General features: G+C 39.9%; 1 protein-coding gene across 1 annotated transcript; it reads left to right on the top strand.

Moving 5' to 3' along the window:
• Positions 1–5,632: 5,632 nt before the first annotated feature.
• ADAMTS8 (ADAM metallopeptidase with thrombospondin type 1 motif 8) lies at positions 5,633–37,885 on the top strand. Its single transcript, XM_044666161.1, has 9 exons — positions 5,633–6,403; positions 18,156–18,395; positions 23,954–24,086; positions 26,609–26,776; positions 28,057–28,358; positions 30,266–30,449; positions 34,345–34,517; positions 34,652–34,827; positions 36,721–37,885. The coding sequence occupies exons 1-9, from the start codon at positions 5,633–5,635 to the stop codon at positions 37,286–37,288; spliced, it is 2,715 nt and encodes a 904-aa protein (XP_044522096.1). The 3' UTR covers positions 37,289–37,885.
• Positions 37,886–64,462: the final 26,577 nt, after the last annotated feature.

Here is a 64,462-nt window from a genome sequence, read left to right on the forward strand (position 1 = left end):
CACACACACGCACACACCCCAGAACTATCCTATTTAGAAATCTTTACAATTAAATGGCATCAGTTTTAAATGAATGGTGCTATGTTTACACAATACGTGGACCATTTCCCCCAAAATTGTTGCCCAGCCCTTCTTCTAACCTCTGTAAATCACTAGTGTCACCAACACACTGCAACTGATGATAATAAGGTTTAAGAATCTGACAAAATGCAATAATTTACAGTTTGCCACTATGGCCAGAGAGAGATAGAAAAGAGGGCTTCTAAGTACCACAAGAGTATCAATACTACATATTTAAATACTACCTATTATATTTAACATAGTATGTATGGGCAGCTAGGTGGTTCAATGGATAGAATGCCAGACTTGGAGTCAGGAACACTCATCTTCCCAAGTTCAAATCTGACCTCAGACACCAGCTATATGATTCTGGCCAAGTCGCTTAACCTTGTTTGCCTCAGTTTCCTCATCTTTAAAATGAACTGGAGAGGGAAATGGCAAGCCACTCTAATCTCTCTGCCAAGAAAACTTTCAAAAGAGTCAGTCACAATTGAAATGACAGAACAACCATTTTATCATGAGACAATAGAGTATGATGAGGGGGAAAAAATCTAAGAGTCATAAAACCTGGGATCTAGTCTTTGTTCAATTAACCTGTTTCAGCTTCAGTTTTTCTTTAAATCAACTTAACGATCATCAACAAATGTTACAATATACCACAAATACTACAATATGTGAAGAACAAAAAAATCAGAGTACATACAAAACCCTGAACTATTATTTAATATATAGTTTATACATAAAACATTACATAATGGTGCTGTGGAGCACTTAGAGCTTGGTCAAACATCAAAGATACCAAGGTCATCCATTGTATCCCAGCCATCACCAGCATCCTGACTTTCGTCTTGCCACTGTACTTGAATGACTCTGGAAGAGAGAATGAGGCTGATGACTTTATGCAACTCTGCCTCACTTAAATCCAATCCATGGACAAGTCAAGACATCACGCCATCATGTCATTGGTCCTCTTTGAGAATGAAGGATGAACAACAATAACAATAAAGTTAACAAGGTAGTAACAAAATTACCCTGTTTGCATGTCCTTTCTTCCTTTCTGAACTTTGATTTGGGTTTTTTTGGTATATTTTAAAATATTTTACTGATTTTTTATTTCTATCACATCCCATTAAATCATCCCCCTTACCCAACCCCAATAGAAACCTTTCATTGAAGCAAGTAAGTTATTATTACAAGGTAGTACAATAGTATTTTTCTGACCTGCAGCTGAAACTTCTTGCATGCATCTGTTTCCCCAAATTAGAATTCAAGCTCCTAGAAAACATAGACTGTCTTGTTTTTCTATTTATATTCTCAATATTTTGCTCAGAACTTTGCACATAGTAAGTGCTCAAAAATGTCCATTCATTCATTTGTATTATGGAGTTCTGGAATTGGACTAGATCAGCGGTTCTCAAACTTTGGTCTGGGAATACTTTGAGGTTCCTAAGACCCATTCAAGAAGTCTATTAGGCAAAAATTTTTGACATTTTAATATCTAATATGGTATTGACAGATGGAAACTACATAAATGAAAGGTCTTTAGGAGGTCCTCAATAATTTCAAGACTATAAAGGTATTTTGAGTCTAACAGTCTAGGAACCACTGGACTAGGTATTCACCAGCGTCTCTTTCATCAACAACAATCTGTGGGCCTATAGTACATAGAACATAAATTAAACCAAGAGATTAATTGAAACTATTCAGTAGAATTAGAGATGTTAATGGAAAACTTACATTCTTATTAATAAGCCTGCACGATATTATAATCATCATGAACATGAAAGTCTTTTATGGGAGCTACTGGACAAAGATTTTATTTGTTACTTATTTAGATAGAACTATTACTCATTAGATAGAACTTTGCTCTTGAACCAGATGCTAAAAATTCACTGAAAAGGAAATTATTTAAGTTTTTTTTTAATAATACTCAACTATAATGTTGTGATAACAGATTTCAAGTTTATTAACCTCAGTTTCACAAGACTTTATCATAATATATGATTCTACACATATTAATGGTGAAGATAGAAATTATGACTATGACAAGAATAAGGATATAATATATGTGATATATATAATATATATAATATAATTGGTAGCAAACCTACCAGAATATTTCTAGGTACTTTAATTTGTTTTCTCATTTCTACATAGTTTTATCCCTCTAAGAATATAAGCTTCCTTAGGACAGGGACACATGTGGGCTTTTTTCATCTAACAATGAATTGCCTGTAGAAGTCAAGTCAACAAGTGCCTACTATGTGCCAAACACTGTGTTCATCAGTGGGGGATACATAGAAAGGCAAAAGACAGCCCATGGTCTCAAGGAGCTCGTTGCCTAAGAAAATGTTTAAACATTTATTCAATTGAATTGTACTGGTTCTATCTTTCATGAGGAAGACTTGGGTACGTGCCCAGAGGTGCCTGAAACTATTAACTGAGGCAAGTCTGACATCTTGTGGTTGATTCAGAAGTAGCAACTGCCACTAAGCATTTTTGTTTTCTTTTCCTTTCTTCCCCCAGGGACGAGTTTGCTGAATCTCAAGGATGGAGCAGTATTGACAGCATAATGAAGATGTTAACTCACCAAAGCATGGACTCAGCCAGCAATATTATCTTATTTTGTTTTTAAAGGAGGAAAGAAGACAAATCTAAGATTTCCAAATATCTAGCATCTCAAAGAAAATACAAAAAGACTTTCCATTAAAAAAAGAAGGGAAAGTAAATAGTTTCTTCCCTCAAAAGAGCTGAAGGCTCCATGAAGATTTGAAACTTTCATTGTTTTGTTTATAAGTCATCAGTAAAGGCCTCCTCTTGTCTTGCTGCCTACTACTTTTTAAAAAGTGGAGACTGAGGGAAATAGGATGTGGGGATAGGGGTTGGGACGAGTAATAGATTCTGCTACTCTAGTCCCTCTAAAGCCCTAGGAAATTTAATAGCAATTTCCAAGGACAAGGAGAACCTAGAGAGGGAAGCTATAAAGTCCAGTGGCTTTTTAAATGCAAGAATTTTACTCTTAAAGACAAGGAGTCTGGGAAATGCTGAATGAGGGGCTTTAAGGAGCAAAGGTTGATGTCAGAAACTTAGTAACTACCCAGAGCAAAGAATGATTACTCATTGTCCTTTTTCCCAGGTCAGCTTGTCCCCAGACCATTTAAACTGCTTGTGTGGAAATGAGGTATCTTGTTCATTTTGTTCCTCACAAATGATGGAGTTCTCAGGCTGGAAGGGAATTAGAGGAGCCACTTCCATCCATCTCATTGCCTCCCAGAAAATTTCCTCTAAAGCATCCTAGACAAGCACAAGTTTTTTCTATCCAGAAAAATGTCAAGAAGACCCCCCTGGGTCAACTCCATAATGCTCTGAGTTGGAAAGTTCTTCCATCTGTCTAACTTGGAACCCGCATGGAGAAAAGACCCGAAAGACTTAGAACACTAGTCTTGCTCTTATTACTTCCTTACTAATTTTGACCAAGGCAAATCATTTGTCCAGTCCCAGTTTTCTCACCTGTCAAATAAATGAGTTAGGCTACTAGACTTCTAAAGTCACTTGTGGGTCTAACAGCTGGTTTGTTAAAGGAAGTAAGCCATAGAAGTGGATGATTGCTGTACAATTTCCCTTGAATCTCAAGGAAAGGTCTGACCCTAGAAAGAGGTGCTTACTTTAAAATTTCCCCCCTAAAACCCAAGGGAGGATCTGACCCTGGATTCAGCTGCTGCAAATGTGTTTTTGTTGTTGTTGTGATAGTCTCCTCTTTGAATTTAACTAGCCCTGAGAGCTTCATATGAGCTACAAACAATCCTGGCTACTGCATGGAATCAACTGCTAATGAGAAGCAGAAATGACCTCAAGCTTCAGCTTTCCCTGGGCTTTCAGGGGGAAGGGGGAGGGGACGCAGAAAGTGAAGGGGGCTTCTAATTTCTCCAGTTTTCCTAAGTATTGGCCCCTAATGGATCCTAACCATCTAGGAACTGGAAAAAGGGAAGAGAAGGGAGCCCCTAACCAAAATGAGCATCTTCAAAATCTATTCTGTGGATCCCTTGAGGAAGAGAGGGCTGAATCAAAGGACTTTATTCAACTGCTGTACCCAAGCCTTACTCCTTTCACCTAATCAGGTTTGGTGTCAAGGAGTGGCTGAAGTTGAGAAGACCCTCCCACCTTTATAATTAGGGTGTAGGAAACACCATAGGGACAAAAAAAAGAGGGAGGAAAGGGGGCCAAGAGGTGTGGGTAGGTCGGAGAATCCAACTTTCAAAAAAGCAGGTCAGGCAATTTACACCATGCCAGACTTGAAGGAAGAGTTTTCAGGGCTTCCAGCCAGTGCTGCTCCTGAAGAGCACCTTCCTTTCCAAAGAAGAAGTCCAAAAACTACTGGCTGATTTTTTTCTTAATTATCTTCTGGGGTGGTCCCACTTTGCTCCCATCTTTCCTCCCTCCACAGGGAAGGAAGCATTTGCCCGGTGGAAATGTGGCCCTCTGCCTGTTTCTCCACCCAGGTTGCAATGTCCATTGTGATTAGTGAAACTGGCTGGGGAGGGATTTTCCAGGATCTTTGATTTGGGATGAGAATAAGGTTGTTATCATGTTGAGCTGACTGTGTAGATCCCTTCTCTGCCTCCTACTTTGGGTTTGACAATTGAAATCCTGGAATCCCCCTTCCCTGGGCCCCAGGAATAAAAGCTGGAGGCATCTCTGTGGCGACACCCCAGACCGTGCTGGGATCTGGGTAATGTTGCTCTGGCCAGAGAAGGGGACTTACCTGAGCTGCTGTCCTCAAGGAGGGAGGGGCAGGGGTGTCTATAAACACAATCCCTTGAATGCCAGCCCAGCATTGTAAGGGTTAATACGGGAAAGCGGAAAAGGGGGAAAGGAAAAAAAAAGTTGGAGTTGACACTTAAAGGGGGGTGGGGGCGGGAGGGCGGGGAGGCGGGTCTCGCTAACTCCTGATTGGCTTTAAATTTCGTCCAAAACTTTTTTTTTTCCCCTCTCCCTCTTTTCAGCTTCTCTCTAGGATCCCAGGGGAGGGGAAACTGGAATAGTGAGAGATCAAAAATAAACCTCTTATGTCAAAGCCGGGAAGGAAGTATAAATACGGAGGGCTCGGCAGCCCACTCGGGTGCTTCCCAGGGTAGAGGGAGGCGGAGGCTCAACAGGCAAGGCAGAGTCCGGGGGAAGGGGCGGAGGACGGATCCCACGCCTGGGCCACAGAGGCAGCTGCTCCCGCTCAGCCGGCTCCCCAGCTCGCTGCTGCTCCGGGAGGCAGGATCTCCGCAAAGAGGGAAACGGGCTGAGCCACAGAGCCGCCAGAGGAAGCCCGGAGCTCAGGGTCTTTCTCCCTCCCTTTGCCCTTCGGCTTGGCCTCTTGCATTGTTCTCAGAGTCCCAGCCCTGGGCTGCCTGCCTCCCTTCTCTGTCCCCTCGCTGCCCCTTCGACTGATTTCACCGAGTTGATTGGGGTTCTTCTGAGGTGACAGACCTTTCAGGTCCGTCCTATAGCGGTGCCCAGCACCTGCCCCACTGCCCTGGCCGGGCTTCTCTCTTCCTGTGCCAGTCGCACCCCGAAGTTACCCATGCCCTCACCCTTCCCCGCCCTGCCCCGGGGCCCTGCCGCCTCCCCCTGGCCGTGGTCACCGCTGCTGCCGCCGCCGCCGCTGCTGCTGCTGCTGCCGCTGCTGTTCTCGAGCTCCCTGGCCCTGCCCAGTCCGGGGGAGGAGGCCCATGAGCTGGTGGTGCCCACGAGGTTGCTGGGCAGTGAGGGAGAGATTGCTCTCCACCTGTTTGCCTTCGGGAAGGCTTTCCTCCTGCGCCTGGCTCCAGACGCCAGCTTCCTGGCCCCCAAGTTCAAGATCGAGCACCTGGGCGGGGCGGGGGGGCTGGCCCGAGGCGAGGAGGGGCTGCGGAGCTGCTTTTACTCGGGCACAGTCAATGGGCATCCCGATTCGTTGGTGGCCGTCAGCCTGTGCGGAGGGCTGAGTGGCTCCTTCCTGCTGGACGGCGAAGAGTTCACCGTGCAGCCCACGGGCCCTGCGGGAGCCGGAGACCCCCTGACCCAGCCACACAGATTGCTGCGCGGGGGGCAGGAGGAGCGTGCTAGTCTCCAGGGGTTGAGCTCCCCAGAAGGAACCCCTCTACCGCTGGGGCGCGAGCGAGAGACGCAGGAGGGAGACCCCCAAGAGGAAGAGGAGGAGGAGGAAGAGGAAGAAGCAGAAGGAGCCAGCGAGTCCCCGCCGCCCCTGGGGGCCACCAGCAGGACCAAGCGCTTTGTGTCCGAGGCGCGATACGTGGAGACGCTGCTGGTGGCTGACGCCTCGATGGCCCGCTTCTATGGATCGGATTTGAAGGTAAGGAGCGCACTCCTGGTACTTAACCAAAGGCTCCTAACTCCTTCCCTTACTACGTAAGCCTGCATCCCCACACAAACTTCAGCTCCTTCCCCTCTTCCCTGAGGAAGAACTTTCTACTTGACTCTCACTGCCCTTTTATTTTTAACCGTATATACACTTTTCGCCTTTATTTATTCCATCTCTCCTTTACGCAGGCAAATGTTAACCCTTTCTGTCTTCACTCTCCCACATTGGACCATATCTTACCCCTCATTAATTTCATCACCAGTTTCACTTATAAAGTTCCTGGAAACACCTTTTTTTTCTTCTTTTGGTCCTCATACCACTCATTCTGAAATCCTGGAAGCACCTGCAAAGTTGTTGTTTGGGTGAATTGCCTCCTGGGCTCCTCTCAATGTCTCCTCCTTATGCAGGTTGACCTAGAGTATCTTGTGAGGGCATCCCTTCTTCCTCAATCCTTTGAGAAGGACTAAAGGGAATAAAGAGAGGAAGGAAGAAACAGCTATAGTTTCTCAACCTAAGGCTAGAACTCTGATTGTATTAAGGAAAGGGGACATTTGAGGAGAAGAGTAGTAACCCAAATTCTCTATCTGCTCAGCTGAATCTGATGGGGGAAGGGGGTGTCATAGAACATATTTACCAACCTGGATCATAGCCCCAGCAAAACTGGGTTGTGCCCACAACCAACATGAGATGGGAGGAGAATGGGACTTCTGCCTGAGGATTGTGTGCCTGGCAGGGTGGGAAACTCTACTCTGGAAACTAGAGCTTTAGTGGAAAAGGGAGGGAAGAAGAAAGTTGAGTGTTAACCCTTTGGAAGGGGATATGTATCTGTCTGTGTGCATATGCATATAGTATAAGCTTTCTAAAACCTTGTAGTTTGTGGGTTGTTGCTGATCTCAGATCACATACATAGTCATGTTCAAGTGGGGAGCAGGAAGTAACCCAAGATGTAAGTAAATTGTACCCAAACCACTTGTAGTCAGAGTGGATAACACAGGATGTATCTGTTTTTCCCTCAGACTTACCACCTTCCCAAGGTATGTAGGACCCAAGTTGGTAGAGAGGGTGCCAGAGACAGGAGATAGCTATCCTCTCCCTGCTCCCAGAGAAAAATAGAACCAGGCCTGTGCCAGGAAGGGAGAAACTGATCTGCCTTCTGGATCTAAGTCTCTTGGAGCACTGAGCCAGAGAAATCAATTCCAAAGGAAGGGCATCTATGGGCTGCCAATCAATCCAGAATCACAGTGACCTCATTCGGTGCCCTTCAGAGTAGGCAAGAAGCTAAGAGGCCTAGGGTACCAATGACAGCCTAAGGGAAAGCAGCTAGGGGAAAGGAAATAAGCTTACCTTCCACTTCCTCACCCACCTTCCCATTCCCTCTTGTCACTAAGAAATTCATTCAAGCCTGATTGTCATATGGAGTATTAGGGGGATAAGAGTTCTATCTGATACTTCTGATTACTACAAAAACCCTAGCTAAGCCTCAGCCACTTAAATCTGCTCTCTCCCTTGCTACTGATTTCTTCTACAGCACAGGTAGGCAGCTTTACCTCACCCAGGCAGTCTATCCACATGGGTTGGGTTTGGGTCTATGTTACTTACATTTTCCACACTGGTCATGGAATCAGAGGCAGGTGCCGGCTTGTTCAGTCAACCTACCTCCTTCCTCTAATTCCCACAGAAAGAAGGCTCCAGAGAGTAGATACCAGAAATACGCTTAAGGGAACTGCTGCTTTCCCTCCCTCTTTTCAGGTACTTCTGTCCTGGGAGCCCTTACCTGTAAAGAAAAGAGAATAGGTTCACTCTGAACACATTTTTCCCCACCCACCCCCAAGGCCAGCTTCTGGCTTATATAGCAAAATAGTAATAATAAAGAGAAGAGGAGAGGGGAAAGAAGCCCTTTGAAAAATGAGAAGAAAACAGGAAAAGCAGATCTAATCTAGGGGTCTTTATAGCCAAATTGAAGCTTCAAGGTCTTATTTTTAACAAATACCTGTCAGCACTGGGCATTATAGCTGACCAGAAACAGATAGCTTCAGTTTCTAGTCCACAAGTTCCAAATGCTTTCAAGAAAGTAAATTAAAATGAGTTTTTTAGCCCTTGTGTTTCCTAGATTGAAGAAAATTCAATTGGCAACAAAATGGATAGAAAGTTTGGGTGAAAAAGAGATGAAGCTTAGCTCCTTTCCCGTGGCCTTTTCTCACTAGGCTAGCATTAATGCCCTTGGAGCCCTTATCTTCAAGCCCATTACAGAAAGTCAAAGGAAGGCTAAAGTGTCTGATGTGCTCACTGTCTCACTGACAATGCCTGCCAATAGGATTTCAGCTCTTTGTGAGCATGGCCTAAGTGACCTAACCCATTAGGTTCTCATTCAACACTTCGGTATATACACATTTTCTCTATCTCTATCTCTCTCTGTCCTCCACATTATACACAGGCCCTTCTGGACACACTGGCCTAGGCACACACACCCAGTGGTACAGGGAAACTTATGAGAAAAAGCATTAATGTCACCTGAGGAAGCATATCTCCTCTCTTTGGATCAGTCTAACCATTTCTGGGGCTGTGTCTGAAGTTAATCCTAAAAGGAGAGAAACTTTTCAACTCCACTAGTCCCTCTTGTCTCCACCTTGATCTCATTATATCAAGGAGTATCTCCTCCTCTTCTGTCACCACTTTGGTGAATCTGGGGGCAGGAGAAGGAGACCAAGGACTGAGGCACAGCTGTTCCCATGGCCGCCTACTGGCCTCTCTGTCTGATGTCCTCCCTGGCTGTGGAGATCCTACAGAACCAAGCTGATGTTGTGCAGAACACAACAGACTTGAATATGTGGTGCTCAGTGCCTTTTCCCTACTTTCCACCCCTCCCAAGCCCCTCCCAGAAGAATAAATGAAAACTTAGCTAGGATCGCAGGACAAAGAAGAGAAAAGATTAATAGAACCCCATGTGGCTTTGGTCACAGGGTCATTCCCATGGCCAGAACATCCCCTTTGCATACAGGCACTTTTAAAAATATAACATACCTCTTCAAGCAGTTTCCCAGAGACTTCTTCCATTAATGATAAGTTGAATGGTAGAGCATGAAAAACACAGAATTACAAGCTGAGCGACCTGAGTTCTAGCCCTAATTTTCTGCCATTTATCCTAATTTCTCATTTTACTTCTGAGAGCAATCCTGTCTTTGGAAGCCCAGTTCCTGTCCTAAGAGAAGTGAGCATCTGGATATATGAAAAGGAAGGGCTGCAGGTTACATTAGCCCTCTACTTGCAAATAATGTCTGAATACGGTGTCTTCTCTTATGGGAATGGACAATTACGCCTAACATGCCACAAAGTCCATGTCCAGGCTTTTATCCTCATGGGAAGCTCCTGTAAACCACTGCTTTGCTCCTCAACCCTCTTCTGAAAAAGTTACCCCTCAAGGATGAGAGAGGGAGGAATTAAACTTGCCCAGAACAGGTCTCTCTGTCAGGCGCCTATGAAGTTTTCCAGAACTCATGCAATTGAGTTCACTTAATCCTTTGACAAAAGGGGCCCCCTGCCTCCCACCTTCTTATCTGATTTCAGAGTTAAGGGGCTCTAACAAAGGGTCTTTCTGAAAGGGAGGGGACCACCTTGGAAGATTCAATTAACTCTGGCTATATCCGGCTCCTGCTAATTGTGATCCCAGATGAAACTGGAGCAAGAAAGAACTGGGTGGCAGATCGATTGGTGCCCCCCTTCCCAAGTCTTTCAGCATGGGAACCCTTAGGTGAGACTCCAGCTTGTCATTGTATCTTCAATAATCCTGATCTTCTGAATTCTCTTCTGTCCTTTTGAAGAGCCCTCAGGCATAGAGTTGGAGTTGGAAAACCTCTCCAAAGCAGAGGGAGCTAATCTCTTGATGTCTAACCACCACCAGATTGTTTCTAGGGGCAGGCCACTGATGTTTCCCTTCCCCATCCTGCTTATCCTCCAGGAAAGAAGTGCCAACCAGCTACCAGATAAAACCTGAAACAAATGCTTCCAATTCTCTGATGACAATCTAAGTCAACCTGGGAGAAAGTAGGGTATCCTTTAAAACAGGAGTTCTTAATCTGGGATCCATGAACTTTTTTTTAATGTTTTGATAACTGTATTTCCATATAATTGGTTCCTTTTGTAACTCTACATATTTTATCTTATATATCATTCTGAGAAGGGGTTCATAGATTTCAACAGATTGCCAGAGGGCCATGTAACAAACAAAAAGTTAAGATCCCCTGCTTTAAGTTGTAAATGACATTCTGCCTACTACTCTTTTCTACACCCTGTCCTAAGCTGTCAGATACAGTTGCTCAAATCAGCACAGTCAAAAGTCAAGGGATGGGGGCAGCTGGGTAGCTCAGTGGATTGAGAGCCAGGCCTAGAGATGGGAGGTCCTAGGTTCAAATCTGGCCTCAGACACTTCCCAGCTGTGTGACCCTGGGCAAGTCACTTGACCTTCATTGCCTACCCTTACCACTCTTCTGCCTTGGAGTCAATACACAGTATTGTAAGGTAAGGGTTTAAAAAAAAAAAAGTCAAGGGAACTTTCCCAGGGAAAGTATCTTAATTAATTACCCAGTGTTTAGCTCTTTTCTCCTCCAACTGCTTACCCCAAACATGCCTACCATCTCTTTCTTAATTAGGATAATGACATATTTCCATAGCACTTTAGAATTCACTAGGATCCTTCCTTAGAATAAGCCTCTGAGGTAGACAATACAAATACTATACCTATTTTACAGATGAAAAATGAGGCTTCTACAAGTGAAATAGCTTTCCTAATTTCACATAGCTTAAAAGTGAGAATGAAGCAAAAGTTTCTTTTAGTTAAAGAAAACAAATAAATTCCATAGAAAGTGGTCCCAAGTTACAATAGAAAGAATTGTGATCAGATAATAGGGAGAACTTTTGAACAGTAAGAACCAACAACAGGAAGAAGATCAATGATCTCTTCCTCTTGAGATAATTGCCTACAATGGTTTGAAAGCAATCCTGTCTTAAAAGAAAGGATAAGACCACAAAATAACTCACATTTATATAATGCTTTTCCTCAAGGCAGCCTTACATAGTGTTAAGCATTTTTGTCCTCAACTTACAAATAAGAAAACTGAAACTGAGTTTAAATGATTTACTAGCTATCTAGTTCTAGATCTGCATTTTAAACCCAGGCTTCTGGATCCTAAATCCAATATTCTTTCCTCTTCATTGGAGAGCAATCATAATATATTTTAATAATAAGAGGAGACAGATTTTGATTTCTTTTTTTTTGATAGGTTTTGATTTCTGACAGGTGCTGTTGCTTAGGAAAGTTGGCTGCCGCCTGTGGGTACTGAAATAATTCTATTTCAAAGGCACAAACCCATAGATGATTAGCTATTATTTTTTAAACTTTGCCATATCTCAAATGGTTCAGGAAGGAGTTCCAACAGAAAGGAATAAACTTGTGCCATGCTCTGTGCAATAGCTTGTATTTCCCCTAGCACAGATATGTGATATTGAAGGGATATTTAGGGATCATCCTCTGGTGTCCAAGCTGCTTCCAGCCTCAGATACTTACTAGCTGCATGATCCTGGGAAAGTTACTTAATTAATCTCTGCCTCAGTTTCTTCATCTGTGAAATGGGGATAATAACAGTACCTCCTTCAAGGAATTATATGAGATGTGAAATGAGATGGCATATAAAGTTTTTTGCACTATATGAATGCTAGCTATTATTGTTATTAAAATAACCTGCTTTAAGGAGGTAGTCTCCCTTTGTCCTGGCTAAGGATGTCTCAAAGGTCTAAAAACCTTTAAACTCATGAGGAGGGAAGGATAAAACCAGTTCTTTCTATATCTCCTCTTCCTTTAATCACTCTGTTCTTCCTACAGCCCCACTGCTACCTTATTCTTATGAATTATTTCAGGTGCTAGGGGTCCAACTACAGGGATGAATCCAGGACTGAAACCAAAAAAAGTTTCTGTTTTTCAACCCATCTTAGGCCCATGGAATCCAGTTTATCAAGGGATGCTACTCACCATTTGCTTTGGCTGTCACTTGGCTCTGTTAGTAGATTTCCTTTCTGGTGACGAAAGGGATCAAAGGACAGGTTATGTCCAAAGTAGTCCACTGGAGGGGTCAAGGTCATTCCCAAACCCTAGGAACACCAAATGGAGGGGATCCATCTGGATACCAAATCATTCCCTGAAGTGTCTTGAGACTGAAATGTTCTAATTCAGCCCATCATAGGTACCCGTGACACCTGTAAACACTGCCAAGTAGCAGGGTGTCATGGCATTTGGTTTGGCTTTCTTCATGCTTAATATAAGAAAAAAAATTCTAATTAAAGGCATTCCAAAAGTAGGATGGGCTGCCTACCTTGGATACAGTGAAGTTCCTCTCTCACTTACGGTCTTCATGGGATGCAAAGGAATTATTTTTTTTATTCGAAGGCATTTCCCCCCCAATTACATGCAATAACAATTTTAAATATACATTTTCCAAAATTATAAGATTCAAATTGTCTCCTTCCCTCCCTTCCTTCCCACCTCTCAGAGATAGTAAGCCGATTGATCTGGATTATACATGTATTATCATGCAAAGCATACTTCCATATTGGTCATTTTTGTAAGAGACTATTCATAAAAAACCAAAACCACAAAGGGCCTATTTCTCAGGGATGTTAAGAAGGGATTCTTGATCAGATTCTGGTCAAGACTACCGAAGTCCTCTAAATAGCCACTAAAGCCTTCCAACTCTGAGAATCTGTGATCAAGGATGCCACGTAGGTAAGAGGGCCAAGGCACAGAGGCAGCTTCCCAAGAATTGGTCAAGCCATTGGTGTTTTATTCCATCTATCCAAGCTCCTTCCATCTCTTCTTCTTCACCCCCTGGGTGACCTGCTGGGGCCACAACCAGCCCAGGAAGGTAGAATCTTGTCCATTCCTCAGCAGCATGTCCTTATTCCATAAGCAGGATAAGTATAAATAGATACCAGATGGTAGAGCAAGTGACCTTGATCTTTTCCTTGGCCAGTTGCTAAGCCTCCCTTCCTAAGGTAGCTTTCTAAGTCAAGCATGGTCCTAGACCCAAAGAATTAGCCAGAACCTGGATGTTCCCCTGCCTCTAGGTGCCTTCACCACAGCTGCCTAAGCTCCTTCTGTTCTATATTTTCTTAATCCTTCTTCCCAAAGGCCTCTCTCCATGAGGATGGTTTAAATATCCATGCTAAGAAAAGTCAAAGCTAAGAAAGTGGGGCAGCTACGTAGTGAAGTCCATAAAGTAACAGACCTGGAGCCAGGAGGATCTGGATTCAAATTTGACTTTAGGCACTTCCTAGCTGTGTGACCCTGAGCAAGTCACTTAACCCCATTTGCCTAGTCCTTACCTTTCTCTCTTAGAGTTGTTGCTAGGACAGAAAGTAAGGGTTTTTTAAAAAATGCTAAGAAAGAAAGGAGACAACATAACCAAATTTTATGCAATAGAGCCAAAACAGTACTTAGAGGAAAATTTATATCTCTAAACACATAAAAAAAATAGAGAAAGTACAGATCAATAAACTGGGTATGAAACTAAAAAACTAGAAAAAGAACAAATTGAAAATCCCCAATTAAGGGCCAAATTGAAATCCTAAAAATCAAAAGAGAGATTAATAAAATTGAAAGTAAGAAAACTACCAAAACAATAAATAAGACAAGGAGCTGATTTCATTGGGGGAAAAACAATAAAATTGATAAACCATTGGTTAATTTGATTTCTAAAAAAGGAAGAATGAAAGAAGAAAGCTAAAAAAGAACCAGTGACAAGTGACATAGAAGGAAGGTGAATTCAATAAACAGAAATAAGTTTCGGGCTTTGGATTTTAAAAGATAATCTCTAGAAATTGTGAAAAGGTAATAGAGACCTTAAGGTAGCATATTGTTATGAAGCAATATGCTATAGTGGGAAAGTATATTCGACTTGAATCCAGAAGACTTGAGTTCAAATTCCAGCTCTGATGCTAGCTATATGACTGAGCAAACTGAACTTTCTGAGCCACAGTTTTTCTTACATGTAAAACGGGAATGATAAAGCTTATACTGATAGTATATAAAAGATTGGACTTAAGAGTCAGGATGACCTAGGTTCAAATCCTACCACTGAAATATACTGGCTGCCCCAAGACCATTAATTGCAGGACAGTTGTAGAGATGCCCCAGTAGAGGGAGTTTCCTCACCAGTTGCTCCTGTACTGATGAAATCACAGGTCTGGGAGAATTGGGGGGGGAAAAACTCTTTATAATACTTACCTCATAGAGTTGTTGTGATGAAGATACTTTGTAAATTGCTATACAAAATGTGAGTTTTTATTACAGAGTCCAATCTTCCACCTCCAGATAAACTTGAAGTTCTAAGGACTTTATTTGTGTTTGAATATCTTAAGGTTTTTATTGACAGAAAGTTCTTCCCAAAGTCTGGCCCCTTTCCTTCCCGTTGGAACTAAACACCATTCCCTCCTGCCCTCAGAAGTAGCCATCTATATTTTCTTCAATGAAAACTATTGCTTGACTTTCAGTCCTGTGTGTGTTTTTTGTTGGGGGGGGGGGGACTATTATTATGTCCCAAATTTAGCCATTAATACCATATGCTGGACCACTGTGACTAGCACTAAACAATTGGCATCTGCTTTGTAGCAGAATGGATGGAGTGCCCGACTTAGCTCAGGAAAGCCTGATCTAGCCTCAGACACTAACTGTGTTACCCTAGGCAAATCACTTTACCGTGTCTCCCTCAGTTTCCTTATATGTAAAATGAGCTGGAGAATAAAATGGCAAACTGTTCCAGTGTCTTTTCCAGTAAAATACCAAATAAGATCACAAAAAGCTGGACAGGACTGAAAATGACTGAATAGCAAGGACCTCCTTTATCCTTACAACTCCTATGAAAGAAGTCATCATCTCTACTTTACAGATAATAATATTAGCTATTTACATTTACATTATTAGCTATATATATTTACAGATTAATAATATTAGCCAATTTTTTAATTAACTACCTCTAATACAGTGCTAATTGTGCCAGGTACTATGCTAAGCAATTTAAAATTTGATCCTTTCAATGATCCTGGTAGGGAGGGAAGTGATATTTTTATACCCATTTTACAGTTGAGACAAAGAGAGGTTAGGTAACTTGCTCAGGGTCACATAGGGCTAGTAAGTGTCTGTGACCACATTTGAACTCAGGACTTGAGAAAATGAGATCCAGAAAAAAACCTAATCATTTAGGAATAATCAGCTTCAAAAAACTGTATAAAAACCATAGGGAGTTGTTCTTGCTCTGTCAGACCCTCTACTCCCAGTCTCCATAAGGTAAATGGCTCTTTTTATCCCTCTGAATAACCTCTAGAAAGAGGACCTTGTCTGGGAATGAGCCTTTGGTAGCTGCTGCCTTGAACCCTTGCCCTAGAGTTGCATAATAATTGCCTTTTTTCTCATGAATCTGACTCCAAGAGCCAATGCCAAGTTCTAGCTTTGCTGATAAGATGTTTACATCAGCCTAAACATTGCTGGAGTGCTTGACGTGCTAAGTAACCTCCCAACCCCACGTCTGTGGGGCTGTCCAAATACCTGGCTCCGGGCCCAAGAGGTGCACAGACAAATCCCATTCACAAATAATGGGATTCTTCTGGAACTCCCACACATGGCCCGAGCCTGTGGAATGTCCCGTTCCAGATTTTCCTCTGCTGTCCTCAACACACTCCTACCTTCCTTACCACAGAAGAGAAGGCAGACAGGGTTATATGACCCAGAGGATATAGGATGCTGACCAGGCTGGATGATAGAGAGCCAAGGTCCTATCCCCCAGATATCTCTAGACTCTCCCACTCTGTCCCTTCCCTCTCCATATGTCAAATGGTCTAAGAGGGCCAGCTTGAATAAAATGCTGAGAAAGGAAAAGACACGGGGGAATCTGGCCTGTTCTCAAACCCTTGGAATCCAGCATGGAAGCAATTGGCCATGAGAGAATTGGACTGTGGCCAAACTAAGATCTCTGTGCCTTCAGTTTTCCCTGAGAGGAACTGAAAGCAGGTGTGAGTCTGAGCTGCCTGATTCTCATTAGACCCAGTCACTTCTTTTAAGACCTGAGCAGATTCTCAAGCTCATGATACCAGGACACCAGGTAGGCAGTCTCCAATGTCAGCAGCACAAGGTTGCCCCTTCTTTCCTGAAAAGAACAAGTCACTGCATATACCATCTGGCAGTTTTCTTTCTTTCTTTCTTTCTTTTTTTTTTTTTTTTTTTTTTTTGGTGGTGGGGGGAATAGAAGAACCTCAACTTGTCTTGGATACAAGATCAGTTGCTTTTCTAAGAAAAATGCCTGTGCCAGGGAAAGGGGTTAGAAGAGATGATAAGCTTCGCCTCAAAGAAGGAAGCTCTTCTTATAAGGACTGACAGATATAGAGTACTAAATGTAATGTCAGACTTCTTTGATGTGTTGGTTAGTTTTACTAATGTAGCTTTTCTTTTCCTCTTTGTTATAAGGGGTGGCTCTCTGATCAGGGAAGGGTGAAAGGAAGCAAACATTGGTCAAAAAGCAATCAAAATTTATTTTAAAGATAATTAGGCAAGGAGGCACCTATGTGGCATAGTGGATAGAGAGCCCAGCCTAAAGACAGGTGTAAGAAATTAAATTTAGGTTTTATGCTAAATATGAGAATTCTAAAGTAATATTGTAGTCACTGATTTAAAAATATTACAGCTTAAGTCAAAATGACTTTTAGCAGCTTTATTTACCAAGAGGTGGAAAGAGTAAAAGTGGAAAAATGTAGATAAAGAGACAGAAAGTACTGCCTAGCTACAAAATATCCTAAGTTTAAACCTAATGTCTCCAGACTGCAAATACGAACCCAAAATTCTCACCAGAATCCAAAGTCCTAATTAGGAAGCTGAAATCCAAAGAACCAGGTTATGCTAAAGAATCCACTGAGAACCTTCAATACAATAGAGTCTAAGACCACCAAGAATCTCACCAGAACTCACACTGAAGGGAGCAACCCACCAAAGCACCAATGAGCAGGGAGGGTCTCCTCACCAAAGAACTAAGGAAGGAATCACTCCAGTCACCACCACAAGCCAACGCAGTATACAGGGGAAGAGTTTCCTCCTCCAGTGTGGCTCACCAATACAAAAAGCCTGGTCCTAGGTTCAAATCTGGCTTCAAATAATATAGAAATAGGTTTTGATAAATGATACATGTAAAACCCAGTGGAATTGCCCATTGTCTACTGGAAGGGGGAAGGAGGAAAGGAGGAAAAGAACATGAATCAAGTAAGCATGGAAAAACATTCTAAATTAATTAATTAATTGAGTGATTTTTTTTTTAAAGATCTGGCTTCAGACACTTCCTAGTTGTATGACCTTGAGTAAGTCACTTAGCCCAGCCCTTACCAATCTTCTGTCTTAGAATCAATACTATGTAGAAACAATACTATGTAGAAGGTATAGTTTAAAAAATAATAAAATAATTAGTCCTATTAGCTGAGAAGCAGCATGGCCAAGTGGAGAGAACACTGGGCATGGAGTCAGGAAGACCACTAGCTGTGTGACCTTGGACAATTCACATCACCTCTGTCTGCTTTAGTTTTCTCATTATGTCATTGGATTGTTTGCCAATGTAAGGAAGTAATATGGGTAAAACATTCTGTATATTGTATAGTATTCTTGATTTCTAGTCACAGCATTTAACCTTTGTTTTCTCCCGGTGTCCTTTCCTCCTGGCAGAATCACATTCTGACACTGATGTCAGTGGCAGCTCGGATTTACAAGCACCACAGTCTAAAGAACTCTATCAACCTGGTCGTGGTCAAGGTGTTGGTGGTGGAAGATGAGAAGTGGGGGCCAGAAGTGTCAGACAACGGGGGACTCACCCTTCGCAATTTCTGCAATTGGCAACAGCGCTTCAATCCCACCAGCGACCGTCACCCTGACCACTATGATACCGCCATTCTGCTCACCAGACAGGTGTGTGGTCCTGGCTTCTAGAAGCCCTGGGGCTCAAAGGGGAACAGGGAGAAAGCGGATCAAAGGGAGCTCCCATAGGCCTACCCAGTTGAGGGAAAGCTCTCCCTTCTGGTCTAATCCAAAACCAGAAGTCCCATGATTAGGAAGAATTAGGGCAGACTTCTGGGTGTAGGGTATTTGGAAAGAAAAGGAGTCTCAGGAAGGTTCTTATTTGGGGCTTGGTCTTATTTGGGGACTGGCTATCCCCTCAAGTCCTTACTACAAACAATTTCTACCAGAGATGATTGTTAAACATAGAAACAGGTAGGCAAGGGATCTTGTCTATAACCTTATAAAATTAGGAGAAATGCTGGTGTCTAGTGTGGCTTAAATGCATTCCCACCTGAAGGCAAATGAGGTTATTAAAGGACCATCAGAGGTACATTCTAGCCCACAGATACTCTAAATTCAGAGGGGGAAGAAAAAAACATTTCCAACTGGAGAAGAAAAGGAAATAAGTCCAAGAGATAGATCTCAAGCCTGGCACTAAGTTATGATGTAATAGTGACAAGACTTCAGTTATCCAGACACCTGGAACTTCCTGTCTCATTCTTTCTCCATCTCTGTCTTGTTCTCTTTCTCATCCTTTTTTCCTATACTCTGTCTCATTCTCTCACTCTCTGACTCATCTTCCTCACCCTCAAAAAAATAAAAGGCAGAACAGCTAACACTTTCTTGGCTTACTTCAATGATAATTTCATACTTCAAAAGGTAGAAGAACCAAAAAGAACTGCTATTCTGAACCTGATTCATACCAACAAAAAGGACTTGACTGCTGAGGTAGAATTGGGGGAATCTTAAGAGAAATTGACCACTTCTTCTTGGTGGTTGTGGTAGAGCAGAAGAAAATTGGTCATTGCTACTCATGTACTTTATATATGGAAAGAGCAGGTTTCAGAGATTTCAGGGGAAAGGATAGGTAATGTCCAATCATTTAAAAATCTAGAGGAGAATACAGCCCAAGAAAGGGCAAAACAAAGTGACTAATAAGGAACTGATGATCAAGATAAGAAATGAGACAGGAGGAAATCACATATCTTCCCTTGATAAGTTTATGTTGCCAAGACCAGGCAAACTACATCTTTGGTTTCTGAAAGAACTGGCAGCTATAACTATTGGCACTTACTGTAAGACACCTTTGAAAGATTGCGGGAAATGGAATAGATACTGAAGGATTGGAGAAAAGAAAATTTCTTGATTTTTCTTTTTTAAGGAAAAAAAAGGAAGAATAGAGTCTGTAGACTACAGAACAATGACCTTGCCTTCAATTCCTGACAAAACTTTAGAAAGCATTATTAAAAAGATGGTTAGTGAACATCTAGAAAAGGAAATGGTAATCCCCAAAAAACACAATGACTTCATCAAGAACAGGTCATGAAGGTAGCAAAGTAGATAGAGCTCCAAGCCTGGAGTCTGGAGGACCTAGATTCAAATGTGACCTCACATACTTCCTGGCTGTGTGACCGTGGACAAGTTACTTAACTGATTGCCTAGGCCTTGTTGCTCTTTTGCTTTAGAACTGATACTAAGTCAGAAAGTAAGATTTTAAAAAGAAAATAAAAGAACAAGTTATGAAAGATTTACCTTATTTCCTTTTTTTTGACATTTACTAGATTAGTTACTAAATTACTAATGTTGTACCTTTAGGCATCTATATTTGGCCTATACTATTTAATGTATTTGTCAATGACAATCTATATAGATTTCACTCTCCTACTTGGGGCTAAAGATTATACTTGCCTTCTATTTGCCTATTTTTAATATGGAGATGCAACAACAGAGATAACTTTGATCAACAGTCCTCTGATTGTTGATATGAGGTAGGTCATCAAACAGGGAAATGTTTGCCTACCAAAGGTAGACAAGATAATTGATCACTGTCGTGGAGGTTATCTACACAGACTATATCAAAGAGAAATTTCCTGAAGACATTAAAGTTTTCAGATGTTCCTGTTGATGGCTGGCATTGTAGTGCTTCCATCAGATATTAGTATTTTGCTTCCTAAATGAGATCTATAATCATTCCAGAAAGTTCTAACTATCCACAAAGGAAAAAGCAAGTAAATTAAAAATACTTCTTGTTCAAATGTTCTGATGTTTGGCTGGATGGATGATCTTAGAGCTGGTCCACAAGGACATCTACATTGGTCAGAATTAAAAAGGAGGGAGGAAATGAGTTGGATTGCATTGACAACATTCTGTGGTGCCTTTTAACAATGCTAATCTTCTCCCTAAGACAAAGGCTCATCTTTTTACCAACACCAATATTCTTCTGGTAATCTTATAAGATGTTTAATCACAGAATACCATAGTCTTTGAAGAACTAAATTTGTGGGTCACCCAAAAGGCAATAGAGAAGGGTGAATAAATGGGCTTTAGTATATTACTAATGAAAAAGCACAAATCAAAAATTATCATCAAAGAAATCTTCCATAAGAAAAGTAAGACCAGTTATGTATAATGAACAAGGGATAAGTAACAGACAGCCTGTGTGCTTCACTGGTACCTATGTAATGTCAAGAAATCTATAGGAAGGCTTCCTGGGGGCCTGTTTCCTGTAAGTCTGTAGCATATTAGATGATCACACAAAGGAAGACACACAGAAAGACATGGACAAGAGATGCACAGTATGCTTGAGGGAGTGCCCATGGTGATAAGATCAAAAATTAAAGTATTAGACTGGTAGATCAAAATAATGAGAGAAATGAGAGAGAGAGAGAGAGAGAGAGAGAGAAAGAAAGAGAGAGAGAGAGAGGCTCATGTAATATATAAATATATCACTTAGTTATTAACAAAGTATTTAACAAATAATTTTTGTTGTTCTTATAACATTATGGGCTATGACACAGGATCAGAGATGATTTTAGACTAGAAAGAACCTCAAAAGACATCTACTCAAACCCTCTCTATTTTTGCAGATGAGAAAATGAGGCCTAAAGAAGTTAAGTAACTTGCCAAAATTATAAAGATAAGTGGTAGTGTCTGGATTTGATCCCAGGTCTTCTGGCTACTACCCACTAATAATATAGCTGGGCTAATTCTGAATTAACTGAATGCCCATATTCAAAAAGTAGTCATTAGTAGTTTAATATCAACTATGAGATTTTCCAAGTAGAGTGCCTTTAGGCATCTGTATTTGGCCCTATACTATTTAACGTTTTTGTCAATGACAGACTAATATATAGATGGCATTTGTGGGTGAGACAAATTCAGGTTAAAAAAAAAAAAAATCTCAACCAATCTGAACACTGGGTCAACTCTAGGCCAAAATGCAATAGAAATAAATTTAAAATCTTGAGCTGAAAAGTCAACTTCCCAGGTAAAAAGCAGGAATGATGTGACTAGACACCCACTCCTATGAAGAAAACATTTAGGAGTTTCAATGTCTTATTAACTTAATAAAGGCAACTCAAAAAGCTATATCAATCTCAGGCTATAGATAGCAATAATGTCTGGGATAAGTGACGTAATAACTGTTTTCAATTATTTGAAGGGCTTTTATGTGGAATAGTAATTAGATTTATATTCAGCTTGACCCTGTGAGCCTGAACTAAGAACAATGAGTGAAAGACGCAAAGAAGCAGATTTAGACTTAACGTAAAAAAAAAAAAAAAATGTTCTCACACTTAAAGCTGACCAAAAATAGAATGAGATACCATGAGTGGTAGTGGGTTTTCCTTCATTGGATGTAATCAAATAGAAGCTAAATGTCTATTTGTCAGATATATGGGAAAGAACAACTTTGTCCAAGTGTAGATCAGACTAGATGGTTATTGATGTCCTTTCCAATTCAGAGGCACTCTGAAAAAGGAACTGATCTCCATTTTTAGTCATTGCAACTATAGTGATCAAGAAATCCAAGGATTTCACTTTTCAAAATGAATAAAAATGGATATCCACAATCATAGGAGCAGACAGACCTGAATGCAGATTGAAAGATACCATTCTTCACTTTCTTTCCCCCCGTGAATTTTTCTCGACTGTAAGCAATATGTGTCTGGTTTCATGCCATCGTGAACAGGGAAATATATATATTATATGATAATATATGTACGACCTATATATCATATTACCTGTCTTTTTGGTGTTGAGGGAGGTATAATAGGGAGGGAGAAAATATAGATTGGAAAACAATCAGAAAACAAATATTTAAAATTGTATAGACATAATCATGAAAAAATTAGAATTGTAAATTTTTTAAAAGAATTGTGCCAGGCCCCTTAGCTTCTTCAAGAAGGAGTAGAAATCTTTGGATCATCTCTTAATCACCCCAAAATCTATCACCTTCCACATTTTGATGATTGATGAATCCCTAGTGGGAAATATCAGAAATTTGAGCATAATAGGGAAAACACCACAGAGCAGATTCTAATCCCGGCTCTTCCATTAACTGGCAAATTACTTAATCTCTCTGAGTCTTCGTTTCCTCATCTGTAAAAATGAAGGACTTGAATTAAATGACCTGTAAGTTCCCATCTACTGGAAGCCAGCCAACAGCTCTAGGGGGTCTGGGAAGGTGTATGATTTAGGTGAGAAAGAAGAGAGTCAGAGATACAGTGGATTTCCAGAAGCTATTCTGAGAACTTCCTATGAATCTTTATTTTTTATACCTTTCTCTCACAGTCACACAAATGCTGGGAAAATTTACATTTCAAAATCAAAACATAGAAGAACTCAAGGTTATACCAGTTACAAAAGAGTTGGCACACTGAACATATTTCTACATATAGATTATACCTAGTCTAAACAGTCTTCAAAGCTACCAAAACCCTACTTTATCTAAGTTTTATTTTAATAAAAAGAACCTTCAACATATTTCAAAAGCAGATTAAAGTGTGAGAACTCTCAAATTCGGGGGGACAAGTTTAACGTGGGAAAGTAGTGAAGTATGAGAATATTTTGGTTTATTCATACTGTGTCCTTCAAACTCTTAAGACAGAGAGAGAAAGATTAAAGCAGCTTCTGCTATTTTACTGAGGTATGAACTATTAACTCATTAAATGCTGGTTTATTATAGAGTAATTAGGGGATTTCTATAAAGGAATTTTATATCTATACTACATAACTTGAGGCTATCCTAAAAATATAGATTATAATAATTTCAATAATAAAAAGTGTTGATCAGAAGAGAGTCACACAAAGGGGTATGACTGGGTTATCCCTCCATCCTGTGGCCTGATTTTCAGACAACAGGGATCAGTGCAGGGCTCTGCCATCTGCATTGACTGTGATGGAGCCTTGATGAAGACCCTTATTTCTCTGAGGGGCACCCATCTAACTCTAAATCTCAGATTCTATCATAAGATGAAAGTAGGTAGAAAAGTTAGGAATAATAGGCTACTGATATTCTTCAACTTCTATTCTATGAGCATGGTTTTGAAAATACAAGTTGTTCTATCAATCAATGGGCAAGTCTACTCTAGATTAATTGAGCCCTAAAGGAGGACAGTGAAAGGAACTAAAAGGCAAAAAGCTTCTGGTTGACCCTCTGTGAGACCGTCTTCCTTCCCTCCAAACAGGACTTCTGTGGCCAACAAAGCTGTGACACCCTAGGTGTGGCAGACATCGGAACTATCTGTGACCCTGACAAGAGCTGTTCTGTGATTGAGGATGAGGGGCTCCAGGCTGCCTATACTCTAGCTCATGAATTAGGTGAGTTTTTCTTGTCCAAAAGTGAAGACTACACCAATAGAAACTTCCTGGTCCATATCTTCTCTCCTAGGTTCTGAGGAAATCACAGACAATCTGATCAGCCACAACTAGATTATCATCATCAGGGAATTCAGGATACATATTTGCATGTGGTTCTCTGGTGGGCATTTTTTAAATCAAGGAGATGTGCTTAAGGAGCACAAATCACTTAAAGGCCTCAGTCTAAGACAAAGGTTCTTAAACTTTTTTTAATGTCATGGATCTCTCTGGTAGTTTGGCAAAGTTTTATGAACCCCTTTTGGTTTCCTTCTGGACAATTAAGAATATTCTTACATGTATAAAATAAGATGTATAGGATCACAAAGAAAACCAAAGGGTATGTAAGTGGAGCAGTAGCTAGAGTTCCAGGACCAAACAAGTCAGGAAGACTCATCTTCCTGAGTTCAAATCTGGCCTCAGACACTACTTATGAGACCCTGGGCAAGTCACTTAACCCTGTTTGCTTCAGTTTTGTCATCTATAAAATAAACTGAAGAAGGAAATAGCAAACCACTCTAGTTTCTTTGCCAAGAAAACCCCAAATGGATTCACAAAGAGTTGGGCATGACTGGAAAATGACTAAACAAACAACACAAAGGAAACCAACTATATTTAAACATTTTTATCAAAATATATATTTATATTTTATACTTACTCCAGGTTAAGTCTAAGACCAAAACACTAATATGAAAAAACATAAATACATATACATATGTCTTGAAAGGCAGTACGTTCTACTAGAAAGAATCAGTAGAAAGGCCAAGACCTAGGTTTGAATCCCAGCTCCATGATTAACCAGTTGTGTGATCTTTAGCACATTATTCACCTCTAAGCTTCAGTTTTCTCATCTGTAAAAGGAAGAAGTTAACTTGATATTTTTTTACTTTTTTCTTTTCTTTCCCCCTTTTTTTTTTGAGACTGGACTTTAATCGCCACTCAGAAACCCAGTTCCATTGCTCATTGGCCTAAAGCTTTGATTTATTCTGTTTCTGACCTAGCCCAGTTTGCCTTTTCCTAGGAAGCCTAATGGTTTTCCACTCCCAGAGGCTCACCAAATTTGTGTCAGACTTAATGCAGAGACCCAATTACATGGCAACTCAGAATTCTGGAGCTCAAACAATCCCAGTAGCAAGAATTATAGATGTGTGCCATCACATCTAACACCTGGATAAATTCTTTAAAAAAAAACCTTTACTTAATGTAAAAAATAAAATGGATATAAAAGGATATTAATTAAAAATATTATGGTTTTAAAGGATTTATTGGTATCCATTAGAAAAATAAAGCCACGTGCCTGTTAAGAGTCAGTTTGAAAGTCATGCCCTGTTGCCTCCTCCTCCCATCCTGGCTCCTGCTCCCAAGGCAGAAAAGACGAAGGACCAACCCAGGCACTCACTATTTATCCTTCTGTTTATGTTATTACATAACTGTCTTACATCACCACATAAGAAAGGAAGCCAGTTGGATCATGGGAAATGTAGTTTGAAAGAGCCCTAAATGTCCACAGGAAGTTTAGATCATCCCTGATCTAACTCAAAATTAGATCAAGGACCCCCAAATTTCCAATATCACACTTCACCTTAGAATCAATTCTGTGTATTCGTTCCAAAACCGAAGAGTGGTAAGGACTAGGCAATGGGGGTGAAGTGACTTGCCCAGGGTCCCACAGCTAGGAAGTGTCTGTGGCCAGATCCAAAACTTCCCATCTCTCAATCCACTGAGCCACCCACATGTCCCCTGGATAATTTCTAAGGTCTCTTCTAGCTCTAATTAAAACAAAAAAAAACAACTATCCCCTGAAAACTATATATTCATAACAATTCTATTGCTCTAAGGACATAAATAAAAAGCAAAAAAAGTAAGTAGTATCTCAGGATCTGCTATCAACCTGGCTAGGAAAAAACATTCTAGGATGATGGTGTTACCAGAAAATAGCATAAGAGACAGGAAAAGAAAGGGATGAACTTATTCATGAGACAGGGATAACAAGTCAGTTAATTAGTCAAGAGGCACTTATTAGACACCTACTACATTCAAGGCAGCATGCTAAGTGCTGGGGATACAAAGAATGACATAAAAACAGCCCTGGCTCTCAAGGAGATCACTGTCTAATGTAGTAAGAACACTAGTTGGAAAACTGATGAACAAGCTTTCCAGTAAGCTCAGCTCCTTTGACGGCTTTGCACAGAGTTGATGAAGTGGAGGACCTAAGGTCAGATGTGTAGATCTGGGACAGAAGAGGGATGGAAGTTGGGAAACTAGCATGTTAATAATCAAATGTGTCAGGGCAGCTAAGTGGCTCAGTGGATAGAGAGCCAAGCCTGGAAACGGGAGGTCCTGGGACCAGCTGTGTGATCACGGGAAAGTCGCTTATCCTCCATTGCTTAGCCCTTTACCATTCTTCTTCCTTGGAACCAATATTTAGTATTGCTTCAAAGAGAGAAAGTATGGATTTTAAAAATAATATGTTTTTCCTTCCCTAGGACATGTCCTTAGTATGCCTCATGATGACTCCAAAACCTGTGAGCGACTGTTTGGGCCCATGGGCAAGCACCACATGATGGCTCCTCTCTTTGTCCACCTGAACAAGACACTACCCTGGTCTCCTTGCAGTGCCAAATATATCACAGAGTTCCTGGATGGGGGACATGGTAAGCCTCACTTGGACTTCCTCTCTTTTCTTCTGAGCTAGCAACACTTAGAATCCATCCTGTAAAGGGAAGCCTTCTACTTGACTTTTTCCTGGAGTCACAAAATCATATAATTTTGAATTTTGAGGGGATCTGAATCAAATTGTGCTTCCCTCCCACCCTCCACAGAGCTATTACTAGCCTGCTGTCTAGTTAGCCTTCTCTCCTAGCATTTCAAACTCCATCACTAATGAAGATATAGGTGAAATTAGTCCAGAAAAACTCGCTGGAGGAGGTAATTATTTAACAGAGTTTGAAGGATGGGAGGAAAGATGACCAGGTGAAAGAGTAATCCAAGTTGGGGTAATAGCCCATGTCTTGAATGAAGCCATGGGAATATGAAATAGGGAAAGTCATGGAGATAGGGAGAAGGTTTTTGTGAGTGAGTAAAGAATTCAAACAGGTAAAAAGAAATGAGGACATAATTAACCTTAGATTCTCTACCCTAATAGAGGAGAACAATGACACTGATTTCCTAATTATCCAAATGTCATATTTCTTTGACTTTGAGATGTCTGACTTAATTTTTCCTGGCAGATTATATTTGTTATTTTTTACTAAGATTAATATTCTTCCACTCAAGTCCTACTCCAATCCTAATTTATGGCAAGGTGATTACAAATTCTCCAAGAAAGTGAGACCAAGTTCCCCATCCAGTGGAGGATAAGTTCTAGAAAGAGTCTTCCAAGCTGAGAGGGTCAAATGACTATCATATGAGCACCAAGCCAACTTCAAAGAAGTTGAAGGTTGGCTCAGATCACCAAAAGGCTAGCCATCATCACATGAGGGGTTTGAGGATCTGTTGGATTCGGTTTGGTTTTGGAGTCCCTCAAGGACACAATTTGCTAAATAAGGCATAAGAGGTTTTGAGATTGGCATCTTTGGAGAAAACCTTGGGTCCCTTTAAGTTTAAAGAATATTAAATGTATTTAATATTACCTTTTATTACCTAGGTGTACAATGGTTGGGAAGGGATAAGGAATAATGAGGAGGCAGGAACATGACTGAGAATTGTCTGTAAGTAGAAGAAAGTCAACTCAAAATATGACTTTACTGCTGATCCAAAGAAGTAGACGATATGCATGCAGATGATCAAAAATTGGTATTAATTCAATTGTACAGGATAAGAAAGAACAGGTTGTTGGTAATAAAGAGTCCAGGAAGCCCACAGTTAGGAATTTGGATTTAACATAGAAGTGATAGGGAATTATTGAAGGCTCGTTCCTTTCTCTTCCAATCAGGTCACTGCCTACTAGATGCCCCGACTTCTGAAATCCCTCTACCCTCCGACCTCCCAGGTCGTGAGTCCCTCTATGAGCTAGACCGGCAATGCCAGCAGATCTTTGGACCAGGGTTCCGCCACTGCCCCAACACCTCTGTCCAGGATATCTGTGCCCAACTCTGGTGTCGCACAGATGCTGCTGAACCCCTCTGCCACACCAAAAATGGTAGTCTGCCCTGGGCTGATGGAACACCCTGTAGAGATGGCCACCTCTGTTGGGATGGTAACTGTCTACCTGAAGAAGAAGTAACGAGACCTAAGGTGAGTAATGAGGCTGCATAAGATCACGTTAGTAAAAGAAGGTGGGCGTACAGATGTTTCCAGGGAATCATAACCCACATACTTAAAGCATTTTAGGATTTACAGAGTTTGAGATAGGTAGTATGAGTAGTCTTAGCTCCATTTTTCAGATGAGAAAAACCAAGGCTCAGAGAATAAAGTCTGATAATAATAGCTAAACTTTATAATGCACTTTAAGATTTGCAAAGCACTTTGCACATTAGCTCATTTGAGTTTCACAACCCTGGAAGGTAGGCACTATTATGATCCTTGCCTGTACAGATGAAGAAACAGAAGCTAAGTGATTTGTTCAATCACACAGCTATTTTCTGATTTTACCTTTTAGTCTTCCTGAATCCAAGTCCTGAGTTCTGTTCACCTAGTGGCCTCTACAGAAAATCTAGAGACTCACTCAAACTTACAAAGTTAGTAAGTAAAAGAGGCAGGACTTGAATCCATCTTGAACCTCTGAGACCAACTCTCTTTCCATATAGCATATTTTTTCCATTATCCTACAGCATCTGATTGCTCATATACAATATTAAGATAATCACAAAGACATAATCCCTATCTGCTAAGCACTTATGATGTAAGACAGTAATCCTGCAGTTAGAACAGAAGTGTCAAACCTACACATAAATGGATGTTATCTGCATCAAGGAAGTTTCCTAACTGCAGTAGAAGGAAAGAGAATAGGATCATGTAAGGAAGAAAAAAAGGCTTTCTAGACATTCTATGATGGCTTAGAGAAGGTAGGCCTCCAGAACTACCTAAACTTGAAAGATACATTTTCCTGAGGAGTAATGAGTCTTTTAAATTTCTTTATTCCTTTCAAGGTTTCTTCTACCTTAGGATAGTGAGGTTTATTACATTTGGAAGGCAGCTGTGGCATATGAAAAAAAGAAAAAATAAAACAAAAACATTAGAGTCGAACCCTGGAGACTTGACTTTGAAGCCCTCATATGATAAGTTCCTAGGTATGTGATCTTGGGCAAGCCAGTAGATTTCTAGATCCTCATCTGAAAAACAGGGATGATAATGCCTCTAGAACATATTTTACAAAGTTGTTGTAAGGATTCAGTTTTCAGAATTATTCAGAAATAATACAGGGTAGTCCAAAGGTCTAATAGCTTCAGACTACAATAAGACTTTTGGGCCAACCTCTTTATTAAAGTCTGTAAAACTCAAAGAACTATACAAATGTCTGCTGTGCTTACTAAATTTCTTCCCAAGACCTTTTTGGAGTTTACGGAATTGGTTCCTTTCATCATTCAACACCCAGTAAGGTTTACATCTTAGCTCTAGACACTGATCTAAAAGGAATAGCATAGGAAAACCCAGAAGGATGAAGCTTCACCCACCTAATTTAGTCAAGCTATTTCACATAATTTCCTAATCCTACTTTTTCCTCCCTACTTTGGCTACTTATCTACTTCTTTGCCCCCAACAATCCCATAGACTTATTCTCTTGCGCAATTTTGTGAAGGTTAAATGCTCCATCCTAAAAGAATCCCTGGAAATTTTGATCAGTGACTTGACCTTATGAAGATTCATTTGGCTTTTCACGTTTGAATTCCAGACTACCAGCCTCCAAACAGTTAGAGGTCAGATTGTATTAAGACTAGTTCTTTTAGATGCACACAAGTGTTTAGTCTCAGAAGCCAACAATTCAATTGGAAACATTTGTAAATGCACCATTCCCCCTATTAACAGTTCCCAGAATATCCATCAGAGTGATCCTTCCACTAGGGGAAGCTTAGATGCCAGATTTCCCAGGGAACTAGACTGAGACTCAAGAGACCTCATGCCCATGCTAGGTATGTGACCTAGTGCACAGAATTCAAGTTTCTTGCCTCTGTACTAACTCACTAAGGTATCCTGTGTTGCAGCTTGTGGTGGATGGAGGCTGGGCCCCATGGGGACCATGGGGAGAATGTTCCCGAACATGTGGAGGAGGAGTGCAATTCTCCTACCGAGACTGCAAGGACCCTGTGCCACAGAATGGAGGCCAGTACTGTGTGGGCCAGCGAGCCAAGTATCAGTCATGCCACACTGAGGAATGTCCACCTGATGGTAATTGGCTACTTCCAGGCAATGCTACATTATAGCAGGGGTTGCTGCTGGGGCTACATATTACTAAGAGAGCAATGGGGACAAGTCTCCAGAAATAGGGTTCTGAGCCTGAGATGAAAGGATTCTTTGTCCTGACACCAGTAGATTCAGCAAAACACCAAGTATGGAGACAGGCTGCAGAGAACCTGAGAAATCCAATTTCTCAGAACTGACTTTGCTCTGAAAACATCTAATAAAAGAGTGAGGGGAAGATTGCCTTGGGTATTGAAAAACTGGCCAGACAAGGTCACTCCAAACCCCAGCTGTTCTTGCGGAGAAAGGAGCACTCCAGTGGCTAGGATAGTAGCCCGTCTTGCAGCTGCCAAATTCCCCTCTGTATATTTGGAAGGACTTTCCAAAGAGGAATCAGAGCCAAAGCCTCAATGGCTAACCAGGGTCTAATGTCAGGCCAGGGCAGAGGGAAGCTTTCTGAGTCTGACTCTCACTCACATTCTTGCTGAGAATAGTTGACCATCTTCCTTCCCTTAGGTCCATGGCATGGACCTGATTGCATCTTCCAATGCAGAGGTAATCTACCTCTCCTGAACACATTCCTATTCTTGGTACCCGATGGGAGCGGGGGGGGGGGGGGTACAGAGAATCACAGAAGTATACTTGACTGAAGAAATAGTACTAAAGGACAAGAGCAAGAGAAAGGGAGAGAGAGAAAAAGTCAGCTCTTTTCCCCATAGTCCAATTCACCTCCTTCTTGATTTCCTAGAAATATTGTCAGACATGAAAAGATAGATAGAACTTTATAATTGATTTACCTGAGTACAAAAGGTAAAAAGGGATTGTCTCCCAAAGCAATCCATCATCTGCCTGCTACATTGTTTTGGATTTTTGTGAGAGGGAGGAGGGTTTGTCGGTGACCTTTACTCTTAGAATCTCTGGCCAGTAGCCTGGCATTGTGGAGATTTGTTTGGCCTGATATGTGGAATGTACCTAATCCTATGCAGAAAAAGAGAGAGAGAGAGAGAGAGAGAGAGAGAGAGAGAGAGAGAGAGAGAGAGAGAGAGAGAGAGAGAGAGTAGGGAGTGGGAAGTAGCCTGAGGAGCAGGTCAGATGAATATTTCTGTTGCCATATCAATCAGCAGGTATTGAACATATATTTTGTGCCCAGTACTGTGCTAGGTATTATGGGGGACAGAGAAGAAATGCAAGACATGGACCCTGCCTTTCCCTAGTAGGAGAAATATGATGCAACATACATGACGAAGAGGGAACTGTTTGGTATGGATTCTAAGGGCAGTTGGTATTCAGAAAAAGGAGACCATATTGTGGGCAGGAATAGACAAGGGACTCTTTGTTAAAGGAAGCCATCTTTTCCATGATGCCCCCAATCAATAAAGATCCCTCTCCACCCCAGACCTGACATAGCACTTGTTTTGTGCCCTGCTAAACAATTATCCAATATTACATAGCATGATGTTCCCTCATTCTATGACCAAGGAATTTTTGTTAAAGTCTTTTAATCCCATAATATACTAGACTATGAGTTCATCAGTCAACAAGCATTTACTAGGTGCTAACTCTGAGCTTTACAACCACAAGCACCATGGAATGTTTAATCTTTTTGTCTCTCTCAGCTCCTAACAATGTGTTCTGCACGTTGGACTTGAGATGAGCCTAGGCAAATAGGTACCATTTTGACAGGTAGAGATGTGAGGAAAGACTTTCCAGGCGAGAGAGAATGGAACAGGAATTAACATGGAGGTGGGAATGAGTATGGAATACATTAAAGACATTAGCTTTGTCGAGGAGAAATGGAGTTTCAAGGCTATATCACATACTATTTTTATAAGAAGAATTTTGGAAATGAAGTGGCTGGCAATAGAAAATTGTGGTCTTTATCTACTGGGTAATAACATAATGAAAGCAGTATTTTAGGAAGAATAATCTTATTTATTATTTATTTGTTTTTTTAATAAATTAAATAATTTAATTAAAATTTTAAATTATTATTATTTAGGAAGAATAATCTTAAGGAAGAATATACAAAGTGGGTTGAAGGAAACTAGAGAAAGAAGGGCCAGTTCAGAAATTATTACAATTATTCAGGTATGTGGTGATGAGGACCTGTACTTAGGGTGGTGGCAGTGAAAAAGAGCAAATTCAAGATATGGTGAGAGGGAAGAGGTCCATAATCTGTGATTCTATCTACACTAGAAATTCCTGGTGCTGAAAATTCCTCCATCAAGTCATACATAACTTATAGTTTTAGAGGGTTGCCTGGGGGACTAAGAGCAAATTGCCTACAGTGACATCTGTCCACATATCAGATGCAGAACTTACACTCAATTGTTCCCACTTCAAAAGCTGGTCCTCTATTCATTATGCCATGCTGTTTCTCAACAGATGGAATGAGAAGGATAAATGAGAGGAAAAATTCAAAGATAGCTCAAGCTTTTCAGCTTTGAAAACTGGAAAAATAGTAGTTCCATGAATAGAAATGAGGACTGTGAAGGGGAGCATGTTAGTTTTAAACACATTGAGTTCACAGTCCTATGATCATTGATTTATAGCTGGAAGGAACTTCAGAGACTACCTAATCCAACGCCTTAATTTTATAGTTGAGAAAACTGAGGTCCAAGGACGATAAATGATTTGCTCAAGATTACAAAAAAAAGGGTCCAAGGTAGAGTTTGAACTCAGACCTTTTGTTCACAGTGACATTTCTCTTTCCATTCTACCAATACCATCATCTAATGGAAATATTAAAACTGGAATGTATCTTAGAAGTCATCCAGTACAATGCCCTCATTTAACAAATGACACAAAAGAGTACCAAAGAAGATGTTTATTCAGAAATAGGTAAATGATCTAGATATATTGAATCTAAAGTTCAGTATAGTATAAAAAGAGGTGTCCTATATATAGTTGGAAATATTGGAGTTGCAGAAAAGGCCAGGACAAAAGATATAGTGTGAAGAATTATTGACATAGAGGTGCTAGTTGAAGCCATGAGAACAGATCAAGAAACCAAGAGAGTAACTGTATAGAGAAAAAATAGAGGACAAAAACTAGAGCAATCTTCTGTTCTGAGAGAACCTTCTTGGTTTGTAATATACTCTCAGATTTGGCTTTGCATTCCTTAAGATTATAAAATCATAGATTTAAAGTTAAAATGAACTTAGAATCCAATTAGTTCAATGCTTCCCCCATTTTACATAAGGAGAAACTGAGGTCTAGAAAGGCTGACTTGACTAAGATCACATGGGTCATAATTGAGAGGTGGGACTTGAACTTTGTGTCAACTTATTCATCTGAAAAAAGGAAATAATGAAGATCTTCCCAAAGTCGTTAATAAACAAGGCTGTGTTGAGTACTCTTTCAATTGAGACTGGGGGTGGGGGAGAGGTTTGGGGGGAAGAGGGGAGAAACGGGTCATGGAGCAGGGATTCTCTTCTATTTCATAGAATTGTAGAATTATAAAGATGGAAAAGATTTCAGAGGTCTTCTAGACTGTCCGTTACCCAAAGTATGAATCCCACCAGTAGTATCCAAGTGGCCATTTAGCCTTAAAGTTTTTCATCCTCTCTAAAAGTTTTTAGAATTCCACATCTTCTTCAGCATCCAAACCCAATGAATCCTTTCTTCTCTACTCCTACATTTCTCTTTAAGGAAAGAGTCACATACATGAGCCTAGGCCAGTGTAGTCATAGTGTGTTTGGGCCCAGAAGATTGCCGAGGCTACCTCAAACTGGATCTTCCTCCTCAGGGCTGGACTAGAACCAAGAAAGAACACGGACTTTCCTCTCACTAGGGTCTCCCCCTACTCCACTGGTATTGTTCAAAAAACTATAATCCTATCTGGGTACGGTATGGCATCTCTACTTTCCTCTTGCTTTTTTAGGGAAGAGTTTCAGAGAACAGCAATGTGAGAAGTATAATGCCTACAACTTCACTGACAATAATGGGAATCTCCTTCAGTGGGTCCCCAAGTATGCAGGGGTGTCTCCCCGGGACCGATGCAAACTATTCTGCAGAGCTCGAGGAAGGAGTGAGTTCAAAGTATTCGAAACCAAAGTAAGAATCCTCAGACTCAGAATTCAGAAGGAAAATGAACTTAACCTCCCCACCCTTAACCTGGCTTCCATTGAACTTACAACCAATTCTGCTTTTTTTTTTTTTTTTTTTTTTTTTGCCTCTCCTCACTTCAGGTGATCGATGGAACCCTGTGTGGGCCAGAGACTCTGTCCATCTGTGTCCATGGCCAATGTGTTAAGGCAGGCTGTGATCACGTGGTAGACTCCCCTCGGAAACTAGACAAGTGTGGTGTGTGTGGGGGTAGTGGCTCTTCATGCAGAAAGGTCTCAGGCTCGCTCAACCACTCCAAGTAAGTCTCTCCAACACCCTCATACCTAAGATTGATGGCCAGGTGGGGAAATTTGGTCAAAGGAAGAACTGGAGTCCCTTTGAAAGACATTTCCCTAGAATGACCTAGTTTTTCTTTTTTTTATACTTCTAAGTGGGAGAGAACAACATAACCTGAGCCCCTGGACACTCTACCTAGTGGCCTAGCAATCTGAGGATTTTTCCAAATATTTTTTTTGGAAGAAAGTCCTATCCTCGGCATGGAGAATCCTATTCTTTTTGCTTAAGACCCTTCATTTCATCAGAACTCAAAAGATACTTCCTTTTGGTCCTCTTCTAAGAATTCTAACCACTTTACTCACATATAGTAATACCTCACATTTGTACAATGCTTGATACAATATTTAAGGTTCATTTCTACTGTCTCATTTAACTCTCAAAATAATTCTGTAAGGTAGGTATTATGCCCATTTCTGAGATGAAGGAAATAAAACAAAGAGAAATTAAGTGACTTACCTAACTAAGATCAGCTTGCTAATGACAGAGCCAGGAGTAGAACACAAGTTTCCTGGTAGTTCATGGATCTGTAGTTCCTTCTAGTTTGCATTTGGAGGAGTTAAAAATTATCAGTATGCCAGGTAACTTGATGGAAAGAATGCTGATACTTGATTTTTGAGATGTGTGTCATACCCTTCACATGCCACACTGACTCAAGATCCAGTAAGATAATCAGTTGACTTAGGAAAATTGGTGCTAAATAAGCATTCATTTAGTTGTCCTCAATGAACGAGTCTTTGAGAAGCATTTAAAGATATCCTGCTTAGCAAATTTACACTTGCTCCCACTCCATCCCATCCCATTCTCCCATTTCACTACACTTAGAGAACATAATCTGCCTAAACAAACATGCTCAAGAGTTTCTTCATATTTCTAAGCCCAAAGGGAATTTGAAAGCTGAAGCAAAAGATTTTTTGCTTTCCCTGGCAATGTTTTTAAATCCTGCTGTATGATTTTTTTTGGTCCTTAATCATAGAAACCAAAGGACCAGAGGGGCCTAGATTAAACAACCCATTTCACCAACACTCCAAAACCTCTCTAAGCTAGAAAGACAGAGAATTGAAATAGTTTCTCATCCCTCATCCTCCTTTCTCTCCTTTCCTCAAAGGATGAAAGTAGGAGAAAGGTAACAAAGGTCCCAACTCTAATCCATCCTACCTCAAGTTCTACACCTCCACATTTTTTTCCTACATTTTCTCAGAGGGTTATCATGTCACCCAAGAAATACCTACCTCCTGTCATGCTAGCCAGGCCAGTTCATAAGAAAGTTTTATCTCACTAGTTCCTGTCCTGGAACAATATTAACCAAGTGGACACCATCCAACTCTAGTAGCAGACTGATCCAGAGGTGGAATGAGATTTCCATCTTTGCAGGGTTCTGGAATGGTTCTCTGGAACTGATTTTTCCATGTGGGTTTGAGCTCTATGTGCTGAGGTGGCCAAACAAAGTTTAATACTAGTACACTGAACTGAATTTATTTGAGAGCTCATTTAAACTGAGAGGTGACAGGTTTGGCAACACCAAAATGCTTCTCAAAGCTCTTTGGGCTTCCTCTCCTACTCTCTGGGCTAATGTAGAGATAGACATATCTAAAATTTCAACCCAGTCATTTGGAACATAATTTCCAGATTAAGCAAAAAGCTTTAAAAAGTGAATGGCAAGCATTTCTGTCTGCTGTAGGAGCTGATTTCTTTAGGACTTTCTTAGCCATTTCTAAACTCCTCGCTTTCTTCTCTCATCTCCAACCTTGTATGAGAGAAAATGTTTTCCCAGAAGTCACAAGCATTGTAATTCCCAGGCCATGATCATAGCCTAGGATCTCTAGCTACTACCCTAAGTGTCCTTCTCTCCCTTTAGATATGGCTACAATGACATAGTCACCATTCCAGCGGGGGCCACCAACATTGATGTGAAACAGCGGAGTCATGGGGGAGTTCGGAATGATGGCAACTATTTGGCCTTAAAGACTGCCGATGGGCGGTATCTACTCAATGGAGACCTAGCCATCTCAGCCATGGAACAGGACATCCTCCTAAAGGGAACCATCCTTAAGTACAGCGGCTCTATTGCTACCCTCGAAAGACTCCAGAGCTTCCGACCTCTGCCAGAGCCCTTGACCGTCCAGCTACTAACTGTTTCCAGTGAGGTCTTTCACCCCAAAGTCAAGTACACCTTCTTTATTCCAAAGGATGTACCCTTCAAACCAAAGGGAAAAGAGAAGACAAGCACCAACATTATCCAACCCCTGCTAAATGTGCAGTGGGTCATGGGGGACTGGACTGAATGCTCTAGTACCTGTGGGTCTGGTTGGCAGAGGCGGACAGTGGAGTGCAGGGACCCCTCTGGCCAAGCCTCATCTACCTGCAACAAAGCTCTGAAGCCAGAGGACTCCAAGCCCTGTGGGAATCGACCCTGCCCTCTGTGACCCAGTAGAGGTCTATGGTCCTCATGCTCATGGACATGGTACTGGGGCATGGACAAGGGCAGCCACCTACAATAACAACATTAGTTGGGGCAATGCATCCCAACCAGGCGTCCTATTGTCACAACCCCCTGGGGACTACAAAAATGAAAAATGAGAGGAGGGAAAAGGGACAGATCATAAAGGCTGTTGAATGGACCTTGCTTGTGTTCAAATAGAGGGTATAGGTTTAAAGGCAAAAACGCACTTACTGACCTAAGTATAGACTTGGTGTTGACCTATTTTCAAAGGACTATAGCAGACTAAAAATGTTCAAGGAGGAAGAACAAAGTGCTGTCTGTTTGGTTTCCCCAATAGATAATCTACCTCAAAGGGGAAAAAGAAATAGTGGAAAGGGAAGGGAAAGAAAAGCTCTTTCAGAATAAGGGACATTAAATATATCCTTTGAGCTGTCTTTAAAAAGATGACAATGATATCCTCAGTATTAAAACTCCATTGACTGAAAGACTACAAGTAATAAGGGAAAGTAGGTGGCCAGATGTTCTCAAAGCATCTGTCTGAAGGCAAGAGATCCTTTTCAAGTATTTATGCAAATGTGTGTCGGACTAAAGTGTGATCTTGTACTAATATAATTAGCTTGATCTGGTTCATTATTTCCTTGGAAGGGGTGAGGGAAGCAGAGCTGATGGATGGGGCTGCCTCTCCCCATGGTTTCATTTGAGCATGCACAGAGAGAAGCCAACATCTTTGGACAAATCACCTCCCCTCCATGAGTCTTAGTTTCCTCACTTGTAAAAGAAGGGGGTTGGAAGAGATGCCTTCTAAGAGCCGTTCCAACTCTATTCTTGTCCAGTTGAACTTTCCCAGGTCTCTCAGGACAACTAACCAAAGAAAAGAGCAAAAGGTTTCCTGGTTCAGATGCTGAATCTGACAGTTGAATCTGAGGCACAGTGGCAACAGTTCACCTAAACTGGTTTAGAATGCTTCATATTCAACCTATCAATCACCTATGTGACACTCCAAGGCTAATCATTTTAACTGGTTATGTCCTATCCTACACACACACTCAGCCTCCATCCTTGTATCTCTTTCCCCGCATTTAGCAGCCTCATTTAAGTCTATGGGTTCCTCAGAGTTGGGAGGCTGAAGGGGGAAACAGTCGAATCCAAAAATTGTCTGAAAGGAGAGCTATAGACCTCATATCCGACCCTTCCTTCCCTGCATGTATTTGCACAGAATAGCATTCTCTATCTAGCAGCCTAGGGACCAAGTGAAGGCCAGCCAATGTTCTCAGAGTCATCTATGTCCTCTCTTTTCCTTATTTTGGCTCCAACATGAGCCTCCTGGCTCATTGCCATTCACTCCTAACATAAGGGGCCCTAAATCAATGATTATGAGTGGGTGAGAAGCAACAAAGATAAGCAAAGTTAAGAAATAACATTCAGAAGAGGGGAGAAAACCATAACAGTCTGTTTCCATCCTGCAGCTTCCTTATCTCCTAATCTTTGACTCTCTTTTCCTCCGCCTTCTTTTTCCCAAAGCACAGACAGAGAGTAGACTGACTGCTCATAACTCTGCTTGCTTTCTAGAAAGAACATTCAATCCACTCTGTTCCCCTTTTTTAGGTGTACAGTAGAAAACCAGATTTACATTAACCAACATGTGCAAAACATTGAAAACAAAAATGCCAAAGCTGCTAGATAGATAGATAGATAGATAGATAGATAGATAGATAGATAGATGACAGTGCTACCTGAGTGACAGTAGCAAAAATGCACCTAGATAGATTTTTGGTCATTCACCCAAACTCTCAGATCAATCCCCCTGAACCAGTCATGGTGGGATGTTTTCTTGACTCGTTCACACTGGTCCAGCTGAGGCATCTCTGCTCCCTACATCATTACCAATCACAGATTCTGCCCCTGGAATTCAGCTGGCAGTGGGGCTGATGATGTGCAAAGCAGAATGGAATCCAACTTGGCTTTCCCCTCACTGTGTGGGCTCAGCAGGGCTAACAGGATAAATGCTTATTTGTGTCTGGAAACCCAACAGCTGTGGCTCAGAGGCTCACAAAGAACAGATCTAAAAAGGGAGAACGTTCCATTGTTACCCTGAACTAACCACCACCCGCCCCTTGCAGAGGAGGGGAAGGGATGATGGGTGTGCTCTTCAGCAGGGTACTTTCTATGCACTCACTCTTACTGTGCGGAAATTGCCCATTCTCCAAGTTTAAGTCCAAATGGATGTTGGTATGAGTGTTTCATAACAGGAAATCCTTAGGGGCCTTGTTTGGGAAGCTAGTCATTAGACTAATGCCTTTGAACATCTCAGAGGCATTTAGAATCACAGAATCTCAGAATTCCTCCCAGATGCATGAATGAACCCTCTGCAACATCTCTGACCAGTGGTTTACAGCTTCTGCTTGAATATGTCAAAGAAAACTGCTGGCACAAATGATTCTTTTCTCTTTTCCTTCCTTGTTACAAGGGAGTCTTCTGCCTGAGAGTAATTCCTATCCTTTGCTCCCCTAACTCTGCCTGAAGGCCTCTCTTGGCCTTTAATGGTAGTGTTGTGTTTTGTTTTTAAATTTACAAAGACTTGCAACATTCCTCTTCCCCCACCCACATCAGCTTCCCTTTGGTGAAGGAACAGTTCCCCAGTGGTGATGAGCCATCTCCTTGTTAAATATCCTAATCTCTGCATACACCTGTCAGCCAGTGTCCTTTGTAATTTTTTTTAACCCAGCTGGGTGCCCCCCCTATGAAGCCTATTCCTGAACCCTGTTTTCCAACTATTTAGTCACTTTCCTTGCTCTCCTCTGGGCCTCTCTCCAGTTTTTCCACATTCTCCTAAACAAGCATGACTAATGCCAAGAATAGTGGGAGGATTCCTAGTATTATGTTGGCTCTATTTTTTTAAACATCACAGTTGTGTCCTGACTTATTTTAAGCTTGTGGTCTAAGACAAGGATGGAGAAAGGCTATGTTACTATTAAATTGCTAAAATTTTATTAAACAGTTTGCATACTATTGGGGGTTTAGAGATCCTGGAGCAATAAGGCCCTCACACAGTCTAAAATTTCCAATTGCCAAATTTCTTCTGGTCAGTGTGAATTAGATTTAGGAAACCTCCAGAACACTTGCCCCAGGCACTCAAATCCCCATCATCAGCAATGTGCCAGGATATTTGGACACATATTTCAGAATCCATCAAATCAGAGGTTTTTCTTCCATGGTTTGGGAAGCTAGAGGTTGACCACCTTCTATCTAAGAGTAGAAATTGAGGACTCATTCCCAACAGATATTCAAGGCCAGGAAGCATTCATTCCTCAGCTTTCAATTCCAGAAACCCATTGTCATGATCACATCATTGCCCCCCTGCCTTTAGGACTAAGAGGAACTTTAATTATATTGTAACACCTGGTTCTACACGTATGGACACAGGGAAAGCTATTCCAGGTTTAAGGATCCTTATGGGTGAGCATCTATTCCAAACCATAACTCCTGAGCCTCACCAATATCTTTACTTTTACTAAGATAACCATAGGATTGGGGGTAGCTGGGTAGCTCAGTGGATTGAGAGCCAGGCCTAGAGATGGGAGGTCCTAGGTTCAAATCTGACCTCAGATACTTCCCAGCTGTGTGACACTTAATCCCCACTGCCTAGCACTTACCGCTCTTCTGCCTTGGAACCAATACACAGTATTGATTCCAAAACGGAAGGTAAGGGTTAAAAAAAAAAAAAAGATAACCAGAGGAGATAATTCATGGGAAAAGATATTTAGTCAACTGGCAAAGCAAAATAGGTGACAAAGATTTCTCCATTACTCAGTGAAGGAGACACAAGGAACCAGAGGACACAAATGAAGGGACTCATGTGTGGTTGGAAACAAATATGGCCGGGGAACATGTGTGACTAGGGCAGCTCAGGCTCCCAATGATGGGGGCTAATGTCCTCTGGAAAAGTCACTGTGTTATTCTCTGCTTCCATCTCCTGGTTGTCAGCAGAATTTGGCTTCTTCCCAATAGAGGGAAGAGCCCACTAGCCTTTTATTAACTAATAGCCTCAAGAGCTATATTTAGCTCTTAAAAAAAATAAAAGTTCAAACCCCAGCCAGCTACATCCAGCCTACTAGCTAGACAAGTCCTTGGACATTTTTAAGTCTGTCTTTTGAACTATTCTTTCTCTGGATGGCGCTCAGATTTTCTCTGTTCATGTATTTATTTAAGTTAAGATCTAAAATTCCTTTTAATTCCCATCACCTTCCTCAGTCTCATATTCAGTAAGGATCTGCATGGAGAACACTTCAAGTCAATTTGGCTAAACAAAGCTCTCAAGCCTGAGTTGACCATAGTGGTCCATCCACTTAAAAGCATGCCTGAAGATTTTGAGGAAATATATATATATATATATATATATATATATATATATACATATGCTTAAGCCCAATTTTATTGGGGCAGGAGTTAGGATATTGTTTCTACCACATAAGGAATTCTATCAGCAAAACCGAAAAGGAATTGGAATGCGATTTGTTTCACCCTCAATAATACCCTTGGGTGCCAAGCAAACCAATTCAGAAGCAAGAACAACAAGAATTAGGTAGAACTGGTAAAGTTGGTGACCTTCACCCTATATTCCCCCAACACTGCACTCTCTACAGTATGATGAACTGAAGTCACCTCTGTGATCAAGTGACCAGAAAACAGTTCAAGGCTATTGGGCAAGCTGGAGACATTCAATGGAAATAGCCTGACTGAACAGGTCTTAAATTAGTGGCACTGATTACTCAACCCCTATTCTATTCAACTGAGCAGCGGTGGTTATGATCATCTTGGTGAAAAATGGTCTGCCTCTCTCTTGGTATATCCCATTCTAATCTCAGTCAATGATAGATTCTTCAGTTGCCCATGTGTATCCATCATCTGTTGTTTACAGGTACTGTGATATCATACAAAAGAGAGAAAGAGACCTAATTGTAGTCTCTTCCCTGGAAGAAAATAGTCATGTAGCTTTCACTAGAGAATGGCAAATAGGGAAAGGTCATCCCCTTCAAATAATGAACTCATGGGGCAGCTAAATGTCTCAGTCGATGGAGAGCCAGGTCTGGAGATAGAATGTCCTGGGTTCTAATCTGATCTCAGACATTTCCCAGCTATGTGACCCTGACTGAGCAAATCACTTAATCCCCATTGCCTAGCCTTTACCACTCTTCTACCTTGGAACCAATACTTAGTATCACATCTAAGACAGAAGGTCAGTGTTTAAAAAAATAATAAAAACAATGAACCCATGACTATCATTGAGGGCACAGATGTCTATATCAGAGCTCCCTCACATTTAGAAAATCTATAAAACAGGTAAAAACTAACAGAGGAATAGGGAGGTTAATGTACAAATGCTCAGGTAGTCTATTATGATTTCCAGTTCTTTTCCCTATATGTTTTTGCTACCTAGCCATTTTCCTTTCTTAGCAATGTCCCAGGGAGGAATTACTTTCCTGTGTATCTCTTTGTTTTCTAAGTAAATACTTCTAATTTGATCAGATTTACCAAGGCAACTTTGCCCTTTTCAAATTTCATTGATTACCCCACATTTCACTAGTTCATATCCCTCCATGTGAAGAATATCACTGATAGCATTCCCTTTCTAAATAGGGTGAAGTTGGCCTCCCCTATTATTAAACCTTCCCAGCCCCACAAAATAAACAGCACCAGGGCTCCTAGTGGGTCCTGCTAACCATGTTTCAATTTAGAAGGGGGAAAAGTGAAAAAGAAAAGAGAAACTGTATAAACCAAAGCCAAGCATATGCAATCTGGTACCCATGCAGGAAGGGTGAAGAAAAGTCACAGATCACTGAACTCCCCTCTACTCTAGGCTGTCACTCTTAAAGTCTATTCTCCTTGCAGGCCCTGAGATCACTGAAATGAGGCAGGAAGGTTCTAGCCATCCTTCCAGCACTCCTAGGCTGCCAAGTCTATCCCTGGCAAGTGCACAATTATCCCGGAAACAGAGTGTGCTGGGCTGAGATGGGAGTGGAGAGCACTGCAGTAAAACCTCCTTAGACCTCAAGGGTTCCGCGTTCCAAACATCTCATAAGGCCCTGGAGGATCAGGAAGAGTTTACACTTAGCCAAACACAACTTCCTGCTTCTAAGAAAGGGAAGAAAAAAATAGTTAAAAGGCTTTTTGGACACCAGAGATTTCAAGTTAGAGTAAACACAAATGAATCAGACACATGTGGAATGAATTTCTCCGGAAGTAAGGAAAAGATGCTGTGTGTTCCACATGTAGGACCAGAATGCAGGAAAAGGGGAGCTGAGATGAGGGGATGAGAGAGGAGAGAAAGAATGTGAAGATTTAAATTGGAAATGAGTCAGAGATGATAGATGGTTCAAGAGCTAGTACCATGATCTGAGTGATTTTCAAAATAATGACAACTTGAGCAAGGGGTGATCTACAATGTATTACAACAGGGCAACTAGGTGGCTCAGTGGTTTGAGAGCTGGGTCCAGAGATGGGAGTTCCTGGGTTCAAATCTGGCCTTGGACACTTCCTAGCTGTAAGACACTGGGCAAGTCAATTAATGCCCACTGCCTAGCCTTTACCCCTCTTCTGCTTTGGAACCAATAGACATTATTGATTCTAAGCTGGAAGGTAAGGGTATAAAGAATAAATAAATGAAATGTATTGCAAAAGCCACCACCAGTAATATTGATGGCAAGTAAGTATTCTGACTTCTGAGTTTTGTGTGCATGTATATAGGAGTGGAAGATGGGAGAGGAAAAGAAGGGAACAGATACATCCCCAATGAGACTGAGGGCAGAACATTCTTGGGGGCCAATTCAGCTGTAGCTATATCTAAACTACAGACAAATTCATCTTTCAGTCAAATACGTGGCAAACTCAATAGCAGGGAGACATGAAAAAGGTGCCACTGAAACCTTGGCTTCGGGGGCTGGTATGAAAGAGAAACAGAAACAAGGGAAGATCGGGGGACATCAGGAATAAGTGAGGGGAAAAGAGCTGTCTAGTAGAAGCAGCAATTAAAATATACATATGTATGTGTATATAGCCATTAAAATATATGATAAATAATAATATACATTACTAAGCTAGAATTGAGTCTCTGGCTTTGGCAGCCATTAACCTCACTGTCTATAATATTTCTTTCCACTCTGACAGCCCCCTTTGGGACCTGGCCTTTCCCGGCAGCTGTTGACCTTTCCAGCATGGAATATGCTTGAGGACCCGCTTAACACACTCAGCCTGATCATCCCATCTTTCCATTATGCCTCTAGTGATATTTTTGTAAGTTTGCCTGTGTGGTTGAAGGAGGCTGGGACTAATGTCAAACTCCTACTCCATGGAAAGGGAACTGACCTTTCCACCCTTGGAACATATCTGAGCACACTGAGAAAGGCCACCCTAGATCATCTGGACTCCAGAAAGGTTACTGTATGCTTGGTGACTATATCAGATCTAACAAGAGGCCAGGAGAAAAGAAATAGCATATTAACCAGGGTGGGACCACCCCAGAACCAAAGCCTCTGGGATAATGCCCATTGACTTCCATAAGATGCAAGACTTTTCCAAAGTGAAGACTTTTCCCTGGTAACATACCATGAAAACTCACCAATACCCTGAGTCTCACCCTAAAATCCCTGGAGGAACAGCTCCATTCTACCAATACTACCACCACCAACACAAAAATTTTAGTGAGTTAAGAAAGCTTTATTATCTTCATGCCTGTGTCCACTCCAGTTTCTACATCTGGTGTCTTAAGCCTTGATAAGTCAGTAGGAAAATAGCAAGAGCCACAAGAAGCCTGAAAGTAGGTAACTATGAATGGGAAATATACATCTAGGTAAATTAAGCACCCCTACAAGTGTCTTCCAGATCAGAAGATATGTTTCAAGGTTGTTAGACATCCAGTCTAATTATGCCCCTACGCTATCTTAGTTTACTGTTGGAAATTCCAATTGAATAATATGCTTGGCATTTCTCTTCTCTGTCCTTCTATGGCCCCTGTTAACCTCACTTATTTAGGCTTTGTCTTCCTTTTGATAAATTAAAAGCTTCGATGGTACCTTATTTCAGAAACATTCCATGACCAACCAAGTCTTCAATGTTAGGCTCACGTCTCAAAAGTAAAAGTATAACACCTAAAAGGGGTTTCAGAGGATAAAATGAAAGTGTTCATAATGTCACATAAAACCATAGATTTAGACCTAGAAAGGCCCTTATAGGTCATTAAGTACAACTCCCTTCATGTTACAGATAAGGAAACTGAGGTCCAATGAGTTAAGGAGTCATGCCTAAGTAGCAAACAGAGTCAGGATTCTTTGCCTCCAAACTCAGTGCTCTTTCCACCATATCATACTCCTATTTTGTCTGCACTTGACATACTCCTAAATTTTTGAGGTCTATATATCTCATTCTAGTCCAAGTAGGTCCCACAGCGTGTGATGTTTGTGTATGTGCACAGTCCTTTTTGCTATTTTGTTTTAGTTTTGGTTATTGGGATAAAGGAAAAGGAATAGACCAAAAAAAAAAAAAAGTCAAAATTAGACAAAGTTAGGGAGAATGATAAGCAAAGGTTAGAATTGGAAATACAGGTATCCCTTCCATGTGATATATCACAAGTTGGCATAAGAAAGTAATTGGGAATTTTGGGGTGATTGCAGATGCTGCAGGTGACAAACAAAGGCTAGTAGATGACACCGAAAAAAGTTTAGAAACTCAGAAATGTGTAATATATATAGTATTGTATAATATCAACATATTTTATCTTTTAACATCATAAATATGCATAATTTCTTTTACTGTAAATACCTCATAGAAGAAAAATAAAAAATTCAAATTTCTCTGGTATGAAGAGAGAGCCAGAAAATTTTACGCCACTTTTCCAGATCATGGGGGCACTGCCATGCACATCCCCCCCACAATGTGAAAGGGATACCTCTAGTTGACAGAAAACTGAATATCCAGGAACTTGAGCTTGACTGCTAAGATGGACAAAGAGGTTGTACCAGAGAAACTGGTACAATCAAAATGATAGAAGAATAGCCAAGATGTTGGGGTGGTAGGGATTAGCATGGACACATAGGGAAGAAGATTTGAAAGAAAAAGATTTGGTGACAGAAGATTATAACGGGACAGAGGTGGAAGTGAGATTGTGCCAGGAAGTAGTAGTATGAGTGATAATGTTTAGAGAAGTGAGAGAGCTATGGAGATTCTTTTCCAACATTTTTGGGTGGAGGACTAGTATTTAAATAGATGCTACTGAATAGAAAACCACATGGGACAGAAAAACAAGAGCATTGACTCTATTAGTGGGTGATACGTGAAGATAAGGCCAGAATTAGAGATGTATAGACCTTCCCCACAAAAAATCATTCAGTTCTGTTTAAGGGAACTGCCAGATCTTTCCCCCCTCCTCTTTCCTTCCTCCCTCCTCTTTCCTTCCCACCTCCCACTTGGAGTGATTTGATTTTGTAGGATATTCCAATGCTCTGTTTTGCATTTGGTCTTGTAGAACAGCCACCCCTGGCTTTCCAGTTCCTGCTCAAGAGCTAAAGTGCCAACTGCACAAGGAGAGAACAGGGCCTGGGCAAGATCACAAATGCCAAAGATTTTGCCACCAAGCCTCATCTACTAAGACTGCCAGGAGAATTTTCCAAACGGAATTAATCTGAATATAGCTGATGAAAAACATCTGAACAAAAGAAGCCAGAACAAACAGGAGAGTTGAGTTAGTTTCCCACTGCAATTACCTCAAGTGGGTTTTCCAAAGTTTCTATGATGGTAGCATTTGCCCTTCTAGCCCAGAGAGGGACATTGGTTTCCTAAGAGAAGCCTTTCCTGATTCACTCTGTCTAGCTGAGAAATATGTCTTTACGTCTCGCTAGGGCTTAGAACTATGGAATCTTACAACTGAAAGGGAACTCAGTGGTCATCTAATCCAGGTTCAAAACTGAAAGCATGAATCTCCCTTACGATATCCTTTATAAATCATCATGCAGCCCCCTTACTTGAAGATCTCCATTCAGCAAGAAACTTGCCATCTCCTTGATTGTTTCTGAACAGCTCTAATTAGTAAAAGGGCATCAGGGAGCCCTGAATTCAAATCTGTCCTCACTAGCTGGGTGACCCTGGGCAAATCACTTAACCCTGTTTGCCTCAGTTTCTTCATCTATTAAATAAGGTGGAGAAGGAAATGGCAAACCACTCCGATATCTTTGCCAAGAAACCCCTGAACGGGGGTCATGAAGAGTCAGGCGTGACTGAAAAATAACTGAAGAACAATTATTAGAAAGTTTTTTTCTTTCTTTTATTGAGTTGGAATTTATCTACTTTATAACTTATGCCTATTTGCCCAAGTTCTGCTCTTTGGAGCTAGAAAGAATAAGTCTAATCCTTCCTCTATACAACAGCCACCAACAGGACAAGCAAACTAACAGAGCTAAAACAGCAAGGCACCCTGAGATAGGAGGGTCCAACTACCACTGCTCCCTCAGCCATCATCTCCAGTTGGGCTCCTGGAAGTATAACCTAATACCTTGGGCCCAAAAGCCCCTAGAACAGCAGTGCCCTACATCACCAGTCCTGCTTTCACTCTAGACCTTGCAGCCATAACTGAGAGGGACAGCCGCTGTGAAGATGTGACCTGACAAGAAAGTTCTCACCCCAAAGTCCTTAAGAGATAGACATGGTTTTATACCTGCACTCCAAGAACTGAGGGGCTTCTTCCTCTGACTTGCAGCTGAAATTGCCTATACAATATTGTCTTTCCAAACAAATGTTAACTTCTGAAGAATAAGGACTTTTTAATGGTTTGTATACTTAGCACACTTAGTTCATCTACTAAGTACTTGCTTCATATTTAAGAAGTATTTAATAAATGCTTTTTTTTTCATTTCTTTATTTCTCTCTAATCTAAGCATCCCTAGTTATTTTGGTTCATCTAAATATGAAAGAAGAGGGGAACATAAGCATTTATTAAGCTTCTACCAATCATATGGCAGGCACTAAGCTAAATGATTTTCAATATTATCTTATCTGAACTCTGGGAAGTAGGTGCTTTTATTATCACCATTTGCAGTCTAGGAAACTGAGGCAAACAGAATTTAGTGACTTTCCCAGAGTCAAAAAACTAATTATACTTATTAATAATAGATAGCACTTATATAATACCTAATATGTGCCAAATTCTGTGCTAAGTGCTTTACAAACACCGTTTTACATAATAATATTTTTCCTAATTACACATAGAAGCAATTTATAAATATTATCTTAATCCTTACAAAAACTCTGGGAAGTGCTATTGTCATCATCATTTGCAATTGAGAAAACAGAAGCAAATGACTTGCCCAGGATCACAGAGCTAAGAAATACCTGAGGCTGGATTGGAAATCAGGTCCTCCTGATTCCAGATCTATCTGGAATCTCACTGCCCCTTTTTAGATTTTCTCAGGAAACACTGATGGATACCTTCCCGCTTATCAAAGTCCTTTCTAGAATATTGTGCCTAGAATGGAACAGAGTACTGAAGATGCTGTTGGACCAGGGCAGATCAATTTATCTCTAAGGTCCTTCCAATTCTTCAGATCTATGAGGCTATTAGGATAGTGGGACCTCCCTCATTCCAGGCAATCAGACAGCCAACAAGTCAACAAGCATTTACGATTTCTTACTATGTGCCAGGCACTGGGCACTGAGGATGAAAGAAAGACAAAAAGAATCCCTGCCCACAAGGAACTTACTTTCTGATAGACTCTGGCAGGAGGTTTCTGAGAGGGCAGCCTCAGAGCACAGCTTTGGATATAGTTTCTATATTAGTGCTTGCTGGTCAGTCACTAGAGTAGGTGTTCTAAAACACTAAACTTTGATTTCCTAACCTGTCCAATGATTATATGGATCTGGATTATATGACTGCTAAGATTAAAAAGCCACTGATTTAACCTAAAAAGCAATCGGGTAGATACAGTGGACCTGGAGTTAGGAGAACCTGAGTTCGAACTTATCTCTGACTCTAGCTGTGTGATCTTGCACAAGTCACTTAATTTCTCTGTATCTCAGTTTCCCTATCTGTAAAATGGCATTTATAATAGGACTTTACCTCTCAGGGTTTTCGTGAAGATAAAATAAGATGATAGTTGTAAAGTGCTTTGCCAACTTTAAAAGGCTACATAAGTGTTAGCTATTACTACTTTTATTACCTTTCTACATATTTGATGATTTCCCCTGTGTGTGTTCTGTGGGGTTGAGTAGATTGCATGGGGAATTCCTTCACCGAGCAAAGAGGAAAGAGAAGACCTCTGGCAAACCTTCCAGTTCTAGAATTCTCTTTGGTCAAGGCCTATGTTTTGTTTCTTTCTCATTCTCCATAATGCTTTGCCCAGAATGGGCACAGTCATTGCCGACTGATTAAGAGTCCGGCAGGCCTTGCGCTACCTTGTCCATTCAGTGCGATGGCCCAAGCTGGGTGTACAGCAGCTGCCCCTGCTTCTCCGTTCTTTGGCAAAATCTTAGCTGTGTGTTACACTGCGCATAAACATTATGCTGACCTTGATCTAGGAATTTAAACAGTGTCGCTTAATGTAAACGCTGACAAATACTTTCTTGTTTAAGTCACCAGAGTTCGGGATAGGCTAGGCTTTTCTTCTCTCCAGAAGTACACAGGGACACTCGGGTTTTTCAGAGAATCAGATTTGCATTTCTTCTCTGGAAAGAAGAAACCATCATCAAGACTGCTTGGCTCTGAACACCAGCTCACAAGGTGGAGGGAGCCCTCTGCCGATGACTCGGGTAAAAGTTCACAGCTCCAAGGCAAGGTAAGTTGGAGAAAGATGGCGAAATTCAAGGGTCTTAGACCTAAGGTGGAGCCTTAACTTGGACTGATCTTTCCAGCCTTCAGAGATACCTTATGCTTTCACTAAGTGCTCTTGTTCTAAATGCTCACCAACTTCCGCATCTCTTTATCCACTGGAACGGAAGGGCTATTCAAAAGGTCCTCCCTCCCTCCCCAAAATTGCTGAGGCACCCCCAACAGGTTACACACACCCATCCCTCCCACACAGCCTATAGTTTCCATATCTTAGTCCTCTGGATTTTCTGCCACTGATATATGCACGTATGTGTGCATAAAAATGGATAGATAATATGTATGTAAATATATATGTATCACTTTAGATAGAGATATACGTATATATAGAATCCCAGGGCTGGGAGGAACATTTAAAGATCATCAGGTCCACTTTCTATATGTGTATCCAGATAAAGAACTCCTATGATGCCACAGCTTGAAAAAGGAATTCTTCCTAGCAGCTGGTGCCTTGATGCTGGAGGTTAGCAGCTTAACACCAGGGTGTGGTGCCCAATTTTGAACTCTGAAAATTACTGCTGATAAGGGCAGGATGGCTGCCAAAGCCCGTGGTGTGAATCCCAGGAGAAGCGCTCTCTATTTTAAGCACTCCCTCTGTCCATCGCACTGTCATGTGTATTAGCTCATACTGTGCTCTTCCTCTCTGTTTCCAACCCCTCCCATGTCCCCTTCCCTCCCCTTCTTCCTTCTCTCTCTCTCTTTCTCTGCCTCTATCTCTGCTTCTGCCTCTGTCCCTCTCTCTGCCTCTATCTCTGCTTCTGCCTCTTTCTCTATCTCTCTCTGTCTCTCCCTCTCTTCTCTCTCTCTCTCTCTCTGTCTCTCTCTCTGTCTCTCTCTCTCTCTTTCTCTCTCTCTCTCTCTCTCTTCCTCTGTCTCTGTCTGACTCTCTCCCTCTCCCTCTCCCCCTCGCTTATTCTCTCCTCTCTCCCTCCCTCTCATCTCTCTCATCTCTCTCTCTCATCTCTCTCTCTCTCTCTCTGCCTCTCTTTCTCTCTCTGTCTCTCCATCTCACTGCCTCTCCATTTGTCTATCTGTCTGTCTGTCTCTGTCTCTCCACCTCCCTCTCTGTCTCTCTCCATCCCCTCCTCCCTTTGTCCCTCTCCTTCCTCTCCACTCAATTCCTTCCCAGGTTTTAGCTCATGACACAATGATAATAGCCAACTCTCTGACTGGTCCTACTTTTAGAAATGTCTCTCTCTGTAGTGATATACATGACATGCATCAAATCAACCTGCTCTTCATTATGGTCCTAGAGGTTATTATGAAGAACAAATGATAATATCATGGCATTCATTTGTAAAAGGAGGAGGAAGAGATGAAAGGATGAAGAAGAAGAAAATGTAGAGGAAGATTTTTTTAATACTAAAAAAGTACAAACTTGGGTATATGTGGAGAAGTAGAGAGCCCTAGCAAGAGAAAGTCTCATTCTAGAGAAGTCTTCACAGGAAAATACAAATGAAACTTCACTCTTCATATAGCAAGAATGATATACAACCAATTCATGTGCTCTCTGAAAAAAAAAAAAACCATTAGTTTGCTTTTTGAGAATAAGGAAGATCAGAAGGAAAGGCATCATTTCTAAAGCCAAAAATGAACAAGACCATGTAAATGATGTGTAGGAGATTGAACAATAACTTGAGACTTAGAGATTGACTAACTCTTCATTTTATAGAAAGAAACTGGGACCCAGACAGATGACTTGCCCCAGGTCACAATTCTAGTTGTGAGAACTAAAGTTGTGAGAACTAAAAAAGTAGAAAACAAGATGTTAGAATAGTAAAAAAGAAATATAGCCCAGCTCCTCCAATATAACCACTCTACAAAGATCTAGAAAATGTACCAGACCAAGACCTAATGGGTTAATACAAGAAAAAGTCACAGGGAGTCATTTTTCCAGTCCAGTCCAGCATAATGAGATAGAGATTTCTATGGACCTGGAGATGGGATATGTAGACAGAGGTGTAAAATCAGGGATATTCAGGGACTAAAAAAGGACTGAGGTGCCAGGAATCCCCAATCTTGTACAAGAGACAAGAATGGGTGTCAACTGCAAGCTCTGTCATTCATTACCCAGTTCTGGGACTCAGAACCAGGGTAAACTGAGGAAGGAATTTGAGCCTAAGAGTAAAGATTCAAAGTGAGAAGCAATTATGGGCCGTACATAATGCATGTGCTGTTTTAAAAACAAATTCAGAAGCATCAGTTAGCTTTGTGGTAGGCCTCAGGTGCAGGACAGAGACTCAGTTCTGGACACACAGCCTATTCTGAAACCTTCAGTGGAGTAGTCAAGGCAGAAATCTTGCAGTTTTATCACTCTGAACTAGTAGAATTTTCCAGTCAACTGATTTTAGGAGTTTTCTGCTGGAACTTTTTTTTTTAACCCTTGTACTTCGGTGTATTGTCTCATAGGCGGAAGAGTGGTAAGGGTGGGCAATGGGGGTCAAGTGACTTGCCCAGGGTCACACAGCTGGGAAGTGGCTGAGGCCGGGTTTGAACCTAGGACCTCCTGTCTCTAGGCCTGACTCTCACTCCACTGAGCTACCCAGCTGCCCCCTCTGCTGGAACTTTTAACTAGACTCCTGCTCAGACTCCTGAGGAAGAAACGTGCAGAAGGATAGTGATCAAACTTTACCCTGGATCACACCAGTAAGAGAGCACTGAAAGCTATTGCAGGTCCCCAACCTGAAGCTGACTTTGAGATTCTGAAAAGATACAACACTCACTATCCCAAGAAAGCAGCAGAAAGACTCATAAGAATAAATGCTTGGTTCAGATATTCCTCCCAGAATAACCTAAATTACAAACTCCCTAATTTAAATTCCAAAGTCAAGAAGTAAGATGGAGGAATAAACAAAGAAAAAAAAAGAATTCCACCATAAAGAGCTATTATGGGGACAAGGATGATCAGGACACAAACCAAGAAGAGAATAACTCAAAAAACATATACAAACAAGGACTCAAAGTAAAACACAGCTTGGGAACAAGTCCAACCAGAATTCCTGGAAGAGATGAAACAAGAGGTTTTTTAATAGCTAAAAATGATTTTTAAGACCAAATAAGAATGCTGGAGGTAAAAAAAATAGGAAAATAAATGAGAACTGTGGAAGATAGGTTTGGAAAGTTAATTAAAAGTTTTGAAATGATGCACAAAAATCTTACCCAAGAAAAAGACCTCCTAAAAATTAGAATTCATAGAAGCTAATAACTTCAAGAGACAACAAGAAATATTAAAATAAAGTCAAAAGACTAAAAAGAGGAAGAAAAATGTAAGTTATTTCATAGCAAAAACAACAGACTTGGAAACAAGATAAAAGAGAGCTGATTTAGGATTCATTGGACTAGGGTAGCTTAGTGGTTCAGTAGATAGAGTGTTGGGCCTAAAGGCAGGAGATTCCAAATATGGCCTTAGACATTCCCTAGCTGTGTGATTCTGGACAAGTCACTTAATCCCAATTGCCTCGCCTTTACTGTTTTTCTGACTTGTAATCAATACTTGGTATTGAACAACTGAAAGCCATGACCAGAAAAAGAGCCTAGACATCATATTTCAAGAAATGTTCAAAGAAAACTGCCCAGATCTCTTAGAACCTGAGAACAAAGTAGAAATAGAAAGAATCCACTTGACTCCTTCTGAAAGAAACCCTAAAATGAAAACTCCCAAGAACATTCTAGCAGAAACTCAAATCAAAGGAAAAAATATTTCAAATAGCTAAAATACAGAACTCAAGTACCAAAAAGCTAGTCATCAGCACTCAAGATTTAGCAGCCACCACTATAAAGGAGTAAACAGCTTGAAATACAGTATTCCAGAAGGCAAACAATATAGGCTTAGAAGAAAGAAAAACTTACCCAACAAAGCTGAGTATAATTGTACAAGGGGAAAATGGACCTTTATCAAAATATCTTTTCATCACTCTAGATGAAAAGAAAAGAGCTACATAGCAACTCTAAAACAAAAACATAAGAGTTAAGAGAAGCATAAAAAGTTAAACATGAACAAGCGAATCATAAGAGACTAAACAAGAATAAATTATTTACATTCTTATGAGAGATAATACATGTAGCTAGGTAACAAATGTGTGTAATTCATCTCCTCAGAACACTATCACCATCAGGAGACACAGAAGGAGCCTAATCAGACAGAGGGAATGGAAGTGTTATTGTCTAAAGATTTTAAAAGAAGAATGGAAAAGGAGAGGAGAGAGAACACAGGCTAGTAAGAAGGAAGATAGGGAAAATTATCTCCAAATTAGAGTCTATACAAAGGAGAAAAGGATAAGAGGTGGAGCAGGCAAAATTTCAACTGTACTCTCACTTGAATTGGTCAAAGGGAGCAAAATGTACATACATACATACAGCATTCAGTATAGAAATGCTTTTATACCTTTCCACCCAACTAAGAAACAATCATTAAAAGGGCCAAAGGGAAAGGAAAAAATTAAAAGTAGGGTATATTAAGGGAAGTATTAGTCTAAAGCAAAAAAAAAAAAATTAAGCAGGATTATGGAACAAAAAAGAATAAAAATTATAAGAAAATATGATGGAGGAATACATAATTAACAATCATAACTGTGAATATGAAGGAGACTAACTCATATATAAAATGGAAGAAGATGGAATAATTTGGAAAGATGATTCCAAAAGTATATTGCTTAAAAGAAATACACTTGAAACAGAAAGATGCACACCAAATTAAAATAAGGAGGTTGAACAAAACCTATTATGTTTTAGGTGATGTAAAAAAGGTAGGAGTAGCAATTGTGATCTCACACAAAACAGCAAAAATAGACATGCTGAAAATATATAAACAGGGAGAATGCATTTTGATAAAAGACATCATAGTGAATTAATATCAATACTAAGCATACATACATCAATATGCATAACACTTTTAACCCTTATTTTCTGTTTTAGCAACAATTCTAAGACAAAAGGGCAAGGGGTAGGCAAATGGGGTTAAGTGACTTGCCCAGGGTCACACAGCAAGGCAATGTCTGAGGCCATATTTGAACCCAGGTCTTCCCAAATCCAAGCCTACCATGCTATCCACTGAGTCACCTAGCTGCCCTGTGTGGCATCTAATTCTTAAAGGAACAGTTAAATGAATAACAAAGAAAAATAGATATAATAGAATCCTAGAGATTATTAAATAGGAATAGAAAAGACTATAAATATTCCTGAGCTTTATGCATAATACCTTCACAAAAATGTATAATGTAGAGCATAGAAATATCACAATTCTGAAAAGCACATTAAGCTTATTAAAAGCATATTAAACATAACTTTTATATACCATAGTGAAAATTATATTCGGTAAGGATGTCTGAAACAAAGATTAAAAATTAAGTGGATATAACCAAATACTTTAAAAAATGAGTAGGTTCAAAAAAATTCATAATTTCATTAAAGATATTATAACAATGAGACATCATACCAAAATTTTAGGGATACAACAAAAGTAGCACTTAGGGTAAATTTTATCTATTTAAGCATTTTCATCAGTAGAAGAGAGAAAGAGCAAATCAATGAACTGGGCATGCAACTAAAAAGACTTGCAAACCAACAAATTTTAAAACCCCAACTAAACATCAAAATAAGAAGTCCAGAAGATCTAAGAAGAATTTAATAAAAATGAAAGCAAGCCATGCTTTCAATTAATAAATAAAACCAGTAACTATTTTTAAATCAATAAACTATTAGCTAACTTGATAAAAAACAAAAGAAAGAAAAAATCAAATTGCCAATATAAAATCTTTTAAAAGTGAAATCCAAACCGATATAAAAGAAATAAGATAAATTATTAGGAATTCCTTCACCCAATTATATGCCAGTAAAACTAACCATCTAACTTAAATGAATTAATATTTTAAAAAATATGTAAAATGCCCAGATTAACAGAATAGGAAATAGAAGACATAAATAATCCAATCATATTAAAAATACATATAACAGACCATAAATGAACTTTCAAAGAAAAAACTCTAGAACCACATGGGTTTGGAAGCAAATTCTACAAAGCATTTAAAGAACAATTAACTGTAATAATTCATAAACTGTTTTAAAGAATAGGAAAGGAAGGGGTACTGCCAAATTTCCTTTATGAGAGCAGAACCAGGAGAACATTGTACACAGAACCTGATACACTATGGTACAATCAAACATAATGAACTTCTCTACTAGCAGCAATGCAATGATCCAGAACAGCTATGAGAGACCTATGAGAAAGAATGCTATCCACATTCAAAGGAAGAACTACAGGAGTAGAAACACAGAAGAAAAACAACTACTTGAACACATGGGTTGATGGAATACTACTGGGGATACAGACGCTAAACAATCAGCTTAGTGCAACTACCAATAATATGGAAATAGGTCTTGATCAATGATACATGTAATACCTAGTAGAATTGTGCATTGGCTATGGAGGGGGTGGAGGTTGGGGGAGAGGGAAAGAACATGAATCATGTAACCATGGGAAAATATTCTAAACAAATTTCCTTTATGATACAAATATTGTCTTGATACTTAAACCAGAGAAAATCAAATCAGAGAAAGAAAATTATAAACATATCCCTAAAGGATAGTAATGCAAACATTTTAAACAAATGTTAGCAAGAAGACTATAATAACATAACACAAAGATTACATACTATGGCCAGGCTAGATTTATCAACTGAATTTATTATCAGGTTAGATTTATACCAGGAATGCAAGGTTGGTGAATATTAAATATTAAAATTAATTATTATATCATATACAATATATAAATATATAATAAATATTGATATTAATGTTAATATCAAATAAATATTAAATATTAAAACCATAAGAACAACTGATGATATTAATAACTAGAACAACAAAAAACATAATTATATTCAGAAAAATGTTTTCATAAGGTATAACACCCATTCCTGTTTAAAAAAAAAAAAGCACTAGAAAGCATAATAAAACACAAATCCCTCCTTAATATAAGTAGTATATAAAGGGCAGCTAGATGGCTCAGTGGATTGTGAGCCAGGCCTAAAGACAAGAGATCCTGAGTTCAAATCTGACCTGAGATATTGTGTGATACTGGGCAAACCACTTATTCCCTATTGCCTCAACCTTACTACTCTTTAGTCTTAGAACCAATGAATCATATTGATTCTAAGATGGAAAGTAAGGGTTTAAAATATATAAAAATAAAACTAAGGGTTAGATATCTATAATGGGAATAGGCTAGAAAGCTTTCCAATAAAATCAGGGTTAAAACAAGCATGTCCATTATAATCATTACCATTCAGTATGGTGCTAGAAATTCTAGCTATAGCAAGAAGACAAGAAAAGAAAGAAACAGAGAAAATGGAAACAAAATGATCACTTTTTGCAGATATTATGATAGTTTATTTATAAAGCCTTAGAACAGTGATGGGCAAACTATGGCCTGTGGGCCAGATGTGGGCCCCCTGAAATGTTCTATCCAGCCATGTGACATTATTCCTAATCTGACTAATACAATGAATAGGATACAATACAGTGAAACTTCAAAAGAGTTGCCTTAGAAACAGACTGATAGATGAGCATTTCCTTTCCTTTGGCACCCTCTTTAAAAAGTTTGCCCATCACTGCCTTAGAGAGTCAACTAAAAATTCATTAAAACATTATCAACATCAACAAAGTTGCAGGATGTAAAATAGAAATACATAAATCATCAGCATGTCTGTTTTATACAAAAATTACAGGAAGAAGAGATAGAAAGAAAAATCCTATTTAAAATAACTACAGAATAATGGGTAAGGTACTACTTGCTTTCTCAATGAGTAGGGGAAGGGCTAGAGGGAGAGAGAGAATTTGAAACTGAAAATTTACAAATGAATGTTAAAATAAATAGATAAAATAAAATAACCATAGGGAATATAAAGTCCTTAGAAGTCTACCTCTCCAAAGACACACAGGAATAATATGAACTAAAGTACAAAATACTCTTTACATATATAAAAACAGACCTACGTAATTAGAGAAATGTTAATTGCTCATGAGTAACCCAAATCAGTAATAAAAATGGCAATGCTACCCCAGTTAAAGTATTTATTCAGTGCCATACCAATCTAATTACCAAATAATAACTTCATAGAGTTAGAAAAAAGTAATAACAAAATTCATCTGGAGTAATAAAAGGTAAATAATATCAAGGGAATTAATGGAAAAATGGGGAAAAAATGAAAAAAATAGGTCTAACCATGACAGATATCAAAATATAATGCAATGATAATCAAAATAATTTCATAGTTGGCAAGAAACAGCTTGATCAGTGGAATGAATTACATACACAATATACAAAAACAAATGAGCATGGTACCCTAGAGTTTAATAAATCCCCAAATTCCAACTATTGAGGAGAAGCTGAAAATTGGGAAGGCAGGGAGAGGTCAATATTTGTAGCATTTCTCTTATAAAGTCTCATTTCTAAGATATGTAAGGAATTGAATCAAATTCATAAGAATAAGATTCTTTCCCCAATTGATTTTACATAATGAGTCCTTTGAAATTGTGATGGATCATTGTATTGATCAGTTACTAAATCTTTCATGGTTGATTATCCTTACCACATGGCAACTCCACCAACAGTGCATTAAAGAACTGGTTTTCCCACAGTTCTTCCAGCATTTGTTATTTACCTTTTTGTCAATTTTGCCAATCTGATGGGTGAGAGGTCAGAGTTGTTTTAATGAGCATTTCTCTGATTAATAGAACATCTTGCAACATGTGCCAAGATACACTCAAAATACATATCTAATTTTGAAATAAAAGGGTAATATACATAAAATCTAACAGGTAATTATTTCCTTGTTCTCCTAGTTTGTGATATCACTTTTTATGTCTAAATTCTGTACTCATTTTAAGCTTATCTTGGCATATGGCATGTGATGTTGGCTCATGTCTGGTTTCTGCCAGGTTATTTTCCAGTTTTCCCAGAAATTTTTGCCAAATAGTGAATTCTTGATCCAATAGCTGGAATCTCTAAGTTTATCAAACACTAAGCTAGCTACTGTGCTTATTTGGTTCTTTATATTGTGCACCTAATCTATTCCATTGACAAATCACTTTATTTCTTATTCAAAACCAAATTGTTTTGACAATTGCTGCTTTGTAATATAGTTTGAAATATGGTACTATTAGTCCCTCTTCTTTCACATTTTTTCATTGATTCCCTTGATAATCTCAACCTTTTGTTCCTCCAGATAGGTTTTTTAACTTCTAACACTATGAAGTAATTTTTGGCTAGCTTAATTGGTATGGCACTGAATAAGTGAATTAATTTCAGTACTATTGTCATTTTTATTATATTGGCTTGGCCTCCCCATAAGCAATTAATATTGCTCAAATTATTTAGGTCTGTCTTTATTTGTGTGAAGTATTTTGTAATTATGTTCATATAGTTCCCATGTGTATCTTGGCAAGTAGAATCCAAGCATTTTATAATGTCACAGTTATTTTAAATGGAATTTCTCCATCTTTTTCTGCTGGGTTTTGTTTATAATATCAACAGTTTCCTTGGAATAGAATAATGTCTTTCAAAAATGACTCAAACAATGAAGTTGCCTTAATCAACCAGACCTTACACATCAAAGTGAGTTTTTCACTTCCATATATTCACCTTAGGCCAGAACTGCCTCCAACACTAACTACCTTTGCTCAAAATACTCCTCTTTAGGAATTTGCCTTTGAGGCTAGTTTAGCAGCCATATCAGAAAATCAGTCATTACTTTATAGTCATATCTTGTTTTTAATCCAATTCAATAAACAGTTATTAAATAATGTAGCCAAAATTAGAAGGAACACAGAAAACTGAAGGAAAAAAGTATAGAACATTTCTTGGATAGAAGTCTCATATCTAAAATATATTAAGGACTTTGTCAAATTTATAAGAATGAGCCATTCCCCACTTGGTAAATGGTCAAAAGATATGAATAGGCAGTTTTTGGATAAAGACATCACAGTTATATATAACCACATGAAAAATGCTCTAGATCATATTGATCAGAGGAATGTAAAACAAAACAACTCTGAGATATAATCTCACACCTATGAGATTGGCTAAAATGATAAAAAGGCAAAAGTACAAATTTTGGAGGGGCACTAATAACACAGTTGGTGAAACCTTAAGCCGTTCCAGCCATTTTGGAAAGCAATACGAAATTATGCCTAAAGAGTTATAAAACTGTTTACGCCTCATGACATAGCTATACCACTATTACATGTTTTTTTCCAAGGTTATCAGGAAAAACATTGTGGCATATGGTTGTGATGGAATATTACTATGTCATAAGAAAAAACAAACAGGTTAAAAATTTAAAAATTTTAAAAATTTTAAAAAACAGGGAAAGACCTACATAAAGACAAAATGAGCAGAACCAAGAGAATATCGTATACAGCAACAGAAATATTGTTTGAAGAATGACTTGTGTATATCCTCCTCCAGAGAAAGAATCGATATAATAGAAATATAACAGGACATAATTTTATATATAAATATGTCTTTTTGCTAAATGATGCTTTTTCTAGTACAAGAAGGATAATATGGGTGGGAAATATCTGGGAATTTTCATGTAACAAGCAAACAAATAAATAAATAAGAATTTTAAAAACAGTTCTTAAAAGACTACTACGTGCAAGGCATCATGCTAAGTTTTGGAGTTACAAAGAGAAAACAAAATAGTCCTTGCCTTTGAGAAGTCTTCGTTATGCTGGTAGTTACAATATGTAAACAAATGCAAAGGAATTTGAAGAGGGAGAGAGTACAAATTAGAACAGATGTCCTCAGTCCAGAGTCTGTGGATAGAATTCAGGGGTTCATGAAATTTAATGGAGGAACAATTATCTATTTTTCACTAACTTTTGGTTTCCTTTGTAATCATCTGTTTTTTAAGTATTTAAAATTGTGCCAAGAAAGAGGCTATAGGTTTCACTGCCAAAGTGGTCAGAAAAGGTTCAGAATTCCTGAACTTTGGGTAGGGATTAGGAGAGGTTTGTTCAATAGGTGCCTTGGCCACCACACCTGAGCTGAGGTTTGAAGGGAGCTAAAGATTCTAAGATGTGGAGGTGAGAGAGGAGTGCATTCCAGGCACAGGGGACAGACTGTGCAAAAGCAAAGACCAAAGATGGAATGCTGAGTTCAGGAAACAACAAGCAGGCCAGTTTGTCTGGAACATAGAGTAAATGTAGGAAAATAACATGAAGTTAAGTCTGGAGAGGCAGATTGTCCCCAGATTGTAAAGGGTTTCAGATGCCAAGCTGAGGAGTTTGCATTTTATCCCAAAAGCAAAACAGAGATACTGGAGAAACCAAAGATGTTTTACCAGGCTTATAAGGTGGTAAGACCTACGCCTTAGAAAGAGATTTTGGCGGATCTGTGGAAGATGGTTTGGAAAAGAAAAAGACTGGAAGTTGGGAAGTTGTCCGAATAGTTAAAAAAGTGGTGAAACAAATTGGAATGGACTGAAGGGGGCTGGTATGAGAGATGCTATAAAGGCAGAATCAACAAGACTTGGCAACTGACTATATATGGGAGGTGAGAGATCAAGATATGAAGGATGACTTCAAAGTAGTAAACCTGGGTGATAAGAAGGATGATGGTGCCATCATTATTTTTCAGAGACACATTCAAGGGCACCAGACCCATATTACCCAAACCCCCTATCCCATGGTTATACTCCTTTTACTACATTCCCCAAAAGTGATTGCTCATATAACCTCTGTTCAAACATTTCCAGGAATGAGGAGCTCAACATGTCACAAAGAAGTATATTGCACTTTTTGTACAACTCAATTTATCCAGCTTCATAATTCCATTTATTCATTTGAAATGACTCCCAGTTACTTTTTGGCTACATCCAAACATCAAATCTACTTGGAATATTTGCTCTGACAGAAGATATGCAAAAGAATGAGTAATTCCAAAAGAAGAACTCCAAAAATACATTGAGCAATGATAGAATCTTTGGAATAGGTATAGAGCCTCCCAAGGCAAATACTCTTAGAGAAAACATTCATTTGGGTGTGTTAGTTATGGTATGTTTATTTAAAATCGTTTACTTTATAGTCACATTTTGATAATTATCATTCATTCATTCACACACACAAACCTTTAATTGTTCCAAAACATTTTCTTATTACAGAGCCTATCCAAGAAAAAACTCTTCCCTGACCCTAGCATCTCTTCAAACAAATCTTATCTCTCTTATCCTCTTTCTTTCAGAACTAAACTTTCAGAAAAAATGGTTTAGACTTGCCACTTCATTTCCACACCATGGATTCTTCAACCCCTTGTCGTTTGGCTTCCGTCCTCACCACACTACTGAAATTCCTCCTACCCCATGAAGTCTCTCCTAAAGAGCCAAATCCAATCATCTTTCTTCAGGACTCATCCTCTCCTTCTCTTGGGCACTTGAAAAGACTGACCACTTCCCCTAAGACACTCACTCTTCTATTGGTTTCTATGACATCGGTCTTTTCTGACATCAGTCTCTAAGGCTCTCTAACCCATCCTACTCAATCTCTGTTTCTAGCTTCTCTTCTTTCATCTGCTCTCTTAAGTGTCAACATACCCCAAAATTCTTTTCTTCTCACACTAGGTTTCTCCCATAATAGTAACATCTTCTCCCACAGCATCAGTTATTGATTGGAACATGGTATCTAATAAATGCTTGTTGGTTAGACTGCCTTTATTTATATGATTTCCAAATATATGCTTGCATAGCTGACATGTCTCCTGAATTCTGATAGAGAAGGGGAAGAGAAAGGAATAAATATTAAGTATATATGTATGGAATAAGTATGTCACCCACTAAGCACTTTACAATTATTATTTTATTTAGTCCTCACAACAATTCTGCAAGGTAGGGATTGTTATCTCCATTTTATTGTTGTGGAAACTGAGGCAAACAGAGATTAAGGGACTCACCCATATTTGAACTTGAACATATTTGAACTCGGGTCTTTTTTTAAAAAAAGAAACCTTTACCAAATGTCTTAGAATCGATACTAAGTATTAGTTCCAAGGCAGAAGAGCAATAAGAGTTAGATAATTAGTGTTAAGTGCCATGCCTAGCATCACACAACTAGAAAGTGTCTGAGGCCACATTTGAACTCAGAACTTCCTGTTTCTAGGCCTGGTTCTCTAACCACTGAGCCACCTAGCTGCCCCCGAACTCAGGTCTTCTTGTCTCCAGACCCAGATCCCTATCCATTGTGCCACCAGCTGCCTCTATGTGATATCTTTATGTGATACATGTCCATTCATCTACTGAATACATAGTCAGTTCTGATGTAATACTTATTTTGAAAATATGACTTTATTCCAACTCTATATTAGGGAACTATTTGAGTATAACACAGATTTTATGTTATTTTATGTTGTATTTTCTTGTGTGAAATTTCATCCACAAGAATGCAGAAAACACTTCACAATAATGTACAAGCTGCTTCAAAATTCCAAAAGCAAAGTCTTTTTCAAAATAAAGTGCCATATTTCTTGTACATCTTCTAATGCAGTAGGAACTGTGGGCTGAGAAGGTCTAGCCTGCCATTACCCTCTCCCCAACCTTCCACCATGGCTAAGGCACCAAATCCCAGATTTATGGCCTGGCTGAAGCCACTCTCTCACTAGCAGCACCTCAATTTTGCCATCCTAGAGATAGGCACAAGCTAAATAGCAACCCAAGCCCACAATTTTTACTAGGTTCTTGTCTTTTTTTAATGTGTCACTGATGAAGTTTTTAAGTATTATATCCCTAACTCAGAGACTACAACTTTTCTTGCACAATTTCACATACCAAGGTGATTTTTTTAATTAGACATTTATTAATATTCGTTTTTAAACTGTTTACATACTTTATGCCCCTACTTTCCCCTTCGCCCCCCGCTCTCCCCCCACCCATGGCCAACGCACATTTCCACTGGTTGTAACATGTGTCCTTGTTCAGGGTCTATTTCCCATTCATGTCCGCCTCAGCCCATGCATTCAAGCAATTGTTTATCTTATATGTTTCCTCTCCTGCAGTCCTTCCTCTGAATGTGGGTAGCATCTTTACCATAAATCCCTCAGAGCTGTCTTGTGTCATTGCATTGATGCTGGTACAGGAGCCCATTACATTTGATTTTACCATAGTATATCAGTCTCTGTGTACAATGTTCTTCTGGCTCTGCTCCTTTCGCTCTGCATCAGTTCCTGGAGGTCTCTCCAGTTCGCCTGGAACTCCTCCAGTTTATTATTCCTTTTAGCACAACAGTATTCCATCACCTGCATAT

The sequence above is a fragment of the Gracilinanus agilis genome, chromosome 3 (genome assembly GCF_016433145.1).
Source record: "Gracilinanus agilis isolate LMUSP501 chromosome 3, AgileGrace, whole genome shotgun sequence".
NCBI lineage: Eukaryota > Metazoa > Chordata > Mammalia > Didelphimorphia > Didelphidae > Gracilinanus > Gracilinanus agilis.

Excerpts from the sequence above, each read along its gene's own strand:
- ADAMTS8 (XM_044666161.1), top strand. The coding sequence starts at position 5,633 with ATGCCCTCACCCTTCCCCGCCCTGCCCCGGGGCCCTGCCGCCTCCCCC. Across the intron at positions 18,396-23,953 it reads CCATTCTGCTCACCAGACAG|GACTTCTGTGGCCAACAAAG; the intron begins GTGTGTGGTCCT and ends CCCTCCAAACAG. Across the intron at positions 34,828-36,720 it reads GGCTCGCTCAACCACTCCAA|ATATGGCTACAATGACATAG; the intron begins GTAAGTCTCTCC and ends CTCTCCCTTTAG.